The 72,089-nt window shown below is 34.9% G+C and overlaps 1 protein-coding gene across 1 annotated transcript; it reads right to left on the bottom strand.

Moving 5' to 3' along the window:
• Nucleotides 1-23,813: 23,813 nt before the first annotated feature.
• Nucleotides 23,814-61,264, bottom strand: CDH19 (cadherin 19). The gene is made up of 11 exons (XM_062500823.1): nucleotides 61,067-61,264; nucleotides 57,497-57,791; nucleotides 51,850-51,969; nucleotides 51,037-51,201; nucleotides 49,890-50,074; nucleotides 48,637-48,890; nucleotides 46,167-46,303; nucleotides 37,574-37,695; nucleotides 28,829-28,946; nucleotides 26,621-26,872; nucleotides 23,814-24,307 (listed from the first exon to the last, which is right to left on the bottom strand). Exons 1-11 carry the CDS (start codon nucleotides 61,262-61,264, stop codon nucleotides 23,814-23,816), a joined length of 2,340 nt encoding a protein of 779 aa, XP_062356807.1.
• Nucleotides 61,265-72,089: the final 10,825 nt, after the last annotated feature.

The following is a 72,089-nucleotide window of genomic DNA, read 5'->3' as shown; positions in this document are numbered from 1 at the left end:
GCAGGAGCTAATACTACCTTTCACAGAAAGCTGTTCCAAGAGCCATGGATTAAGGGAAGAGACCTTCAGCCCAGCTGGATAGTGAGCTATGCTGAATTTGCTATTCTGGCACTTCAAATCACCTCTAGAAAAGTGTGATAAAAATCAAGGAAAAGAGACCCAACCAGGCAGAAAAAAAAGTCCTGAAACTGAAATTAGGTAATTCTAATAAGTGATGCTAGAGATTCCTTGGAGTAGAATTAGAATGAGGCAAGGGTGAAGCTAAAACTTTGAGAGGAGACTCCTCTATCTGAGGAGCTACAAGGCTGTGTTTGTGTGGTTCTGCTCTCCAAGCCAGTGTGGTTGAGTTGGTGGCACAGCTTGACAATCTGGCTATGAAACTGGGCTGGCAAACACCATCTTCACATGAGGTCAGGAAACTCCAGCCAGCATTTGCACCTAGAGGAGGATCCCCCACATGTTAAATCTGCACACAGTCTTCAAACCTCCATATCTTTAAGGAGTTGAATATGCTGAAAACCTCCTCAGATCTGAAGATGGGAGTTCCTTTCCTGACGTGCAAAATAAAAGGGTGAATTGGGACAGTGTGCGCATTATTACTTAAGAAAAATTTTAAAAAGCTCATGTTCTTATTCACTTTTGTATAGGAGAATATTTTTTAGAAAAATACCTAATAAATTACTTATACATTTACATTGTAAAAATAAACCACTATTTTTAAAAAGCATTTCTTTCCAGAGTCTTTTCAGCTTTGTTAAGGGAAGGATGAATAATGAGCATTTGAAGCACAAGCACGATGACTTCAGCACAGGACATACACTGAACTACTAGTTAAGATTGCAGATAGCAGCAGAGTTTTTTTAGATCTCTCTGATTAGTAAAGTGAAGCTTTTCCTTTGTGCACATAGTGTTCCACCATGTATTTACACAATAAAAGGAGACGAATCAACATCTTATCTCTAATGGAGATTAAAACATCTCATTCATAAAATAGCAACTCAGAAGCATCTGCTTACACATCCTTATTTAGACAATATGATGCACAGTTTGGTTACTTGTGGAAATATAGCACATGCAAAATAGCATGAGTGGCATTCCCATATTTTACAGAATTACATAAAAATATAATGTGCTATTTCACAACACTGAAATTATTCTAATGCAACTGCAAGTAACTATGGTTTTTTCAGTGTTTTTCTAAGATTGTATGGTTTTTTTACACTTCATGCAAATAAGGATAATGAGGTTCACTACTTTAATAAAATCTTTTTCTAATTTCAGAAGTAATTGCTATCAGCCACTTAGTGTAGATTGGTTATTTGGTGAATTTTGCAAATAGTTCTGTTCCTTTGTATTCACTTTCAGGAAGGACCTGAAATATTAGGTTTCTTTTGTAGTGAACAAATAAAATAACTGGAGTTTCAATTTTGCACAGGAAAAAAGTTTTTATAAAAATAAACCTACAAATTTCACTGCACTATTCTTGGCCAGTCTTGGATCCTTTTGGTTTACTGGTATTTGTCAAGTTTAACACCACTGTTTTGCCATGAAATATATTCAATGGAAAGCCAGAAAGTAAGTGTTACATTGGGATTTTTTATTTAATGTTTACAGTAGAAGCAAAATTGCCTATAGCCTCAGAGGAAGGCTGCGCTCTGGGTAGTCTAACCTGTACACAGAAAGCCTGAATGCTTTTGTGGCAAGCAAAGATTCATTAATAAAAAATATACATTGCTTATTCATTTGAAGATATTTTGACCTCACTATTCTGCTTTTTTTCCTTCAAAGGCAGTTGTTCTTAACTTATATATTTCTTAGCAGTGCAGACAACCTCTGATTTTCTAAAAAAAAAAAATCTGTAGAATGATTTGAACAATATTTCCTTCTAACTATCTGAAAAGCCCAAAAAGTGACATAGTAAGAATATAATTGTGAGTGCATTTTATAGTAATTGTCTACCTCGTTTTCCACGCTTTACTAACTTTAAATAGACTTTTTTTACTATCAATAGTGGGATTAACTTTAGAAAAAAATATCTAGCACCATGAAGCATGTATCCTTGTGTGTTGTGAATCATGAAATCATAGAATCATCATAGAATCATCATAGAATGGTTTGGGTTGGAAGGGACCTTAAAGATTATTTAGTTCCAACCACCCAGCCATAACCAGGGACACCTTCTATTAGACCAGGTTGCTTGAAGTCATGTCTAACCAGGCCTTGAACACTTCTAAAGACGGGACATCCACAGTTTCCCTGGGCAACCTCTTTCAATGTCTCATCACCCCCATAGTAGAGAATTTCTTCCTCATATGTAATTTAAACCAGTCGTATTTCAGTTTGAAGCTATTACTTCTTGCCTATCCCTGCACAACCTTGTAAAGAATGCCTTTCCATCACTCTTTTAGGCCCATTTAGGTACTGGAAGGCTTCTGTAAAGTCTCCTCAGGGCTTTTTCTTCTCCAGGATGAACAAGCCCAAGTCTCTTAGGTGTCTTCATAGGAAAAGTACTTCAGCCCTCTAATCATCTTCATGGCTCTTCTCTGAACCCACTCCAAGAGATGGAGTTCCACACTGTTATTTTGTAGGTCCCAGAGCAGTACTCCATGTAGGGTTTCACTGGAGCAGAGTAGAGGGGCAGAATCACCTCCCTCTTCCTACTACCCACACTACTTTTGATGCAGCCAGGCTGCTTTCATAGCTTTCTGGTGTGCAAGCATATGTTGTCAGCTGATGTTGGGCTTCTTGCCAACCAAGACCCCCAGAAGAGTTCTTCTCAGGACTCTTCTTGATCCATTTTTTCTACAGCCCATATTTGTACTTAGGAGGGCTCCAAACCAGGTGCAGGGCCTTAAACTTGGCTTTGCTGAACCTCATGAGGTTTCCATATGCCCGTCTCTGGAGTTTGTCAGGGTCCCTCCTTCGCATGGCATCCATTCCCACACAACTCAGTGCTGTCAATAAACGTACTGAGGGTGCACTCAATTGCACTGGCCATGTCACTAAAAAAGATGTTAAACAGCACCAGCACAAATACTTACCCCTGGGGAATTATTTATCACCGGTCCCCACTTGGACACCAAGCTGTTTGCTGCAAATTCTGAGTGTGACCATCTAGCCAATTCTTTATCCACTGAGTAGTTCGTCCATCAAAACCATGTCTCTCCAGTTTAGAAATAAAGATGATATGCAAGATAGTGTCAAATTCTCTGCACAAGTCCAGGTAGATTACATTGGCCACTCCTTCCTCATCCACCAACTCCATAACCCCATTGCAGAAGATGCCCAAAATTGACAGGCATGGTTTTGCTTTGATGAAGCTATGTCAGCTGTCATCAACCACATTCTCAATTTTCATAGTTTCCAGGATGATCTGCCCCATGATCTTGCCAGGCACTGATGTGAGACTGACCAGTATGTACTGACCAGTTTCCCAAGTCCTCCTTATTTCCCTTTTTGAAGTTGAGGGTTGTTTTGCCTTTTCCTGTCAGTAGTAACTTCACTCTATTTTCACGACTTCTCAAATGCAATGGATAGTTACTTAGCCACTTCATCTACTGGTGCCTTCCAGCTCTGTGGATACATTTCATCAAGTATCATGAATACATCTCATCAACTCCCAAGGAACTCTGTACCTTTGTTTTTTTTTTAATCTCAGACCTGGTCTTCATTTACAGAGGACAGTAGTTATTAATTTTCCTAGCCCCTGCCTTGCCTTCTGTAGCTTGGGCAGTGTGGCTGGAGCAATTGCAGGTGAAGTCTGCAACAAATAAGTCGTTGACTACCTCAGCTTTCATCACATACCAGGGTAGTCAACTCTCCCATTTCCTTTCAGACACAGTCCACATTATCCTTAGTCTTTCTTTCATCACCAGTACACCTACAGAAGATTTTCTTGCTGTCCATGATGTCCCTGTCCAAATTTTATTCTGTCCAGGCTTTAGCTTTCCTAATCTGATGCCTGGCTGCTCTGACAATTTCTCTGTATTCCTCCCAGGTTATCTTGTCCTTGCTTCCATCCTCTGTAGGCTTCCTATTTTTGTGCTTGAATTTGGCCAAGAGCTATTTGTTTATCCACGCAGGTCTGCCAGCTTTTTTTTTGCCTGACTACTTCTTTTTTGGGATGCATTGCTCTTGAGCTTGGAAAAACTTGAATACTAACTGGCTTTCTGAGGCTTTTCTTCCCTTAAAATTACTTTCTTCACAAACAAATGAAAGGTATATCATAAATGGATTAAATACCCTAATTTACAAAGGTCAGTCATCTCCTCTGAATTCCTAACACCCCAAACCTGTTTGCTATCCATTTTCTCATATGCTGCAGCACAGGCAGTATATAGACAGGTAGTATAAAGACAGTCTTAAAAAAGTATATAAAACTGTGTCCAAGGAATGTAGACCATGACTGTTCAGCTGGTTTTGTATTGTTTTTTTCTGTTATATGCTTTTCAGCAGTGACTATTATAGATTTATCTTTGTAAGATATGCTTTTAAAGAAGTAAATGGCTGAATTAAATATGTGCTGAAGACTTAGGCTTTTCTCAGGCGTAATCTCAGACTGATCCTAATTAATTTTCCCCTTGCAAAACAAAAGAGAATCCTAAGGAAGAAAATTAAATAATAATTACCTAATCAAACATGTGTAAAACAACATAAACAGGAAAAAAAAAAAAGCTTCTTCTGGAATTCAGTTTACTTGTAAACCCTGCTGTGTTCCATCCTGTATAGAAACAGTTAGGTAAAATAACCTAAAAGAATCAGATGTCTCAACATGTCTTAGTATTTATTAGAGAAAAAAAATAGCATGAAAAGGAAATTAGAAGATCAATTTTATGTGAGTAATAAACAGCAATTTTTTTAAATGTCAGCTCAGAAAATAATAATAAATAACAAGAGCACCTACATTAATAAGAACAGTGATAAGCCAAGATGATTATAGTATTTCGCAGATTGTTTTGTACCATTTTCTTCCCTTTATATGTTAGAATAAAAACCTATAATCTTTTGCCAGAAGATGAGAAAACAACAATTTTAAGCTATTTGACATGAAACGAGTTGATATAAAAAACCAAAACTGCTGTGAATGAGGATGAGAAGTTACTTGACTGCATTTTATAATGTTGAGGTCATTCAGTGAACATACGTAAGTAGCATATATAACTGGGTGAAAAAAAATTCAGTGCAGGCACAAAATACAGTCAAAATCTTCTTGTTAGAACCGTTATTATTTTCCAAATAAATTCTCTGTTGAATGTCAACCTATGCTGGATCTAGCTGTTTTTAAAATGATTTTTTCCAATACAGTGGAATCAGACCTTACTGATATCAAAGCAACTTGTTAATGAGTATATTTCTTTCTGAACTTTGTGGTAATCAGGGGCAATGGCAGTCATTTCAGAAAAATTAGAAACAAATAATTGAAAGTAATTGACTTTGTTAAAATAGAAACTTAGGATGAAATAAAGTAAGTGAATATGAGTTTTGTAGAATAATAAGAGATTGTTTTATCTCTTGTGCTAGGCTTCATCTGAAATGTAAAGTTTTGAAGTTATAAAATCAGATTTCATCCATATCCCATGACTCCCTATCGGCTGAGGGGATGATTGTCTATCATGCCTACATTTCTTTGCTATTAATTCCTTTCTCACACAAACATAGTTTGGACAAATTTTTTGCTATCTAGTGTTTCAGGAAGACAATATTATGGACTACAATTTATCTTGCAATTTTCTTACTATATTCTTATTGCCTCTATTCATGTTGCTTTGCTGTGTGCACTTGTTTTGTTTTCCTGAGACCATTACATATTCATAACCACATAGGTTAGAATATGTCTTTCTTTAAATCAGTTGCCCCAGATTCTATAGTGATGAAGCTAAAAGTGAATTGCTGAGTCAAATATACACATTGTCTTATATTTCAATCTTCAGGATTAAATAGATTTCTATAAAAAGTTAGAAGATAGACCATCTTAATTCCTAGGTTACTTTAAAAATTCCCCAATCAGTCAAAATACCTAGCCTAGAACTTTTCTAATTCTGGAAGTGTTCCATTTGGCAGAAATAAATCATTTGTTTGATTGATTGGCAAACTTACGATGAAGACTACTAGTCCTGTGAAATTCACAGAGAATTGTTTGAGACTGTGGTAACAGCACTGGTTTTGGGAAGTCTGGTGGAGAAGGCAAGTGAGAGGGGCAAACTACTGAGGTGGGTCCTACATTTCACATATATAGTCCCAGTGTCTCAAATGTCTGCTGGAGAGTTCAGAAGGTTCTCAAGAACCTTGTAACGTAGGAGAAAGCTACAGCTACTGTACAAAAAGTTATAGAATAAATTCTATAACTTTAGAGAAAGTCTGCTTAATTAATAAATTTTCATAGGATGGATACTTAATTGAAGCTAGGATTAGTGATCTCTCATATGTTAAGGTTTCCTTTTGTCAGAGCTATGATGCTCTGATATATTTCCCATGTGACATATGAACTGATTGGCATATTGCAGGACTGAATATTTATGGGGAGGGTTGAGTTTGTTTCAGGTTCAGCTGGAAAGTCATTAAATTCAAATAACAAAACATATTCTAAGATTTTTAGCTGTTAATATCTTTCTACTACAAGGAATTGCCTCAGAACATCTGAACTGAATGAAATATATACAGTCAAGAGCCTTTGATTCGTTAAAAATTACATGTTATTGTCTTGAAATTTTGCTATCTCAATGCAGATTTTAATCAAGGCATGTAATGTACCCAAGAGCTTTGCATATTTCAGGATAACATAAAACTGCAGAAACTTCAGCTCAAACATTTTGAATAATTTTTTGAAGTTCATTTCACAAACCAAAACCCAAATCTGCTTACTAATATCTTTCCTTTGTAAGGGAAAGTATTTTTCTTCTGATGTTCTTTCTCAGTGAAGTAATATACTCATTATTTTTAAAAAAAAGATAAAATCTTTATGTCTCTTCACACTGTGGTACAGAAGAAAACATTAATAAAATAAAATCTAGATGGGAAACATAGCATAAGAAGTAATACTTCACCTACAGGGCCTTCTTTGAGCTTTATCCAAATATTAAACAAAATCAATTAGTCTTCCTTTTAATCTTTTACTCACTCCCCCCACCCCCCCATTCAAAATTCCAAACTTCAAGAGTATGAGGATTTGGCCTCTTCAGTTGAACAAAGAGATACACTGGCATTAATAATACTAAACTTCTAGCCTTCTACTAAAAAAAAGTTTAGTCTAGATTTAAGTGTTCCTACCAATTGATCCCCTAGTAAAAGAGTATAAGCATATGCTGAAATTTGAAATAAATTCAGCATTTACTTGCTTATTTGTTTGGTTTCTGAGTCCTTACTTGCTTGCTTTTCTCCCAGTGGAAGTGGGTGCATTTTTGGAATGCAATCATAGTTGAATTGCTGCAAAGGAAACAAGATAGCAGGTCCTATTGAAAAAAGAGATGTTTAAATAATTGAACTTATGCCTAACTTCATTTTGAAAACAGAACATCAATAAAAATTAAATATAATGTAAAAGCATAAAAGATTGTGTAACTATTCCATATTATTTCACCTATGGTCTCCTTCTTCTACAGATTTTTGAAATATTCCCATGCAGATAATTTTTTTTTTTTTTCCTGAAGGCTGGATCTATGTTACCTTCAAAACTATGTTTGAAGCTGAGCTTATCCATTTTGGGTGAACAGAAATAATCCTTAACAGACAGATTTAGGGATAATTTCCATGCACATTTCGTTGAACACAGAATGAAAATTTTGTGTAAAATCAAACCCATAATATAAAAAGCACAAAATTTTAAAAACAACATAGAGAATGAGAGAAAAGGTATCATCTTTACAAAGAGAAGTAGTTTCTAAAATACCAGAAAAAACTCTCTCTACTGTTGATGCGTAATCTGACTCACAGGGAAGATAATCAGAGAGACGAGATTATTTTGCTTGGCTCACACTGCATTATTTTTGAATTGTGGATTGAAACTTGAACTAAGATAAAAAATAGGTATTAAATTTACATCATTTATTTTTTCTATTAATTTGAAAATTTCAAGTTCACATATGTGGCAGTCATCTTGAATTTTAAATTTTCCAAGATTTTTGCAACACAACCTACTTTCATGGAAAAAGAAGAATATTCTCTTCCTGGTCTCCAATTTTGCACTACTATATAAAAAAGCAAGGAAGTAAGCCCGTTTTCCAAATTCACTAGCTTTTTCCTTGCCAGTGCTTTTCACCATTTTATTTACCTGAATAAAAGGAAAAGACCCCCTCCTAACAAGAAATATTGCCAAAAGACTCAAAAGATATAACTAACAGTTTGTCTCTCTTCCCTCAAGTCCTTGCATGTAGATTGCCAATGCTCCTGGATTTGTCTTTTAGCACTGTTAACATGTGAAATCTTTGAAGCAGATGTGATCATTTGGATCACAATTTCTTCACTCCCAAGAGCTAAAGAGACTCAATCACGACTGGCTCTCTTAGAACTATGATAATACATTTAAAAGTACATTTACAAAATTAATACTAAAATTGCAATGTATCTCTGCGCATGTCATAAAGCTGGTTCTGCAGAAAACACACTTTGCTGTACATGAATTGTGAGCAGAATGTTGAAAATAATGTCAAATACAGATTAAACCCCACAGATCTGTAAATGCAACATTTTTTTTCTTGGAAAGAAAAAAATAAATTTTGTGTACTCAAGTTTATCCTGGTAGGTACTAATTAACTAATTCTGAAAAGAAGAAGATAAGGTTTTCCTGGTTATTTTTGAAAGTTTATTCCTCAAATAGTTAATGTATTAGCTATTATAGGGTAATTTTAGTGATGGCAATCAAGATATCTTTAGAGTAATAGCTACTACTGCTTACAAGTGTCAGATGTTTTATTGTAAACCAGGAGAGAAAAAAGCCAACAAACAAGCCAACAAGTAACACCCACCACCCACTCACTCCCAGAAAAAAAGAAAAAAAATGCCCTCTCTGCCCTCATTATCTGTGATTGTGGATAGACAAAAAAATTGAGCACTTCAAAAGAGACAATTTTAATAGAAGCCACTATTTTATATGAAAAATGAACACTGACAAGCTTTCCATCAAATTAATTATTTGAAATTTGTAAATAAATTTCTGGAAATTTCCCAAGTTCTCTGTAGTTCAGTCATGCCCTTTGGTTCACATATTTACAATTTGACGCTAAAAATTTATTGCCATCCTGAATTTGGAAGCTAGTCTACAAAATCAGTGCCTTTATAAATGACTGGAAAGACATTTTAATGAATGACAAGTTCAAGCTAATAATTTTCTGCCTTTGAAATCTCAGATAATTTTCTATTATTCTGTTAAACTTGGAATACAACACTTCATCAGTTTAGAAGCTACAGAAAATTCTATTGTATATGTATCATTTTATAATTTCTTTGCATTATTTAACCAATTCATGAGTCAAATTGTACAATAGATTTAACGATGAAAGATTGAGAAAGAATTTCCCCTTGCCTAGATATATCAGAAAAAAAGAAAAAGCACCTGGATTTTGCAGAACACTTTGAATTCAAGTTCCCATTTAAAAGAAATATATTCTGTTTCATACAAAGGAGTAAAATATTACTTAGTCTATTTTACAGGGAGAAAAATCAATCAAGATTCACTCAAAGTCACTAATATTCCATAGGTTTGAGCATTGTTTGTATAGAGATTCTGCTGTGAGACTGGGACTCAAATACAGTAGAACATAGGTCATAAACAAAAGGTAAAAGGTGAGCAAGGATTCACAAATGAGAAGCCACGCTTGACTACTCTAAGAGTCTTCTACAATTAAATGACTCAGTGGGTAGATGAGGGGAGAGCAGTGGACATTGGACACCTCATCCTGTGGAAGGCTTTTGGCTCTGTCTTCTGTAAGATCCTCAAAGATAAGCTGCTGAAATATGGGCTGCATAAGAATGGAGGTGGATTGAAAAGCATTGAGTACCTGAGCCCAAAGTATTGGATCAGAAAGTTCAGTTAGAGATATCAGACAGTGTATCCCAGGGATCTATACTGGGTCTAGTCCTCTTCAATATTTTATTAATGATCTGGGGGAAATGTTGACAGCATGCACATTCTGTTTCACAAAATAGATATTTGGCTTCTGAAGAGGTAAGAGGATGAACCTAGAACCTCCTGCCAACCCTAGATATGGCAATGCAAGGCAATGATAACTTATGTGACTCTCAAAAGGAACTATCTACCTAATAAGAATTTTTCTGAAAAAATGTCATTCAAATAAATAGAGTAAAAAGTCATGAGTGGGATGTGAAACCAAATGCTACAAGATCTTAAAGCCAGAGAAGTTATTACTGAATGAAAAAGACAAGTTTCACTACTTTGACAGCTGATTCCTAGAGATGGATGTTAATATAGAACAGAACTAAAATGTTTTAAAAGGAATACCAACTGAAACAATAAGACAATATATGGAAGAAAAGTGTACATCAAAGCAGATATTATTATAGACTACAACAGCTTTGTTTTCTCTGAGCTCATGCTGGAGTTCCAAGATACCTGACAAACTCATATCAATGACATGACATTGCCTCAAATGTTCATCAGGAAGACATAAATATACATATACATATACATATACATATACATATACATATACATATACATACATATACATATACATCTGGAGCTGATGCAACAGTTTTAAAATGTTTTGCTCCAGAGTCCTCCGTCAGGAAGAGAAATGAACAAGAAAAAAATAAGGGTCATGTCAATTAAACAGAATAACAGAATGAGTAAGTACCATTAGCTGTGATAGCTGTGTCACATATTGAACAACCAGAATTTGTCATTCTTGGTGCCAGCTATCTGCCCTGGAATACCAGCCAAGAATGTGGTGGTCAGTACAACCTTTGTGCAAATTTTGTAAAACAAGTTGAGGGGAGAGATACCAACTGCATGGGAGCTTCTATCCAAATTGCCTTTTGTGGCAATTTTGAATATACAAATATTTTTTCATGCCCCTTGAACGTCGTGCTTTAGGGCAAAGCTTGTCACGCTTTAGGGCAGTTCATTCTGGTACCATGTACCTTCTGGATTTCAGTTTAACTTTTTGAGCACTAGGTTTGGATATTTTAGAATAATCATCAACCCTAACTTACCATCAGCTGACCATGCTGCTTAGAGTGAGGCACTTTGTGTAAACTCTGACCTCATTATTAACAAGGAGGATGAGATGGGTGCTCCTTGCTTTTCCTAAGCTCTGGCTTCTTTGGATGAGGTTGCTGGTTCTTTCATCTACAGCTCCCTTTCCTGGCATCTGACTCTCCTGCAGAAACCACTGCTGCCCCTGAACAGCGAGAGAGCTATCATGATGGAGAAGAAAAGGAAGCTCAGTCCGTAATACCTTTTTACTATTTTCTTTTTTCTACTCTTTTATAAGAATTCTTGCTTTATTCTTTTTCTTATAGATCTTTTCATATAATGCTCTCTCTTGGTCTGATTCCTCAATTTGTTCAGTATTTCTGTTATTATAGCAACAACATTTTTTCATTGGCTGGTATTGTTTATTTTTCATGCTTTATAACAATAATAATTTCAAAACAAAACAAACATCTGCTCAACTGCAGTAAATTATCTGGCTTACATTCTCTCTGCAGAGTAAAAATAGCTGAAGTTTATTTCATAAAGTGAGCGTTTTTAGGCTGTGGTATGCCTGACACGAGTACTGCTCAAAGGCAGAATTTAACCTTTCATATCTGGTTTAAAGTGCTCAACCACTCTCCCATAATTTCCAGCAATTTTTGGCCCTGAGTTTCTATAAGTCTTATATGATCAATTAATTAGAAAACAGAGCACCACTTGAAGAAACAAGTGATTTTTAATGGCAGGTCCACTTCTTCAATTTGCAACATTATTGGATGCTATTAAAATAGTTAACCCACAAAATACTGATTCATGTTCTCCTGAGAAGCTGCTCTTTTGAATTTGACTCCAACAGTAAAATAATCCTCAAAGAATTATTCAGGATGAGGCTAATATTAGAGCACCTCTCTGCAGAGAAGTGCAGGCAGGCAGGTGTAGATATGTCAAGGCAGCCACATGTAAGCCTGTTATGATTTCAGAGCTGCACAGTGGAGCTGCTTTTAGAGTGTTAGCACAATTTCTTTCTAATAAGGGTTTATTTATCTGCTTGAATGATAATATGGTTTCTATATCTACAGCTGGCTGGCATCTGGACAGCTCAGGGGATGGTGGGAAAATTCACATGATTCTTTATTCACACATAGTGAGACACATGAACCAGAGTGACAGGAGCAGAACACCTCCAGTGCAGATTCTATTTGTGTCACACTTCATTTGCCACTTTCCCAGTAGCATCTCATAACACAGAGCATACTCCATGACTCCACGTGCCTCATTGGGTACCACTTTTCTCAACATTTTTGGTGAACTCATCAAGCATTGCTAAACCCTTGCACAGAAACTCTTATTGTCTATGTATGTAGCAGAGTAAATAATTTTGAGCTGTTGTAAGATGGGGATCAATATGTAGACTAAAAAATTGGTTTTTTCTTAGTTAGATTTACTATAACTATACTTTTAGAAACTGGAATTTAAAAAGTTTGTGAAGCAGAAAGATGCCATTCATACAATGGCCTAGACAAGAAAATCAAACAAAGAAACAAAAAAAGGTGTTAGTTTGTATATCTATAATCAAATTGAATTTATGGTTGTTCCTGAGACAAAATATCACTGCATGGAATATCAGCTGCATGGAATGATATTGAATTATATAGGCTTAAGGGTTCTACAATGCATTCATGCTTATCTCAAGAAGAATATCAAATACTTTAGTATTTCTTAAACAGAATAGCCATAAAAATATGTATAATTTTTCTCCTTTCCTCCTGCAACTGAACCCATATAGGTAAGCCACAAGCAAGCCTGATTTTCTTACCAGTGGATGTTGCATTAACAGTTATGTGTCATTTGACAGAAAAATCACTTGGAAAGGAAAATAACTGAAATATTAACATTTGAAAGCCTTGTGTGAATCTATTCTGAAATGAATCCTTTAAGAAAGAATTAGAATTATTTGCAGAATTGGTGTACTAGAAGATGAAAAAGAATGCAGAATAAAAATATTTTATGTGAGAATAGTGTATTTCTAACCAAAGTGTTCAACTGATAAGTGACATAAACTTATTAAAACCTAGAATTAAAAATCCCATTCTGTTGCCACTGAAAAGTTAATCACAGTGTGAAGCTAATCCTGGATATTAGGATTTTCCCACCAATAAGCCTCATGGTATATAAAGTAGGTCCTACAGTAGCACATCTATGCTTTACATGCTAAGACTTGAGCCCATATGAACCATCTTAAGTTAAAAAAAATAAATAAGAAGAAAGAAAGAAAAATGAAAAAGAACCACAATAATCAGCATTTAAGTTAATATAGGAGCATGAAAGAATGTACATAATCATCTACTTAGTGGAAGCTTCTTGTGCAGTAATTCTCAATAAGCACTGGATTTTTGGGTCCTCTGTAAAGAAATAAAAATTCATTGCTTAAACAGATGAAAAAACTATTTTCTGTAACCATCAGAAAAATAAATAAATAAAGCAGACATGGCTATATTTCATTAGGATTTTTTCAATATATTTGCAAGATTAATTCAGTTGATGGAAGCTTTTAACACCAGAAATACTGTACTGCAACAATAAAGACGTATTGGAGTAGTAGTTAAAAACTCAAGAGCCTATTGCTTTACTCTGATGTTTTGCAGTAAGGTGCAGAAACCCAAAAGACAATTAATAAGGTTCTTAGTGAAGTGTTTAGGCTAGTCCTGAAATAAAGAATAACGCTTATATAAAACGGTTGGGCAAACCTTTTCAGAATTCTAGTATAACATTGTATAAAACTGCTCATTGTTAAAGCATATGAGTGTAGCCTTAATGAGCACGTGTGCTTCTACAGACACACAGAATTTTCAGCAGTGCAGCTGTTTAGTTATCTTTTTCTCATCCATTAGTCTAAGCAAATCTGCATAAAACATAGCCCCCAGTAAACGGCTTCACACTTAAGAAAAACAAACCACTATAAATATCCCCAAAATGATACTATTTTAAGGACTTTTAAAATATGGTTTCTAGTGTATGGATGATTGATTGTTCCAGCCAAGAATCCTCTCTCAGTAATGAGAAAAATACCTTCCAAGAAAATCAGTAGACATTTATTTATTTTCTACTTGTTTTACATAAGACAGGGTTAAGGACGCACTAGGGCTTCTGAATATCAGTTTCAGGTGGTAGGAATTCAGAACATGTGTTGTGAATTGGATAATTAGGTTTTTATAATTAGCTGTTTTGATGGAGGAGCATGCATAGTCAAAAAAGGCATCCGAGACTAGAAGAAGGAAGTTTTTGAAAGCTGTAATGTCAGATTGAGCTGGACTGCTGCCAAGAATGTGCTCAAAGATTAACCTAAAAACTCAAAGTGTAAATGGTATTGAAGAAAATAGTGGTTCTGTCAGAAAATGATGTTTTCCTCTCTTTACACTGTTGCCACATATGTACTTTTGAAAACTCAAAGGATGGTTCAAGGTATAGTGTCATTTTAAAACAATCACAGGGGAAAGAAAATGGATGTTCCTGTCTCAGATTAATCTCTGAAGTTTATCTTTTAATGGCTTTTCAAGGTCTGAGTTTTTTCTCATTTCTTTGTTGTTATGCTTTGTTATTGAATATGAGTTATGACTTAATTTTCTTACTCTGGTTTTGAGATGCATGACGTTTGTTTTCTTTCTCGTCCTCCCACATTTTTCTCTAAGGTACAGATTGCAGGGCTTCCCTTCAGCTACTATGAGAGATACTGGTAAACGGGTAGGAATACAAGTCCTTTCGCTATGCCTAGGTTGAATCTAACTTTTTTGGGGTATGCCAGCTTCTGAAAAATGGCAGGGAATATTAAATTCCCAGGAAGTCAGAAGCAATAAAACATAAGAAAATTGCCTGTGATCAAAGAAAGAAATAAACAAGAATTGTTGGGATTAGGATGAAGTAATTTATCTAAGAAAACAGTTTGTATGCTTTCTCGACCTATATATGCATAATACTGTTTGCACCTCTTAAATAATAAGAAAAACCAAACTGATTTTGGGGTGGTTAAGGTCCACTAAAAGAACCACTGGAACTTCTGTTTCTTTTCTCTTTTCTCTATAAAGATTTCATTATTTTTCCTGAAACATTACCGGTAGACAAGGAGCACCCATGCTTACACTGTTAAACTTCCAGACTTCAGAGGTCAAATCATTATTTCACATATGAAAAGGTAATAATAGTCAAAATCAAAGGATTATGAGATCAGATAATTTGTGTTTAATGATCCTGATTACATCGTTGAAAATTTTTCCCACTTTCAACTCTCTAGTAGGGATTACAAAAATACTTCCCATCACACTATCAACTTAAAATTTACAGTGAAATATCAGTAGCATATCACTCTAAGGGAACAATATAATGGAAAGCATTTCTAATATCTCAGGTCTCTGCAATAGCAGGAATGTTGTTAAGGGTCTCTAAGGATATTTTGCATATTAAAAAAAAAATAAAAAAAAGTTTAAATTCTTTTATTACAGCTTAAGTTGTAGAACTCCCAGTGGGTTCCATTTCTGATTGTCTTTCAAACTGCATTCCACAATGACGTTTCTAACTGCTTACAGTGGTTTTGGTTCCCCCCTGCTCTTTTTTTTTTTTCTTTTTCTTTTTTTCCCCTTTTAGAGGTGCACATTAAAGAAACATCAAGAAAATGCTCAGAGCAAAAAATGCACACTTGTCAGAATCCTACAAGCCAGTGAATCAATAAGGAGGAGAAACTTGGAAAGCTAAAATTGTTCTGCACAATCTTTGGAGAAAACCAATATACAAATGAAGTGTGCATTTTTCAGGAATGTCAGGAACAGTTAATTTACATCCCAGATAATGCAAAGAAAAATTAGAAAGATGGTACAAACTGGATTTAATTTTCAGTGCCCAGAAATTATTTATTTCTATTTACACTGCTATTTAGTATCAACCCAATATATCAACTACACTAATAGCCTGAAAACATCTGCTTTATCCCTAAGGAATGAAGCAGAGACCTCTTCTGTGACAGCTATTTGGTGCATTTGGCTGCCCCTACAACGATTTGCATGGTAAACTTTTCTTGGACAGGAGTAAAAGCAAACAAGAAAACATCAGCAAAGTATTTTCCTCTTTGAATTTTTGCTGTTCCAAAATTTTGCAAGTTTTTACAGAAGCAGTTTGTGAATCCTTTTAAGAAGACTACTTCTCTAGTCATCAGGTTCTCGTTGTCTCTGCCGCTCTCCAGGAGTAATGAAAAAGAAATATTGCAAACCTTTTGCAATAAGTCTTGAAGACTACTTTGGTTGGTTGGTGTTTTTAGTGAATCCAAACCATCTATCACATAGGAGCAGTTGGATCAACAAATTTTCTGCTGGGAAAGGGATGAATGAATCAAAACATGTGGTGAACAATTAGAAATTTCCTATTACAAATATACACTAAAGTAATAGCAAAGATGAAAATATATTTCTGACAAATACATACAAATTATATTATTCTAGTATTTACTTTTTCTCTAGTAATGCAGAGCAACAGAAAAGTTAGGGATATCTTCACCTCCTTTCAGAGGTATTCCACTTCCAGAAATACTTGAAATTTTAGGAAATTAATTCTTAGTTTCTGAATGTGTTTTCCTGTTGAAAACATTCCAGTGATTGTAGATGTGTAGGTAGCTACTGTGGAGATATAACTGTTTGTGAGGGACTTGGTATTAACATAACTCAGGCCAGCTGTTCTCTGGATTTGTCTTGACCTGAGAGAAAATATGTTATGGCTTGTTTAAACATAAAGAATTATGCAACTGTCAGGTAACTATTATCTGATTTGTTTCAGCATTGTTAAGCTTTATGTAATAATATGGTGTAATTCTATATATCTGTATTTGTATTTTTGTGTTTGCTTGAAAGGGTTATTTGCTGTAGAATGAACCTATGATCTTAAAATAAAATCCAGAATATAATAAAATGAAAAAATGAGAAGAGGCTTTGAAAATATTGTCCTAGGATGCTGCCATTGGAACAGCTTGCTACAAGGTGCAAACAGCTTACTAGTGCTTAACTTCTGATCACTGAATGGATGCAATATTGCAACCTGGTTAAAATGAGCTTTAGAATAAAGAAGTAGTCAATGTATGTAGAAAAACTATATAAAATATAATCAGACTTGTAGACCAGTGAAGAAAAATTAGCAAGTAAAGAATGCTAGCAAACATAAAACATCCTCAAGCAAATATTTTGGTCACATGACAGAATTTTTTTTCCCAGTGACATACAAAACCAAAACTGACAAGCTCAGGTGGATATATAGCTTTTATATGAAGTGTTGTGGTTTAAAACCAGCTGGGAATAAAACTCCAAATAAGCTGCCCCATTTCCCTGTGCCCTCTTCTGGTGAGAGAGGGAGAAAGGCAGAGACCATGGGTTGAGGAAAAATTTTACTGAAAACAGACATTAGTGGGCTGAGAAATGAACAGTACCAACAATATTAATAACAAAAATTTACAAAAGAAGGGGTGATTTACATGCAAGCAAGGTGCTCATCACCTTGATTAAGTTCTGCATGGCCACTGAGATAAAGTAAAATGATGGATGATATTTCAGGATCTACAAGTTGTTTCCAGCTCAGGAGCTCATCAGCTAAAGGAAGCATTTGACCTCTTTTGGCCTTGATTTCATGCATCTTTCTCTGCACTTCCTTAAATTTCTGATAGCAAAATAGCTATATCTACAAAAAGCTGACTTGGAAACCTTTAGCTGTTATTAGGAGAATATAAAGCAATGATAGTCATTCAAGACTGACAGGAGCTATCCCCAAAGGAAAAAAAAAAAAAGATTTTTTTTTTTTTTTTTTTTTAATCCAAATATACAGAAAGGCAAAAGGAGCAAGATAAGTCCTTATACCCCTGTCAGACTGGGGAAAGTAGATGAAGCTTTGGGTGTGATTACCCGTGACTTAGTGTCCACAGTGAGACGAAGGAGAGGTATTAGAAAGAGTTCTTTGCTATGGAAGGTCTACTGTGTCTAAACCTTTCCCATAAGGAAAGATGTCTCACTTATTTTGAAGTCCTGGAGAGTCCAGCCTGCCTTGAATTCTTATGATGTCTGAGGTAGTGGCAACACAGGATGGAAGTTGAAAAACTTATTCCAGATTTTTAGATGGCTGAGGCTGAGATGTACCACAGGGGATGAAAGTGCTATAGAAGCTGTCTAGGACGTTTTTTTACATTCAGTGGTGGAAAAGCAAGAATAAGACTTTTGTGATAACAAGATACAGAAAGAACCTGGAAGATGTATTACTTTAGACATTATGCTTTGATAATTCTTATAAAATAATTGCAAAGTAATTGTAATAACACTCTAAATTCATAAGTGATATAAGTAAATTGTCATTTGCAACCAATGAAATGAGGTTCATCAGATACCAATGAAATGTGGGCATATTCAATTAGACTGTTGAAAGTCTAGAAGGAGATAAAGGATAACTTATTTTATCACCTCTGTGATATCTCTTGGAAACTTCTTTTTTCACCTCTTTAATATCTCTTGGACTCCTTATCTTGGTTTGCCAAAGTGTTTGTACATACGCAATAAATGATAAATTAAAAACTGAATTTTTGTGCTATGAAAATACTTTAGTAATAATATTGTAATTACATTTGGCATACTGTTTAAATTAATGTGTGAACTTCAGAAACAATACTAGTGTGGCTGGTCAGAGTCCAACAAACAGAATGAGCGGTCATATAATTAAACAGTTGGGTAGTCTAATATCAATTTAGGTTCATAGTCAACATTTTATATTATCTATTGTGTGGTACAGGTTTTGTAAATATTTGATATTTTTTTTCCTTTTCTGGAATGAATGTTGCTGTAATTCCATAGTTATTTTAGCAGCTAGACTATCCTAGTCCTGTTTAATTGCCTACTGGATAAATGCCCAGTATAATAACAGATTTTTATATTTTTGAGTACTATTTCTACACTGGATGATCTTTATTTTTGTCAATACGTTTTAACCATTTTCTATTTTTCATTTTTCAGGGCTATCCAATTTTTGCTTAACTTTCAGGTGTCCTCACTATTAATAATGCAGGATGTTTTTGACATTTTGAAGTCAAATTTACCAAATCAATATATAAAGCATTCCTTTTCCAGCTCCCAAGCTACTAAAAAATGTGTGGAAGATGTCCGTTTTAAAGAATTTTCAGAGGAAATTCTAATGACAGAGACCAATTTACTTACAATAGTGTCAGAAGTAATGTTTCATATATACATATGCATATATAAATATACGTAAATATATGTATATATAAATATATATAAATATATATGTATAAATATATACATAAAAGGAGAAAAAGGATAACTTAAAAGGACAGAGCCTTACCCATAAGAATACGCCTATTGGAGCATTCCTATGGGTAAGGCTCCATCCTTTTAGTCTTTAATGTAATAACTTTTGTAGAATCCATTTGGTCAGATATGTGCATGCAGATTTTATTCTCTCTACAAACCAAATCTATTTGAACCCCTATATATGAGTAGTTTTAAATTGTCGACTTTAATATCATGAAAGTATTACCTAGATAACAATTAAAATGTATGGCAAATTAAGAATTGGTGAATTCATATCCTGTTCCAGTTTCTCTTATTTGACAGTTTTTCAAAGCACTGATGTTTTCTAATCATATTTATTAATTTTTGGTCTTTATTAATCTTTGCTCTTTGTGAGCCTTTGCTGGCACACATCTTGTGGAGGCCTATTCATATTTCTGACTAATGTTATTATTTATTTGCTGAAGGTAAGGTGTTTCGTACTGATGTAAGCAATCTCTCTCTATGCATGTTTTATACTTCTGTACATTATTAGAATTAATTGTTACTGTTCCTTAATCTCCATGTATGAGATAGAAAGCTGATACAGGATCATGTATGAAGAATTCTTCTTTTCCCAAACAATTACAAAAGCAACCAAGTTATTATTTTCAAATGTGTCAACATTTTTTTTATAAACCATAATTTCCTCTGCTTTTCTTTATAAGACATAGGTTTACCAGTTTTCTGACAGAAAAATGCTGCAGACTTTACTGGTAGCTACTGGTGAAAAGTCTTCTTTTCCAGAATGTAAAATCACATAAACTCCTTCAACTTCTGCTCCTTAGAGAGCATGTATTAGATCTGACTTTCAACCATAAAACACACACTGTCTCTTCAAACAAATTTTACCCTCATCTGGCAGGGTGACCCCTTATAATTACGAATGAGTGTTAACCAGATTTCCAATGCAGATTTTGAAAGCAAAGCTAGGAGTGCAATGACGATACCTGTGAGAAAAAATGCGGTAGGAAAATTACATGAATTGAAGATTAAGATTGTCCTCAGTAATATGCAGAATTTCTTCTCAGTGTTATGATGATAAAAAAAAAATAACCTGCATTGGAATGTATGAAGTCAAAACCAGATTGAAGCTTTTTATTTTGGCTTAATTGATAAACAAAATCTATTTTTCCAGGCACAGCAATTAGTCTGAAGCGGCAATATGCTATCAAGTGATTTGTATATTTTTTTTTAATTTTAGACATCTGAATGCTAAGCATTTATTATATGTGCATAGTCTTAATTTCTTTGGCTTTTAGATAATAAAAGCCACAACACTTGAATCCATATGAGTGAGACTGGAACAGAAAGCTAATCTTTCGTCTGGTATTTCACCAGTTCTTTAACTCTTTCTTTACCAGGTTACAGAAAAAGACATCTGTAGGAATATCTCTTCAAAGGATTCATACAGAAAAGCAGTGTGTGTGATCATACTTCCTTTCACCAGCAAATAAGTCTTCCTTATATTCCCCTGGGCAGGTCATGAATAGCTGAATATTTATGTATCATCTGTCACCTTGCTTGCATTCTTCAGTTCAGCCAATAACATAGTGAACTCTAGCTAGTAATCATACTTTAAAGATAAAGATAATGGAAGATTCTATTTGGAAAACCGTGCCACAATTTAATATGTTTCATCATCAAAAACTCCACATTATAACTTATTATTTAATAATTTTATGTTACTCATGATTGTGATCTCTTATATATTCTTTTATATTAGAATGTTTACTTCCTTCAAATAAGAAGACAATTCTAAAAATTCTTTTTCTGTACATTGTTCAGCAAACTTAAAGAAAATGTGAAGTTCCTAGGTAAGTTCCGTGATTCTTTTCTCACATGTGGAAATAAATTGACAAAGTTGGCTTAGGTTGAATACCAGGAACCTAATAAGGCATGGTCCAGTAACATCTAGGAATAAATTATTTTTTCAGAGCAAAACATGCCCTTTCTCTGTTACGCAAACATGATTAAAGATTTTTTAGTTAAAGATCATTTAAGATCCATTGTAGGCTGTTATTCTTTTTCACATAGAAATTACTTATAATTGCCTACACAGGTTACAAAAACTATGTTTGTGGTATGAACTGTTTACAAAAAATATTTATTGTTAAAATACCTCACAGTAAAGAGAAAAAATTATGAACACCATGGTTAAGTGTTCAAGGCTATTTTCCCTCATAAATGGGTAAAATCTCTGGATTGAGAAAGGATCAGACACTGTTATCCTTTTTGTACTAAATACAACCTGAAAGCTCAAAGCCACTCTTAAAGCCACTGGGACCATCTGTGGGATAAGGATTTGTTTAGGGTATAACCCGCATAAATCTATGACCTAATCCTCAACATGTAGTTTTCACTATTGTCAACATCCAGTGGTGTATAGTTGTTCTCTCTTTCTCTAGTCCTCTCCATGGAACAAATTATTAATTTGTAAAATATTTTCTCAAATAGAAGTAATTTTGCCACATCTGTTTGAAAGCCATTGGCATAAAAGCTTAGAGTCATTAACACAATGCTTTTACTTGTGCATCTTTTAAAGCTCATTTGTAGTTGCTCATTCACACTGACTACCTACTATGAGACTGGCAAGAATCTTTTCTTTCTTATGAAGCAGGTGCTGCTTCATCTGGACCTGCTCAGATGGCCACCCTCCCCCCTTACCCCATACCCATAATTTTCCAGCTATGAATATAATGAATAATATTTCTGCCCTTACCTGACCTCACACTGAAAATCTCTCATGATTTTCAAACACCTACATGTTTTATTTTTTAGGTACCAGGAATTTAAACTTTGCACTGGCACTTTTCCACTTAGCCTACATACCCTGGTTTTCTTCAGTGAGGAGCAACTGTAGTAAACATTGCAGAATTTGTCTGTTGGGGCTGGTTTATTTGTTTGTTTCTTCCTTGGATTAGCTTTTCTGACTGTAATTCGGTTACACTTATCTAAAATCTTACTTAGAAAAAGAGGAAATTTAAAAAAGGGTAACAGAGAGAAATATTTTGCATAATTTTTTTATCATGATGCCAGCTTTTAGGTGATTGAATCAGTTGATTGCGGGAAATAATTTCTGTAAAATGAGCACTCAGTGAAAGAGAGGTGAGTAAAATACAGTTTGGTTGGTTTTTTCCAAGCAGACCATTTTGAAAACATTTGATGGTCTAATTCCAAAATTGCTGCTGGGTAGAGCTATAAGTAAAGAAATCTTCTGAGATAGCTTTATACTTGTTATGGAATTGTTGGGAAAAAATACAGTGTGAAATTAATTTTGAAATCTTACTTGAGTCTTACAGAATTATTCAGGATCATTTTCAAAGTGGATTAACATTTAAAGCATTTTATTATCTTATTATCTAATGTCATACATAAAGTTTTATAACCACCAGTTTAGCATTTTAAAGATTCTTAATATTGTTATAATAAAACTGACTACTGCAGCTAAATTTAATATTCCATAATAAAAAAATAAATCCGTGCTGGTAAATCACTCATCCTTTAAACTCTTAATAAAAAGAAAAATGCCTGTATCTGGACAGCATTTTGTTCTAAGTGCAGTAATATATAATGTAGTCGATTGCAGTATTTAAGTTAAATATTGATTCCTTTTCCTATCTCATTTGCCAAATTAAATATTGGTTTACACATTTTCTAACGATTTCATTAAAAACTAAAATGGCAGCAAATACTTTCTGATGTTGTAATGGGTTTTTTTTAATATACTGATAGGAAAAGACATTTGTTTTAGTTTTATCATCCTAATAACAATAAATAAATGATTTTGTGAGCACTTCTGACAACAGCATTAGAATATCTAGGGTCTACTTTTTCACACAATTATATTTATATAATGAAGCATTATACAAATATGCCTATTTAACTTTGGTTAATGTATGTATTCAACTGCAACAACAAAAGTCCGTCAGCTTTGGAAATTGTTTAAAGCTTATGGATAACAGAATGTTTACAACATCCATATGGCTTCTACTCCTCCTTTTGTACAAGGAAGATCCAAATTTTCAGTATCCAGAAGAGGCTCTAGATATACAAAGTAGCATAGCTTGTATTTAAGCACTTAGATAACCATAAGGTTTACAAACTATAATCTCTATCCCTTCATGTGGTAATGCCCCTCGTGTGTTTTATCCTTTCGAGAGGTTTCCACATCCAAAACTTTCTGTATTAAAACCCTTGGGCTCTTATTTCTCATGTTTTAATGCGGGGTGATCTCTTTTTTAAAAATCCGCAGTTGTGTTTGGTTGCTGAGACTTAGGAAAACAAAAGAACAATTCAAAGAGTGCTTAATCCCCCACAGTTCTATGGGAAGAGTACATGCTTGCAAGCTGTTTAAAGTGAGGTCCCCAGTCTGCAAGGTAGTCATAGCTCTGATCCAGGTCTGAAGTGGTGGAACCCAACGAGCTGAGGGATCCTGCCAAAGAGCCAGTTCCCTCAAATGCATAGGTCTGAAGTGAGTCATAGGGAGGAACGCGAGGATCTGTATTTGCTTCTTCCAGCTTTTCTGAAATAAATTGCCTGAAGATTGCGTTGTCTGGGCCAACCTGCATAGACTGTCTGTAGAGGCTCTGGATTTCAGAGGCTGCTTTCTTCCGAGGTTTGTGCTTTCGCATGACGGTGCGTGTCCTCAGTGCTGAAATATCAAAGGCTTCTGTGTCCTCCTCGCCTCCTCCTTCATCATCATAACTGACAATGTTCTCTCTGAATTCTTCCATCTTCTCTGAAAAGGGAGGCTTCTTCTTCTGCTGCTGCCTTATGGTTATAATTGCCAAAAAGAACACTGAAAAAATAAAAATGAAAGAGAAGGGACAAGGGAAAAATTAAACAGACCTAGAGACTTTGAATGTGTTTGGAAACACTAAAAAAATGGCTTCTTATCTTCGTATCAATGCTGTTGCAAAGTGAAGCTATCTTAACAAATTTATAGAGCTGTAATTTTTATGGATTTTATGGTTTTGAGATGAGCAAAGGATGTGTTGAGAAAATGGCTACAAAGGGACTTATAAAAAAGGCAAAATAAATGGAGCAGTTCTTTTGGTAGATGCAAATTTGAAACTGATGGAAACACAGGTTATTATTTTTGAAAGTGTTTTTTTTATCACATAATATATCCATTTCACATCCAGAATTTAAATTCCTAATCTCTATCAGTCTCTGTGATAAAAGCCCCATCAAGATCAAATGAAACATGAGACAATGAGCAAGATATTCTCCTCACCTTGTTGAATCATTTGGTTCCATAGAATGGTGTTCAGCTATGTCTGTTGTGCTGGTTTGCAAATCTGAAGTCTCACTAAATTCTGTGTCATTTTACTGTCAAGATCTAAAAATCAGATGATTTTATTTCTTTCATATGTGGAAAGTTTCTTAAATTTTCTTTTAAAGCATTATTTTTTTTTAATCCCACATATTTTAATTTTAACTGAACAATCCCTTTGAATTGGTCAATGACTTTCAGAGAGATTAATTCTTTCAGTTTTAATTATATCTTGCTGCAGACCGACTTAATAAATATTTTGTGGATTGTAGTTTTTACTCATAACATAAAATGATACAGCTACAAAGAATTACAGAATTTTACTCAATTTAAGAATATAAGGAATCTGAAATAGTTCTTTTTTCTACCTATTTTAAATAAATTATTATATTTGCTTTGGAGATACCAACACAAGGCTTGAAATCACTGAAACCAAGAATTTCTACTACGTATTCACAAATCAGATGGTTTTAACTTCCCAAATACTTTGCCTGATGAACTCTTCTGATGGTATACTTCCTACTTGAATATTAGTTTTCAGAGATAAATGGCAAACTTATTATATATGGAACAATTTTTTATTTAATTCTAAATAATTACAAAAATGCATTCAAAAAATTAATTCATTTAAAACCTGTGTGTCTGTAAAGAGTGCAGTAGATAGATTTTTTTTTCTTTTGGACTAATATATTAATTTATATCTCTGCTTTGGCTTTTATGAATAGGCCCAATAAAGGTCATGGGTTTATTCCACCTGCAGAGAGAACCTTTCTGCAAGAACCCAAGAAATCATTGATGAATAATTCCCCTGATGGCCTGGACAGTGATACAGTTTGCCTGATCCTTAGTCCCTGAAGTCAGTAACACAAAGTGAACCTATTCAGATACCCTGCAACCATCAAACAAAACTTGAAATGCACAGTTACCTGTAAGACTAAACTGACTAAAAGGTGTAAGGCAGATATGTCATCTTAGATTGAAATAAAACAATTTTGGAAGTGCAGGCAAGCCTAAAAAAACAAATTGATTGTATGTTCCCATGTCCTTGATTGGAAATGAAGACATGGATGTAGGAGGACTAGTGCATCCCTGGGCTTTGCTATGGAGTCAAAAAAAAGGCTGGTGTCTAGGATGGCCAGCCTTGAGTTGCTGGTTCAGTTTTGTGCACTGCTTGCCAGCTGTGCATCACCCTTTACATAGGTACTAAAAAATGCCTGTGCATTTGAACCACTCTCAATCCCAGTTTTCATGTCCACAAATTCCCGAATGTACTGGAGGTTAAGTTTGTGTCTGCTGAGAGGACAAAGGAGATGTCCAGCATTCGGAGAAAATGCTGTCTAGAGATGTAACCTTAATTGGCAGAGAAACTCCCTGAGTCTGGAGCTTTCTGCCTGATGTAGGATTCCCTTTTTCTTTTATTATTCATAACGGATCTCAGTTCTACATTTGCCATTCCTAAGGCAGATTGAGTAGGGTTCTACTTCTTTTAATATATTCCTACACTAGCAAATTTTCTTGTGTAATGCTGTCTTCAACTCTGCCTGTGAACAATGCAGACTTTGAGCTCTAAAATCTTTATTAGTGCAATGCCAGGACAGTAAAGAGGACCATGACTCAACTGAACCCAACTTTTAGGAAATTGTGTTAGAATTCAGATTTTACTGAAAACTGGGAAGGGAGAAATTATAGTTAAGAAAACAGGAAAGACATGAAACATTTACCTTATTTCTATTTTTCCTAATGCCCCACTACTTCCAGTCTTTGAGTCAAGGGTCCATCTTTGTTACTTAACCAACCCCTCTGTAAAATGAAGTAATTTTTCTTACTTGTACTTACCCAGGAATATTAATATGCAAGCCAAAACAGCAACTAAAGCCTCTGTGCTGAGACCCAAGGAATACATGAAAGCTCCATATCGGCAGTAGAAGGTATTTACTTCAGTGTCACAGTCGCAGACAGTGACAGTGAGAGTATTTGTGCTCGTCAGTGGTGGGATTCCATTATCCTGAATTAAGATTGGCAAGTAGAAAAAAAACTGCTCTTGCCTCTTGAAGCCACTTTTTCCTATGAAAATTCCAGCTGTGTTATCTAGAATATAAAATTATTATGACAATATGCATTTATATATTTTGCAACCACAACAATAATATTGAGTGGAAGCTGATCTATTTAAAAGCAATGGTACTCTGCAAAGCTACATATTAAGAAAGTTAAAAAATTAAAAGCAGGCACTGACATTTGGTGCATATTTTGTCAATTGTGAATAAATTGCATTTATTTTTGATATAGGCACTCTAGGGGCAATAATGAAATCTGACCGAGGAGCTCTGGTTTTAATGTTCAGAACTAAAGAAATTGAGATCTTTTTTAGTACCTGACACCTGTTCAGACTAATTAATTGGTTTTTTAAATGGTTCCATGTATCCAGCTGCTACCAAGCCAGAAGTTCACAGATAAAATATGGACAGTTTGCCAATCAAAAAGGTTAAAACGTGTGGCTAGCAGCACATAGTGAAAACAGGTGGTAAGGGAAAGAAGAGAAAGCAAAAAAAAGTCCACTAAAATAGTCTCTTATTTCCTTCCCTGTCACAAAAACTTGAGCTAACTGGATTTCTACCACCTAAAATAGCAGGAAGATTTAGATGCTTTCACTTTGCTTCGTATTTAACTATTAGTGTTTTAGCAATGTGTTCTGTGAAAAACACAATAAACAACTTAAATCCAGGTCCTGCTACATATCAATCATTTCAAATAAGTAACTTAGCTTGTTGCAAAACTAAATAGTCCTGTTTACATGCATGTGTATTAAAAAGAAGAAAAAAGAATCTAGAAATATTTCCATGTCAGAATTTTTTTCTCATGGCAGAGCAAAAGACTGCATGTGTGCTTATGTAAAAGTAGGGGAAAAAAAGGTTTCTATCATTATCTGTGTAATACATCTATGCAAATAATCTACTGAAGTTAACTCCCTCACATATAAGCTGTTCTATGTTTCTGTCATAATTCAGAAAGTAACTGTGATGAAACGGGGATAAAATACTGTAAGTCTGCAGTCTCTTTTTCTCTCCCTTAGGACTACCACAATTCAAACCGCCATTTCTGTAGGATATGGCAGAAACTGACAGATTGAAATCTGATTGCATAGCATATCAAAACGTTTTGTTTTTCCCATTAGTAGCCATCAAAAGGAACTGTATGGGTTGCTTTGTGTGAGGGCCTTGGGTTTGGGGCAGAAAGAGGAAAGGTGGGAAAGGCGCATGGCTTGTGCACAATTTGACCTTAATATAATGACTTATCTCTTCCTGGAAGGGAGTGAGAGGTTAATGAAGATGGGAATTGATATTCTTATTGACACATTGACTAACTTTGAAGATAATTGAGAAGCAGTTTGCCATTTAACGTATTTGGAACTTTCCAAAACTTATTTCCATTGATTTGTTCCCTTAGCCAGAACATTCAAATGATTAGCATGATCAATAAGAACGATGTGTACTTTAGCTTAGTCTGAAGAAGCTTTTCTTTTTAGTCTCAGTAGACTGACTCTTGAAATTCCGTGAGATATAACACCTATATTTTCATCTCAGTCTGGCTTTGCTTGATATTGTACATTATGAAATAGGATTGCATTCCTAGTTTTCTGTTTTTATCCCACTAAATTAATAAAATAAGAGTCCTATATTTATATCAATCTTGTCTTTCTAATGATCTTATTTCTCAGGCAAATAATTTTAACAAAAAAGTTGTAATATACCACCATATTCAACATAAAAATTATAATTTTTGAGGATTACCAGTGTATTTTTCATCTCAGCTATTTTTTCTTTCCTTGAAATAAAACTGCCTTTTGCTGTTTATATTATTCATGTGAAAAGGAAAATAAACTCTTTGATACTATTGAATTGTTGTTTTGAAATAGACCTCTGGACATGTCCATTTATTATAATTAAAATTTCTATTTAAATGGAAAGTTAAGATATTAAGAACCTGCTGGAAGCATCCATCTTCCATTAGGAAGGTCTTAAAGAGCTTCATGACAGACCCTACCTTGGTTGTCTTTGACAGTAAAATGTGAGCTGTTTGTGTCCTCCTGAGCCAATGAGAAATTAAAATGGTGACCTTCTGCTGAGTCATCTTGATCCACTGCACTGATGCTTTGAATTAGCTGGAAAAATAAGGGAACAGAGTTGTTTAAGAGTACAAGAATTTTCTCATCCTCTAAAACAATAAAAAGAGTATAACAGCTATGTTAAACTATTGATGCTGAAGGTGTGATCCATGAATCTATATTGAGTACATAGTATGCAAATATTCACCAAATACCCAAATAGGTTTATTGAGACTTATATTCTTCAAGTAGTCTGCTTAAAGGTTTTATCCATTTGAGACAGGCCGGCATGAAAATCTTGAGAAACTGTAAAAGTTTTTCCAGATCAAAGGACCAGGAACAAATAAAGTTCCCATAATGAAAACATATATAGAGGGTGGGTTTTTTTGTTTTGGTTTGGTTTTTTTTAATCCAAGGTGAGCAGTTCATCATTCTACATTTGAAGAAATCCTTCTATGCAAAACCCATTCCCCTTGGGTCCAAAATCACAGTGATATCATTCAACTGTTGCATTGTAACTCCAGTAAACCGCATACATTGAAGAGTTAACATCCTGAATTGTTGATTCTGGATATTATAACATATTGACCATGTGTTGGATCTTTATAGTAATAATGGAATGGGGCTGCAGGTATGGTGGTCTTAGACCTTTTATTTCAACACATCAGCCTCATTACAGGGTGAGACATGGAAGATGGTGAAAGCTCTTGCTGTACCAACAGCCGAAATTCTCTTTGTTCCAAGGTCTTTTTAAAACATTTTTAGTTGATATGATACTGTTAAAAGTTTACAGGCATTTGCTCAAGCAAATTACTAAATTTACACATATACTTTGCTTTTAACAATGCTTGCTTGTTGTTGGCTTAAAAACAGTGGATAGAACTTTATTATTAAACTTACATTTTTTTATTATCTTGCTTAACATATTTTCTAAGGCTTATCTCTGCACAGCTTAAAAACACAGCCTTATTTTTTCTTGTCCTTGCATATATGTATTCTTGCATTCATCTATTTTGAGTTTTGCTTCCACACATCTTCTGAGAGTTTTCTACCTTTTCTATTTCCCACAATTATGGAAATTCTTGGCTGCTTTTTCTTAAGAAAACAAAACAGCTTTTGTTTGGAAATATGTCAAACCAGACAGTCATTGCAAGATAAAATAAAAAAAACAGCATTCAAAAGAATGTTTTTCATTTCTGTAAATAAACAACCACAGAGTTAACCAATAATTGCTAACTAATTAACTAATAATTAACAACATTTTTGTTTAAAAAAGTCTATATTTCTTATATTTATCAGTAAATACTTAGTTGTAAACATGTATCAGTGAACATCCTTGCTGATCAGGAGGAAAGAAAACTGCTGGAAGTCCACCTATTTTTCACCAAGAAAAGAGAAGGTTGAATTTGAACTTGGCCTCTATTTTATCATGCCTTGTAGATATTTGTACACAAGAATTTGAACCCTAGACTTTCCTCAAACCACAGATCACCTGAATGATACAAGCACTGCTTTAAAAGTGAAGCAGTAAGTCAGTGGAAGTGACTACTGCTGCTTTCCATTTGTGCCTTTGAAAACTCTGTTCTGGTTAAATCCTTTTTCATTCAAAAATCTAGACCTTAATTGCACGTTCTTTTTCTTTTCGAGCAAACCAAGTTGGGTGAAATCATCATAGCAGAGTGCAAAAATGTAGCTTACACACCAAAAGCTTTGTATTCTTTACATTATTCCTTCTTCACACTAGAAATTTATTTTAAATCTTTATTTTCACTATATGGAAAAATGAGGACCTTTGAGTTTTTTTCTTTTTTATTTTTTGATTGACGTTAATGAGATGAATGACTTCTTTTCCGTGATGTCTTTGTGTACAAAGGAGAAAGATTCTCAAAGGACTTTTTTTTTCATTCCTCAGAACTAACAAAATAGCTGAGGCAATGCAAATACAGGTATAAAAATGTAAGTCAAGGAATCAGTGAGGAGAAACTGACCACTAACATTTCCTTGATTACCACAGGCTTGGTTTTTATAAGGAAGTGTAAGTCCCAAAGTATGATCAATATGAACTGCAATAGGGTACAAAATTATATATCCAGTCTAACCTGAAAAGAAAGGCACATTTTATAATATTTTGCCACCTACCTCAACAATTCTAAATAAGACCATACTGGATTTTCTTGAAAATTTGCTGGTTATATGTTCATGGTAACACATGAGGATAAAACTTGGTATGGATGTACTCCTGTCCTTAAAATTCAGGGTCTATTAAGGTATATTAAATATGCAGAGTAATTTAATGATCTACAGAGACATATTAGACTTTTTTTCTTTTGTTCTGTTTTGTTTTTAGTTCAGCTACTTGGTAGACAAAAATTACCTACGTACATACCAAAAAAAAAAAAAAAGAAAAAAGAAAAGGTGATTTCCATTCAACCAGATATCACCATTGTCTTTTAAAACATATTTTTAGGATTATATAATTTATGAAAATCCTAAAATTACTGCAGTTGTGAATTGGATACTGTTTTGCTATTTCATTATTGATTTCCATATTTTACATACAGAATGCATTTGGCTCTCTACATTTTATCTTTATCTGATTCAATCAATAAAATTCTAAGGAGACTATGGCTAACTGAGAAAAAAAAAAAACAAACCACCTTTGCTTGCTTTGATCTGTGCTATCCTTTTCTGCACATATCTAAGATTCCTATGGTTGTTCTAGATATATTCACATGCCTTCAAAGATTCACCTTAGCAGCAGGGGACAACTTGGAATGTAAGGACAGGGAAAATCCTTATTCTTTACTTCTTCCTGTATCACCTCCACTAAGATTCAACAAAGCCCAGATTAGTCTACAAAATATTCAGAGAGCAGTAAGTACTTCTGATTTTACTGACTCTGGAGCTAAAAAAAATCATTCAGAGTGAAGGAAATCCCTTATTTTTTTCCAGTTTCCTGGGTTTTTGTACATCTAACCAAGGAGATTCTAGCCTTTAACCAGGAAAACTGGCATCACATACTGAAAACCTGCACTTATTGCTTGTGTGTTACAAACCTCCTGCATTTTAGGATATAAACAAAGAAAATATTTGTTGCTTTTGCAAGGTTATATAAGTTGGGTTGACATGACTGAAATTTAAGTGCTTTAAAAATTCTTATTTCAAGTCTAATTAATATAGACGATTTAAAGATACAGCAGTTCATTTAAAAATTGATATTTCTTTAAAACAGAGATAAATTCACTTGATCCTTTTTGAAAAACTGGTTTATGATGGCCTTTGAAGACTTAATAAATGCAGTGAAATATCTCAATGCGTTATCAAAGAAGGAAGTTTCCATAAGATAAGCCACCATAAGCACAGATGGGAAAGAGGAAGGTGTTCTTTTCAGGTCTAAATGGGGGTGAAGGTTTGAAATCTGCACTTTGGACAAAATTCCACAAGGATTTGTGGTAAGAGTAGATGGCAACTACAGGAATGGTTAAGTCAGATGTGAGTAATCTATCTGAAAAAAATTCCCACCCTGGCAAACTGAAAAAGGAAGAAATTCCTTATACACATGCCAGCCCAAGAGGCCAGAATGGCATCTTGTAAATAAATTATTTCTTATATTTAATTATATTTGTTTATCTTGGAAATAAAAAAACTTTGAATTATGGATTAGTTGACTGCCAGGTAATCTTGATAAAACTTCATTGGAAATTTACTTCTTCAAATCCAAATGGTCTTACTGAATCGGAATTATGGAGACAACCAGAAGGAAAGGTCAAAGCTTCTTTGTTACAGCCCTTTCTGATTCTGTGGGCCTTTAACCAAGTTAAACTTAAGGCATAAATTTTCCATCTGAACAACATCTAGTACACTTAATTTTGATGCTAGAGAACTCTGAGTGTAGAATTTTGAGTCCTTTTTGTGTTAGTCTCACCAATCCTATTAGAAAAATGGAAGGAAGTAGAAACATATTTGCCACCTCCCTCTCTCCTCTTCAGTTTCTTTGGTTTGTTTTCCACAAAACACCCTTCAATAGGAGTTCTGCTGTGGATTATAGGATGTAAGAGACCTAATCACCCATTTTTTTGGGAGTATAGAACTGGGTTTGATTAAATTAACAGAAGTCTTATAAGCAGTAATATTTTTCTCAGTCTCATATTTACTGATCATCAGAGTTTAGAGCAGGTAAAAGATTAATTACTGTAGTCAGCACTGCATGTTCCAGGTAGACCTTTTACCTCAAGACTCAGATTCTCCTGTTGACTGCTTCAGTTTTGAAAAGCAAATTGACAGTAGGGTACTGATTTATCTGGGTCTACTGTAAGTGTTTCCCCTCAACTATAAATAAAATTGTGTACTTATCTGCAAAGTATTAACGATTACAAAGCTCATGCCATGACACCGAGGTGCCTTTTTATGTTTGTTCACACATTCTAATGAACTTCTCCCACCTGTGCCATTCTGCTAAGAGATAATGTTGTGGTATCGTGGTCCACATAAAACAGAAAAAGGAATTTTCCATGGGTCACTGTGCCCACTGTTTCAAAACATCACACATCACACTCAGTGTATCTGCAGATGTAGCTTAGAGTAAGTGTCTGTTACATTATACTTTGCTTTCACAGCTTCATCATGTTTTTACACTCTGAAGGATGCATTCATTGTTTTTTTTTTTTTACTTCTTATTTTCTTATCGTTACTGCTCAGATGCTTTTTGTAAATGTTGAAGAAAACATACAATATTAAATAAACATTGTCTTATCTCTCACTTTGATTTCTCTGCTAGGAAAAATAATTTTGCATCATGCTTTGTTAGAAAGGATCTGTTTTAGCTAACTACTCATTTTTGACATTAATCATATGCTCATAGAATTTGTTTAAAGATTTCCTCTCTTTTATTCTGTCAACATTTCATTATATAGAGAAGTAATAGCAAATGAGTACTTTTCACTTTCAGTGTAACTGACTATTATTTTATTATGTGCCAAGTACTGAGTAAATAAATTTGTTTTTTTTTATCTCTGACTCAAAGTTCATGTATACTCAATCACCTGTTTGAATCTAATAAAAATTGCTAAACAAGCTGCTATATCAAAGTCACTCCATATGTGATCCCCAAATTAAAGGAACTCAGAATTTCCAGAATAATTATGTATTAGAGATGACGACATTAATTCAGAATACAAGTATGTTCAGTATCTTCAGACGAAATCAGCTTCCTCTCTTATAGGAAGAAAGATCAATATTCAAAAAAGGGCTGAAATTACCATGCATAGGCACATTCTGGATGGTCAGCATGCTTACATATAATGTAAGGATTTTGATACACACTACACCAAACTTTCAAGCTGCATCTTCCTGATGAATAAATTTATTAATATCTTGGGAATTAAGCTTTTTTGAGATATGTTCTTGTTGAGATGTCTCTAGTGTTACCTTTGGGGTGGATTTGGTCTCCGTGGTGTTTTGGCTATTTGTAAAGAGCATTTCCTTTGAAGTTCAAAGGCTTATACCTACTGTACACACCCATAAATGGTAAATATAACAAATTAATAGAACATTGTGGTCATCACTTACAGTGTTTACATTTAGTTATTAGATCAAAAGGTCCAATCAAAAGGAAATCACAGGTTTGAATGCCTTATTAATATTGTTATATTTTATCTGACAATAACTATAGCTGCAGTGGGACAGAAGGCTATTGAACAGTGCAACTTTCATGTTCAATTCATTTGGAAAACAATTATATAATGGTGGCAGTACAGTGAAAATTTTTTTTCAATGTTTTAAAAAAACCTGAAGTTGTGGTGTAGTATACAGCTGACTTCTGTGTTATAAGACAGTACTAAACTATAACATCAAATGGATAGTGAACATTCCATTCAAAATGTCTAACAAACATGATTCAGTATGATGTCAGAAACACCTATCTTCATGACATCCATTTTTATTGTCAAATTTGGATTATAGTCCCAGAGACTGAAACCAAAACCTTTTGTTTGAATGACTTTTGGAGGCTAAGTTAAACATAGCTGTAACACTCATAAGAATACCATACTTGGTATTGAAGGAGGGGCTTGAAGGTCAGCATTCATTCAGTAAAAGCAGACCAAGAATTTTCATAATTTTTCAGAAAATCCAAAACTTCAAAGCAAGCCCTCTTGTCTAGACTGAAGCCATTATTAACTGTGTCTCAGTCTGGATGATTAGGACAACGGTTAGTATTGCTCATTATGTGTTTTATATTCTATATCACAAATCAGCGTACTTTTAGGCTATGTAAAAATAACTAAATTGGGACCTGACTTTAAACTACTTTTGCAATAAACCAGGCTGACACCAAGATAAAGTCTAGATTGAATAAGACAATTCATTTTTTAGTAGTGTCTTTCCCTCTGCAGTGTGTATCCTTCTGTTTCCCCTAATGCTGTAAACTCATGGAAATATGTTTTTGAATATCCCATGAAATTAGTCACAGCTCAAATCAGGGAAATAAATGAAGTGCAGAAGTGCAGAATATATCTGAAAACATCTCTCAGCAGAGTGATTCCAGCTAAAACAGTAGACATACCTGCTTTATAAACCGAAATGTGACAGTGTAGCTATAGAATCTTTGGTCTCAACATGTAAGCAGATTCTATAGCTATTTGAAATTGATTGCAGAATTATGGTATAAAAAGGTTGATATTGTGAAATTGATTGCAGAATTATGGTATAAAAAGGTTGATATTGTCCTGATTAAGTCCTTTAATTGCCTAAACTGATTCTTCTGAAATGTAAATTTTCTTATTCAGTGGACAACCAGGCCACCTAAAAATTGCATTTGAATCTTTAGGTTTCTTGATGAGAAAAATAAAGGTTATTTTTCCTGGGAGTAATTTTTTTTTTTTTTTTAAAACATATCTATTAATAACACCAAGGAAGATACATCAAGTAAAAATTCTGGTTAAAACATAAACACTGAATAAAATATCATAAACTTTGACTGTGATAATTTTGCACTTGAGTAACAATATCCTGTTCTTCCTAAGATAATTTGTTAATGAGAAAATTATTTAGCATTACTGTCAGGGTCTCAACAGGCTAAACTAAAGATGCCTGTGACTCTCAAAAACCTATGACAATGAAATAAATTATAAAACCCCAAAAAACTAAAGCAACACTATTCCTTTCTGTAATCTGAGAAAAACATAACGTTCATCACTCTTTCATATATTGCAATGTCAAAGAAGAATTATTCAGTGTACTATACTTAAAAAATGTATTATTATTGTTAACACTGTGATTCTTTACTGAACTGTTTTATCCGGTTATTCTCAGAATACTTAATATATATATATCTGTAATTGATATTGAAATGTACCGATTTATAGGTTAGCATACAGATAATATTTATCAGTGGGTAACTATGGAATACTAAAAACCTTGAGAAATAAATCACCTGGGTTTTTATCTTGTAGGCAAGTCCAAAACATGGATAACAAATATCCATATTATAAGCATCCATATTCAATTCATGGTGTCTTTAAGCCATGGAACATAAAGTACAGTTGATTTAATGCTGCACTTTTATCTGTCCATGAGATATCCAAAGACCAATAGAAATGACTTACTACAAATACCTCCTAAACAGAGGTTGCCTTTGCAGAGAGGAAGATTTCAAAATGCAGAACAAAGTTTTGCTGATAGAAAAATGTATAAATGGATGCAAAAGCCTATAAAGAGATAGCTTGAGCAACAGGGAAATCTTTATTTAACTGCAAACTAATTGAGATCAAAGTAAACCAATACAGCATAAAAAGAGAGGCTTTTTGATTCACAGATCAACTTAACAAAACATTTGAAATGAAGCATCACAGATATCTCAAAGGTCTGTTTATTAATATCAGAATAATGCTTTAGAGTGGTGGAAAAACACAGATTTTTCTCTTTATAGTTTTCTTTTTTTTTTTAATTCCTTGTTTATTTTGTATATCTTTCTTTTAAAAAGACCCAAACTAAAGAAAGGGGAAAAAAAAACAAACAACAAACATAAAAAAAATCAAATTGACTTTGAACATCCTGAAGTTTATTTTTACAGGAGGACAATGGAAAAGCAGCAGTGTACCTGGGAATTGGGGCAGCTGATTGATGATGCCCCATTCATGTTGATACCAAATAGGAAATGGAAAATAACCTCCTGGGAAGGACGTTAAATATAACAATAGCTTAAGCTGCCAGCTCGGAAAGGTGTTGTAAAGGCTGTGTCTTAAACATTTTCAGACTGCATTGAACTAGTCAGGGCTTGAATTCAGTTCATGGTAAATGCTTTCTAACTGAAGGACACAATGAACCTGGTTTGATTTTGGTCTAAGCCTGGCTCTTATGCTATTGCCGAAGTTACCGGACAGAGGTTTTTCATCTGTGACCTTAATAGGAAAAAAATTTGTGCCCTACATTTTTTCAGAAATTTCTGCCTGTACTTTCTTGTATTTAAGAACAAGCAAGACACACAGGTTTTATTTTAAAGGGAGGAAAAACTGCATCAGTGTAATAAAATTTAAATTTCATACTACGCATGTATCAGCGGAACTAATTTTGGAAATAGAAAAGGTGCAGTCTGTATTCACAGAACTGAAAGAATCAATGCTAAACATCACAGACCAAATCTTCATTGCAGTGATAAAAATGATGGCTAACTACTTCTTGCTTACCTGTCCAGAAACTGCATTTTCACAAACAAATGTTTCGTAATCTTTAGGGAATTCTGGTGCATTATCATTAACATCGAGAACTTGGACATACACATTCGCTTCCGAAATTTTTTCAAGATTTCCTAATGGTTAGAAAGGAGAGAAATAAAAAAAAGTTTTAAAATATTTACTACATATATTAGAGCATTTAAACATTATAAAAGTTTACCTATATTCTGCAGAGAAGAAAATAATCACGCAGACCTATAGACATATTTTTATACTGTTATAATAATACAGTACCGTTACAATAGTATTACTTGAAATTAGATATTTCATGTAAAATTTTGAATTTGTTCATGCTTTTCTTTACCCAAACAGTAACTGATTCAAATGTAAAAAATAAAACCTGATCAAGAAAAATTAAATTATTTAAATAATTAAATTTAAAAATTGTTATGAAGAAAAATTTACTGTACTAGCTATAAGGTTATGCAATAGGAGATAGTCACCTCTCCTAAGAAAAATTTTTCAGTGCAACTGGAGTTAGTAAGACAAAGAGGAAACCATAAACAAGAATATACTGGAACAAAAACCTGAGACAAGTGATAAAGAGAGGGGATGATGAGGAGCTAAGATATACTAATAGATGCAGGCACCTGGAAGTGTGAGAATGCTTTTCTCCATCAGATCAGTGGCCTTAACAATTGTTAAACCAATGGAGAAAAAGGGGAAAACAGACACAAAACATACCAAGACACAGATCTGACAAAACAAGCACAGAGGCTATGACAAGAAACAAACCTAATGATAATTGATGGACTATCCAGAAACCACAGGACAACAATTCCAGCTAGATCAACTTGACTTTGCAACTGGAAAGACTTTAAATGAGATCTGGGGGAATGGGTACTCAGTGGAGATGCACAGACCCGTGGGAAACATGCAGAGAGGAACAAAGAGAGCTCAGTTAGAAAAGGGTGTAGAAGGGGCTGTTTGTGTGCAAAACAGGTCCAGTCAGTGCATTTGTCTGGCTGAGCCTTGCACCTGATCACCAGTCTGTCTTATAAACTTTCATCTTCTTAATAAATATTTTCTTAGCCATGTCTCTGCACTATCTCACTCTCTCTCTGCATATGTATGTGTGCTGCAAGGACTAAGTGGCAGCAACTGGTGTGACCTTCACAGGTGTGAATGAAAATCGGTTCCAGATACTGGAGTGGGATGGGCTCTGTTATGCCAGCTAGTGACTCAGGAGCACAGGGGATCATTGTCTGTGTCCTCCTCAGACTTGGAGTACATCAGGTTTGTGTAGGTTTTTACTGACAAGTTTTAAACTGGATTCTACAGTGATTAGGAGCCCTTGGGTCTCAGAGAGGTGATTGGGAGGTCCACACAAAGGGGCCCTTGCAAATGTGGGGTGCATGAGGGATTAGCAAGTGACTTCTGTGGGTTTGCCAGCAAACATCAAGTGTGGACTAGCTGGTAAGTTGGGAGCCCATGAATTAGATGAGAGGACTTGGGATACAGGAAGGGGTGTTGAGCAAACAGAAGTAGGCACTGAAAGGATCCATGAGTGTGTGTGTGCTTGTGAACCTGGAGAGTATTGTGCATGTGTGTATATGTCTGTATCAGTAATCTTTTGCCTTCCCAGAAGAAGAGGGGAATGGGCTGCCTGTGCTTAAAGTCAATGGGAACCTCCTGCATGTAGGTGCTGCTGAAGGCAAAGCCTTGTCTGTGTCAATCCGGGTGACCTTGTCAGTGCCTCCATTGTGACTCTCTGGAACACGTGCTCAGCTGTGCTACTGGCTGAGCCTGCAAACAGGGCATCAGTATTCCTGAACCTGGGCATGGGTCTTGGATCCCCAGACCCTAGGAGGGGTTCCGGTGGATGAGCAGGAGAGTCATACTGGGGTGACTGGAAGAGTTGTCTGCACTGTCTTAAACCACTTAACATCATGGTTACCATAAAGATTGGTCATGCTCATTCCTTTAGCAAATTCTGTTACTCCTCCTCTTCTTATATATCTTCAAATTTTGAAGCTTTGGGAGAAAAATTCAAAAACATTTACATTTTAAAAATATTTCTGCCACTGCTAGACATGGAGAAATCACAGTGGATACTGACAACACACCCTAGCCAAGGCAGAAACTCAGACTCATTTTGGAAAAACAGATCTCTTCTATCCACTGGTCTGCACACACATATTTACAAAGAAGTGTAATTTTGCTCAGACGTATCTAAGGCATTACTGATGACAGGTTTCATAGAATGAGTGTTTAGTTTCGGTACCAGTATTGTTGTTCCAAGAATCATCTACTCTACAGGTTTAATTCTAAGGCTTAGTGCTCACAGAAGATATATTGTTTCTGTTACTGAAGTATACTTTACTGCTGTGGTTTTAGATATAAAAAAAACATGTCAGTACAGCATATTCCTGTATGTAAAGGAAAATTAATATTACAAGGCATTTTTCCTGCATTTACTGCCTTTACACAAGGTTCTACAGCTAAAACTACATCAGACAAGGAAAAGCATTGATATACTAGTATCATGGTACAAAAGTTCCATGTAGACTAGGCTGAAAATCTAATTTTTTTAAATGAAATGAGAATGTTTATAAGCATGTTATCTAAAAGTAAAGACAACAAATACAGCAGGTACAGCATTCTCTTGGAGAAACTGGCAGCTCATGTCTTGGACAAGTGCAGTGTTCGCTGGGGTAAAACTGACTGGATATCCAAGCTCAGAGAGCAGTGGTGACTGGACTTAAGTTCAGCTGGTGGTCTGTAACAAGTGGTGTTCCCAGGAGTCAATACAGGGGCCAATTCTGTTTAACAGCTTTATCAACAAATTGCATGAGGGGACTGAGTACACCCTCGATCAGTTAGTATATCATACCAAGATGGGCAGAAGTTGTGATCTGTTGGAGGGAAGGAAGGCCATGCAGAGGGATCTGAACATGCTGGATTTATGGGTTATGGCCAATTGTATGAGTTTCAACAAAGCCAAGTACCAGGTTCTGCACTTAGGTCACAGCAACCCAAAGCAGAGCTACTGGCTTCAGGAAGAGTGTCCAGAAAACTCACCAGAGGAAAAAGGACCTGGGTCTGCTGATTTACAGCAGCTGAACATGAGCCAGCTTGTGTCCAGGTAGCCAAGGATCAGATGACTGAGCTGGGGTTGTTTAGCCTGGAGGAGACTCAGGTGAGAACTTATCACTCTGCAATTACCTGAAAGAGGGTTTCTGGGAGCTGGGGGTTGGTCTGTTTTCCTGAGTAAGTAGTGATGATGCCCCAGTGGAAGTTTATATTGGATTTTAGGAAAATATTCTTCTTGGAAACGGTTATCTAGCATTGGAATAAAATGCCCAGGAAAGTGGTTGAGCCACCAACCTTGAAGGTATCTATAGTGCCAGATATAGATCTAGCAGTAGGCCATAGTTTAGTGGTGAACTTAGCAGTTCATCATTGGATTCATTATCAGTTCCTTCCAAACCCAACTACTCTTTAATTCTTTGATTCAATATTGGATACCTCTTGGAAGTCCTTTACCTATCAGCACATTGAATCCTGACTTATACAGCATAGCTTTAAGAAATGTCTACCTCCTCACAATGTAATTTATTATTCTTGTGGGCAAAAAGTTCCTCTGTAATAACAAGGCTCACAGCCTGGTTAACACAGATGTGTTGTTGGGTAATGAAAATGTTTTTCCAGTGATAAAAGTAATCTTAAAATATTCCAGGAATACTGTATATTTTTCAACCTAAGTATCTTTCAATATATCAGTCGCCTATATCTAAAAGAGGAGTATGTCAGTAATTATAATTAAAATATGATCAGTGCATGTCACTGCATCTGACCTGTTCAGGAGTTCTTAAGGCATTGATTTCAATTAGTCAAATGGACCTTTAAGAAAAAAGAAAAATCTACTCCTTTTTGTCTCTTTTCAAATTACATCAGTTTGGTTACATTACCTTTTTAATGTGCAATACTCTAGTTGTTTGGAACAAACGTTTGTTTTCTTGGATCTTATGGAATCTATGCCTATAGCTTTGAGTCTTTTGCTGAAGGATATGGCAGCAAAAGCAAGTACCACAGAGATAAAGGCATAGACACTCATCAGTTTCACATTTCTGTTCCTCCTGTGGAGTCATTACAGCGGTGCTAATTTACCAAACCTTGTGATCTGTCAGAATCATTTCAAAAATACTTCTTTGTGGGATGACATTTCTCTTGTTGAATCAAACATCCATAATAATACAGTAGTGCTCAACTTCTGTTAGATAAACATAAAAAGTAGCATACATCCCTTTTAGAAATAATACCAAGAGTGTAGGAGTTAGTTTAATTCTTTTACTGAAGTCAGAATTGGATGTGAAGGGCAGGGATTTGACTACACTGTCTTTCAAAGGAAAGCTTTGTAATCTTCAATACAAAGCAGGGAATATCTTTGGTGGCTTCAGCTGTATAAAAAGTGGCACAGGAAGGACCCAGATAGTTTTGCCTATTCTTACCTTGTTTGTTTGTAAGATTCATGGTACTATATTGGTTTTAAAGCCTACCCTTTGCTCACACAAAACATTTAGATGGCCCATTCTTTGAATCACATCTGTATTCTTCTACTAAAATGTTGGAGGTTGGTTTGTTTGGATTTTTTTTGTTGTTGGTTTTTTTTTGGTTTTTTGGTTTGTTTGTTTGTTTGTTTTGTTTGTTTGGGTTTTTTTTTTGTTTTTTTTTTGAGACAGATAGCCCTGTGTCTAATTTTTTAGTATATTTGGGTTGCAGTGTCGTAGCTGCCTTGATGGGATTGTATTTTTTCCTTAGTATAGGTTTAAATAACAAGGAAGAGCATTTCTCTAATTTCTATATGTAAGGAAGATTGTAAAAACATTAAAAAATTAATTTTTCTGCAATCACAACTGTTTTGTTTTGGGAGGGAGCAACATGTTACAAAGCTGTTGAAATCAGTGTCTGGTGAATATTTAATGACAGTTTTGGTGAAGCAGAGGTACTGCATTGGTTGAATTTTGAAGAGAAGGTAGGCAACATGTACTTTGTCTTTTATTCCTTACACAGGAAAATTACTGAATGTCAGAATGTCAATTCAGCTAATGTACTCATATCCCACAATATCTAAATATCTCCCAATTAGCAGAAAATTTCTTTGTCACAATCTTTATGAGAAAGATCAGGACTTGAAAAACAAGGACTAAGAGAACACAATGTCAAGGGCAACAGGCTGGATCAGTATGAAAATTAGATGACACTTTAATTGCTAAGGACCTGATTATTAGCTTGAAAAGAAAAGCAATGACCATCTCTAGACACAAAACAGAACTCAGTATTCGCAGGGGATTAAAGAAAGCTTACATTGACATCAGCCAGTAAACATAAACTTGTAATGATATTAATAATACAGCACTACTACTAGCCATAAATATTATCTTTATTATTTATATTTTTATACCATGATTATCATTTATGCTGAGGCAAATTTCTTTCCTTCCTAAAAGAGATGAACATAAATTGGTTTTTAAGAAAGGATTACTCCAAAAAGTTACAACTTTATCAACAAAAATATATGTGTGACCAAGGAAGAGTGACAGTTGTTTAATTGATATTATCCATACTGAAATAATCAAAGTACTTCAGTTCTGCGTCCAGGTCTGGAGACCCCTATGAAAGGACACGTGCAAGATACAGTGGTAAAATGACTCTTGTCTGTTGTGGGTTCATTTTTTTGTGACTGACAGTATCAAGTAAAACTGATCACAGAATCATAGATAATTGAGGTCGGAACAGACCTCAGTTAATCTAGCCCAAATGTTAACATAACACTGTGATGTTCACCACTAAACCATGACAGCAGGTATCACGTCCACAGGTTTTCAGAACCCTTCCAGGGAAGGTGACTCATTTACTTCCCAATGTAAATGAAACTTATTCCAATGCTAGACTACCCTTTTCCAAGAAAAAAAATTCATAGTATCTAATTAAACTTCCCCTGGTGCAACTTGAGGCCTTTTCCTCTCATGCTCTTACTTGTAACGTGTCAGAAAAGACTGACCCCCACATCCCTGCACCTTTCTTTCAGGTAGTTGTAGAGAAGGTTCCTTCTCACCCTCCTTTTCTCCAGTCTAAACAACCCCAGATCTCTGAGCTGCTCCTTGTAGAACTTGTGTTCCAAAGCCTTCACCCTCTTTGTTGTCCTTCCCTGGATATGCTCCATCACCTTCTGGAAGTGACTGGCACAAAATGGAACACAGGATTCAAGGTGAGGCCTCTCCAGTGCTGAGTACAGGGAGACAATCGCTGTCCTGGTGCTGCTGGCCACACTATTGCTGATCCAAGCCACGATACCATTGGCTTCTTGGCCACTGGGGCACACCCTGGCTCATGGTCAGCCTCTCTTGACCACCATCCCCAGGTCCTTTTCTGCCAGGCATCTTTCCAGCCACTGTGCCCCCAGCTTGTAGTGCTACACAGAGTGGTTGTGACCAAAACCCAGGACCTAGAACTTGGCCTCGGCCCATCAATCCAGCCTGCTCACATCTCTCTATGGAACTTTTATATCCTTCAACAGAATACCTCCCACAGCCCAGCTAGGTGCCTTAGGTAAACCTAGAGTGCACTCAATCCAACACAGATCATTGATAAAAAACATTGAACAGAACTGACCCCAGTACTGAGCTTATGGGAAAACGAGTACTAACTGTCTGCCAATTGGATAATAATGATTTAAGGATTTCTTGCTCTCAAATAGGATTAGAATGCTACTGTTTGTAGCTTGAGCCTTGTACTTGGTGAAAGTTTCTTGCAGCCAATTAAAAAATTGATGAAAGAAAACTTGATTTTTCTTGAGCTTTAGGCATAAAGTGGAATGAGAGTCAGCTAGCTGCAAGTTCTCCCTGTTCTCATTTAAGTTCCAACAAATTAGACCTACTTCTGAATACTTTTAAAACATGGTCCCTCAATGGCATGAGAATAGGATGATCCACACCACAGGTCCAAAATAACAGAGTCAAACCTCTCTTACTGATCCCTCATCCCTTCAATCATTGTAAGGGACTCAAAAGTCTTGTGTAGTGTGTGAAACTCAGGGCACCAACAGGCTTCTGGGGAGGTTGCTTTTGTAATGCAGTTTCCATACATGACTAAGATATAATGAGTATCTTATTTAGATGACCACTAATGGCATTTTGATTTTGCTTCAGTGGAGCCACAATGTCATCCACCAAATGGCTCATGCACACAGTACATATTATTACTATATTTCAAGAAATAATATACTGCCAGTTCCTGATTCCTTTAAGGTGTGCCCAGACTAAGGTGACCTAACTTCAGTTCTTTTGCACATATCATTATAGACAGTGACCTTATCATCATTAAATAAATAAAGAATATGAATTTGAACATAATGAGGACTCAGTTTCTCTACAATAACTTTCATTCCTGTGAAAATCTCATTTTGTTTTACTGCAGGAGACAGTTATTAATTTGTAACATTTGGTTCTCTCCTGTTTTATTGTTTAACTAAACAAAAAGGTGTTGGCCAAAGTTATCCTGCTGTGTTTCCATAGCGCTGTTCAAGTCATGCCAGAGATCAAATTTTCCAACACCTGTCATCTGCCCAGCAACATGAGAATGAAATTCATGCTGAAAATCTCAGAGAGAAGCTGAAAAGGAGGATAGCACCATCAATTCCTAAATACAAGTTAAAGACATCAATGAAAATTGATACTGACTATTATATAGTAGACTTCCAGCAGCAATGTTCTACAGGGAAGGCTCCCTTTTGGGAACAGTGTAATTTAACATATGTTTAAAGTAGCTGTAGCAATAAATGGCATTTAACTGAGATTCAGGAGTAAAGAACAGGTGCTAAGAGTATTTGGCAAAACCTGTCTGATTTATTGATTTTACTCTATTTTCATATGGGTTTCCTCCTTCCTGAGGATGAATTGGATTAGCTTTTAAATAATATCCCAGTAATCTTGCCTTATAAATCTGCCTTATAAATCAGGAGCTGTTAAATTTCTAGAGTTGTACCAGAGTTAGGGCAACCAAATCACCAAAAACACACACAGAGGTAATTTGCATTTGACTTTCAAATAAAATTGACAAGTGGAACCTATATATAGGATGCTTCAAGGTTTTAATTGTCACTGAATTGACGTCTAGATGATTTAGGCCTTAACATTCACAATTAATTTGAGCCACAGGTTTCTGATTGGTGTTAAATTAGACCCTGGCTAATTTCACACTAGTCAAAAATCTGGCGTGAAATTAACCAGGGTCTAATTTAACATAAGATCTTGCACTGCAGGAGCAATTCTTATGCTTCAGTGTAACTTGAAAGCATTACACTCTCGATCCTATTACAGTTTCTTTCTTCATAAGGTCATCTTTTATGAAAAAGCACGGGACCTTGGAGTTCAGATACATTCCACTTCTATTTAACTAATCATTTTAATAATGCTCCTTAGTGTAGCAAGCAACAGTAATATAATCAGAAAGAAGAATGTATTCTCCTCTTAAAAGAAGGCACATACAGAGGATAATTACAGTTCACAGTATAAAGAACCCGTTCCTTAAATTTCTTACTCACTTGTTTCTGTTGCTGTAACAGTTATATTGTGCCAAGGAGCTATCTCTCGGTCCAGAGGTTCAGTGGTAATGATTGCTCCATTGTGTTCATTGATGCTGAACAGTCTCTTTAAAAGTGTGCTGTGGACAATAGAGTACCTGCACCAAAAAAGGGAAAGACATTCCCTAGTACTGAAATGTTCCATCAGAGGCGAGAACAGAGAAAGCTATTGTCAGCTGAGAAAACAGAGCTGTGCATATATGCATAAAAATGTGTGCTGCAACAACTCGAACACGAAAAATGTACACTTATAAACATTTAAAATTCACTGCTGCCAAGATCAAAGCTCTTCTTTTTATAAAACTAAATATGTCTCAGATCTATATTAATGCGAACTGAATCTGAAATGCATTATTCATTCTTACTTCTAAGTCAGTCTCACAGCAGGTGAATGACTTTACTGAAAAGAAACAGCAAAATTGCCACTTATGAAATGAATAACACCAACATCTAAGTGGAGGTATAATGGCAAATCCTTTTTATCATTGCTGACATGCTCTGATGCCAGGGGAATGGACATTATAAAGACAGACAACTATCTGTAATGAGGTGGTACTAAGGCAGAGTGCAAAATTCTGATGCAGAAGATGACTGCAGTGCTCCTGAGTCTTTGCTGAAAAGGCTCCAGATGCTGTGGACATGTACATGTGCACATACATGTAAATATGCCACTCAAGTTGTTAAAGTCTAACCACTTGTTGCAGGACAAAGATGAACTAAAATAGTAACCAAAGAGATTGGTTCAAATGGAAAAGATATTTACTGATGTTTTTAATGGACTAAAAAGCCAGAAGACCATATGATGCAGTTGCTAGCAAAGTCTATTTCATGGAAATAAAACCTATTTGAACAGTTGAAAGATTCTTTCCACTCCAATTTGGAATGCCCACATGCAACTATTCCTTTTTATTGTACCTTTAATTCTGCTTGACAAAGCCTTTCTGTTTCCTGTTGACGCTTAGGACTCCAGCTCAGACAACTTGTCAGCCATTAAGTGACTCTCTAACTTGTTATTTATAGGTACATTTTGTCTCTTTTAAAAATCAGTAAGAAGATAAATCGTAGAACCAGTGCAATACTTTCAGTACAAGTTTTATAATTTGGACCAAAGTTTGGATACTTATAAAATTCTTTTTAAGGTATTTATATTTTTTCTGACATAGTTATTTTGTTTTGTTTGGGCATTTTTTGGTAACCTGATTCTTGATAAACATTTTTCAGAAAAACTATGTTAGGCATTTGTTATTTTTTATTACTGACATAGTGATGTTTTGTTTGCATCATTTTTTTTTAATTTCTTTGTTTGAAACCTTTGGAGTCCATAAAACAAGAAAAGTTGTTTTCCATATTATAATTAACTGCTGTCATTTATGATAGGAGTGATTTCAAATTTAGATTCATTTCCATGGCACTTAGCCAAAAAAACGTATCTTAATATTAGAACTGATATACTCTATTCTAAAGGAACTCATTGATGCAATACTTGTATCACTGTTTTGGGACTATGCAGAACATATTCAGTTTGAAGCCAGTTCTTCCAAAACATTTCTAACTAAGAAGTTAGAAATATGCTCTCACATTTAATTGTTCCACAGGAGATATTGCAGTCATCTAAAAAACCACCAAATGAGACCTTTTAAAGGAGGGAACAAAAAAAACAACATGTAATTTTTTTTTTCTTATTTAATTTAACCTATTACTAGCCTAATAAATAACACTAAGTGAATGGAAAATCATAACAAATCACTGTCTTAAGCTCTGAAGCCATAGCATAATATAGATGCATTTCTGCTATTAGAAATCTACACACCATAAATTATTTTGTGTTTCAAGCATTTGTCATTGTATCCTAGTTTGTCTAAATTGCTTAGTACACTGTGATGTAAGGCAATCTGAGAAGCTATTTTAATTACAAATCCCATGTTAAAGATTGATTACCTGTTTTCTCTCTTAAGAGATAGAAAAATTATCATTGATATTGTAAAAAGCAGAATCTGCTGTTGCTGGGTTTAGTGACAAGGTGTCAGCTGGCTTGTGGTAAGCAATTGTTTTGTGTCTTTTTGCATTACTTGTTTTTCTTGGGGATTTGTTGTAGATTTGGGGTTTTGCCATCTCTTATTTTATTTAATACTATCTTAATTTTTTAATATATATCAATAATAATAAAAAGCTGTGTTTATCTGAGCCCATGAGTTGTTGCAACTTTACCCTTTCAATTCTCTTTTGCATCCCAGTGGCTGTGGGAGTGAGCAAGTGCCTGTATGATCCTTACCTGCTGATGTGGGTTAAACCATAAAGTCTGCAATAACCTTGGCTATCACAGAAAAAGCACAATTAACTGTAATTATGAGCTATGGTAAGGAACAGAAATATGCTTTGGAAATACCAACTATATTTGCATTTTGGCCTGTTCACATTTTAAGACAGGCACCTGATTGGACTGTCATCATCATCTGGATCTCTAGCTGTTACGACCCCCACCAGTGAACCACTCTCAGCTCCTTCAGTGATCTCCATCACATAGTTCTCCAAGGTGAAAACTGGAGGTTCATCAGCATCTTCCACATTGATTTTGACGATGGTTGTGTCTTCAAATGGTCCTTCTTTCAAAAAACGTTCATCAATGTATCTGTTTACAGCTTTTACTTCAATACTGTATCTCCTTTTGCTCTCATAATCCACTCTCTGTTAAGACAGACAGATTTGGAAGTTTTCATTCTTCATATTTAAATTAATTATAGCTTAATAAATGGTGTGAGATTAAACACAAAGTAGTATAATATTTTTTTAAGAATTTTTTAAAAAATGTGTACTTCTGAAAGTTAATTTTAAAGTTTCCTTTTTATTAATTCCTTTCAAATTAAAATGTACTTTTTTGTTTTCACATTTCACACTGGATTCAATGCTGCAGTCAAGCAACACTGTAAAAAATAATTCCCATAGAACAGCACCTCTACTAACAGAGTTTCACTACATTTTTAGATATTCTTTATCCTGAAATAAATAAATAAACAAAAGACCTACTAAATAAATAGCTTTCCTTCCCAAAAAAAAAACCAAAAGATCAAAACAAAAGCAAAAAATACTCTCACACTTATAGCATTCAGTTCTTCAGGGTCCTAGATTTCACTAGGCTATTGAACTCTATCTTCATTTCAGATGATCCCTGATGTGACCAAGAAATATTCCTGAGTGATTCCAAAACAAATTACACAGCATCAAAGAACATTAATATTCTTAATTCATAAACTGGTCTTTTTTGATTGTAATTAATATCTTCTCAAATCTATGTCACAACAGAAACTCCACTATCTAATGTCATAATAAATTCTGGTTGCTTGGAAATGAGGTGAGATCCCTTGCAATTTATTGATAAAGATTTTACAAATGATGCACAGAAAAAATAAAACATTTTTTCACAATGGGATACACTGTGCTCCACAGTTAGGGTTAACATTAAGATAGCCTGACTGTCACTATTATATTCAGCAGTAATAGGAATGAGTAAAAAATATAAAGAGAAAGAAAAGTATGTTTCTTTTTGTCCCTCATAATATTTCAATCAAATCACAAAGCTTAAAGAACGAGAATGTAAAACAATAGGCCTTTTTTTAAACATCCATCCAGCTTGATGATTTTCTTTCAAATATTTAGAGATTTTCTTTTAAGTTTCTGAGATCTCACCTTTTTCAGTAAGATAATACCTTCTTGAGTCTCATTGTTAGTGATGATGTTAAAAGCATCCGAGCTATCTGCTTCAATGAAATAGTCCATGGCTGCATTGTCACCAGTGTCGCTGTCTTCTGCAAAGACTTTGCCTATGGTGGTGCCCACGGGAGCCTCTTCAGAGACACTCATGTAATAGAGCCCTAAAGAAACAAATACTGGCAAAGTTGAGGGATCTGATATGGTTAATAAGTGCTGTATCTTGAGGCTCTCAAAGAGCTGGGAGAAGCTCTAACTTCTACCAGAGCAATGGACATAATCCTGCATTGTATAGGTATTGGGTGTAGGGCAGGACAATCTTTCCCCTTGGGAGCCCTTCCCCTACTTCAGCAGTGTATAGAGCAAAGGACCAAAAAAAAATAGTTAATGGTTTTAAACTGAAGGAGGGAAGGTTTAGATTAGATAGAAGAAAAATGTTTTTTACTCGGAGGGTGATGAAACATTGACACAGGTAGTCCAGAGACATGGTGAATGTTCCATCTCTGAAAAAACTTCTAGGTCAGTTTGAATGCAGCTCTGAGTGTCCCTGCCCCTTGAAAGATGATTGGACTAGAGGACATTTAAAGGTCCATTCCAACACAAACTATTCCATGATTCTATGACTGAAAAAGGGTGAAAAAAGAATGGGGGGCAGCACTTCCCAAGAGCACCGTTTTTTACTGAGCAGCTCCCACATCTGCCAAAAACTACCTGGACAGAGAGGTTCACATCATTTGCCAAAAACATTATAGTATGTTAAAAAAAAAAAGAGGAAAAAAAGAAAGAAGGTGAGTGAAAATGATGCTAAATATCCTGTTTTCCAAATTTTAGGCTGAGGTAGCGCAAATTGTAGGGAAAGCAGTTTAACAATTTGTCTCCAAAGTCTAGTGATAAGCAAAACCAATAGGCTTAAGATTTTTCCAATGATAGGTTTTCTTTTTCTCTTTGTTTTTGAGCTTTAATATGGACCTCCTCCCCCCCCCCCCCCCCACTATTTTACTCTTTTACAGCTGTATGCTAAAGTCAAAGCACAGCCCTGTTCTAAAAGGACCTACCAGCAAACCTAACAGAGCTACAGAGGATCTAAATTTCCTCAAGACTTTCATTGTAATCAGCCTCTACTCACGCTGTTGAAATTTAGGTGGATTGTCATTGATGTCAGAGAGGTTGATGGTAACAGTGGCTGTTGCAGAAAGTGCTCCTGGTTGCCCAACCATATCTTTGGCTTGGATGATGACCAAATATTGATCTTTTGTTTCTCTATCCATTTGGGAAGCCATTCTAATGACTCCTAAAAATAAAAAGTATAATATAAAAACCTATAAGTCTCATTTTTTTTCTCAACATCTGACATGGGTATATAGTATAATATGCATATAACCTGTATCACTGAACCCAGTTATGAATTTTCACTCTAGACTCTGCATAGCACAGCTGTCCTATTGGTGGGTATTAGTACTCATGGTAGCAAGTATGCTGTTTGTCAAATCCATTCTGTATATTTAGAGTTCTGGGGAGCAGAATACTCCATATATTCTCTCTACCATGTATAACCGTTTCTCTTACTCAGAAATTAGGGTTTTGGAGGGATGTCACTTGTCTGTGGTTTCTCCAACCTACAGATAGAAATATCACATTAAGTGCCATAGAACTGTTAATTGAGAAGTGTTCCTAGATTAATTTATTAATGGGATAATCAGAGTCTTACTCTTTACTCTAACAAAATACTTTTTCTAAATAAAGTTTGGATTTGCTAGAGAGAAAGAATTCCATCTTCCTATGGGAAAGAAAAGTAGATTTTCTTCAGATCTAGGAACTACGCAGAAGAGTGTAGGGCCATATCGGTCCATCTCTGTGTGGAAATCAAGAAAGACAATTTTGCATGCATCCTTTTTATGAGTTTTTGAATGTTTGCAAGTTAAAAATTCACTTGTAGTACCTGTCTTCGGCTCCACAGAGAAATAAGGCTGTCCCTGAATGAGACTGTAAAGCAGACGAGCACTATTCCCAGAAGAAGGATCATCAGCATCTGTAGCTGTTACCTGTGTAACCGAAGTACCTCAAAGAAAAATAAAATAGATTGTTTTCTTCTTGTATAAATTGTGTCATAATTACAAAACATAATCTCTTTAAAAACCTTTTAACATGTCAGTTACACTAATAAACAATCCTAAAAATTTACAGGAGCAAATGATGCCTACTAAAATTTATCATTAAAAAGTCAAAATATTTCCTCATCAGATGTTCTTGTTGCATTCCAAAATTTCAATAAAAATAAATTGTATATGATTTTTTAGCACTACATTTATATTGCTTAAAATACTACATATATCATGCTTATTTTCTAATATGTCAGTAGAGTAAAGCAAATTGCTTCTCCTCCTCTTGTATATTCTTCAAAGTATTTTATGGAATTTTCCCATAGGAATAAGAAAACACAGTCACTTTATCACCAGTAGGCCTGTTGGTGATAAAGAAATTAATTGTTAACAAGCAAAGCAGCCAAGAAGTATAATAAGGCTATGATAAAAAATTTATTCTTGAGTCTTTAATGAGCTTGTCCCAGTGTAAGACTTGTGGCAGAAATCCCTGTGCAAAAACACAGTGGAATCAAACTGCAGAGCTTGATTTCTTCTTTGATGGGGAGCTATTCATATCCTAAATAGAATATTGACAGTAACCTCATGGCACCATCTGTAATGACTGTCCTTCAAAAAAAAATATCACCCCTAAGATCATTTCTTAAGGTAAACATTATTTTTGTCTTCTTTTCCTCGCCAAGATTTTGCATTAGAATACGAATATCACTTCTTGTGAGGAACAGCAGGAAATCAAACTACTTTCTAAAAATTTCTGGCATATGTTCACACAGTTGCACCTGCTTATCAATACAGCAATATAGATAGTCTGGAGAAGAAAAGAAAAAAGAAGAAAATTAAAATAATTCTCTTTATAATGTTTTTGGTTTTTTTATTTTCTCTCAATGTATTAGCAGCATTCAAAGTAATTTCATAATGCATGTTATCTTTTCTCAGGCAGAGAGTAAACTAAACTGTTATTAATTCCCAGCAAATTTTGGACCTATATATCCTTCAAAACATGCATACAATATCAAATATCTGATGTGTGTTTATATGCATAAATATAGATGTTTTAGATGTGTGTACAGATGTATAAATATATATATAGATCCTATTGCTCTGGAGAAATTTTAAAAATAAAATTACAGATTCATATCAAATCAGAACACATCTATGCTTCAGAAATTACAGAATTCTTTAATAAGACTGAAGAGTAAATGGAATCTTCAACTATACAACTTCTAACTTTGTATCAGCTGCAATCTATAAAAAATTCTTTCACAATCACAGAAAATTCATCCCCTAAGAAAATTTAGCTTGACTAGAACATGGGTGCTTTGAAAAAAAAAAAAAAAAGCTAGTAAGGAAAGGATCAAGAACTATTGATGATCCAACAGGTTTAGTCTGTCATGAATGCCATTTTCTACTAAACAAACTCAAGTGTCCACAACTACATTTAGAAATGGACTTATTTATAGCAACATATTTAGTGAATCAGGAATAATATCCAGCATATATAGGTCTTCAAAGTTATCATCACATCTTTTGTGTACCTCACATTTAATGGTAAATCTATTTTCTGCACAGTTTCTAAGCATTATAAAGAAATATTGAATCTAAATCAGCATTTCCCTCTTTGGGATTCAAACACACTTTTCACCTTGTCTGTTAACTCTTCTAGAATATTTCAGAATGCAGAAGTAAGGACTTTGTCCATTTGTAGTCAGTGAGATGCAGCTGGTGGATATAATTAATGGAAATATGAATATTAAAAAGGAATCTAGTAAAGAGAGAGCTGACCTGGAAGGCAGAAATAACAGATATCTTGCCCTAAAAGGAGGATGAAAATTTATTTCTAAATTGGGGTAACAGGAGACCATGTAAAGAGCAGGTTATCATTTCTCATACTTTTTTTGGAAAAAAACATTGTGTGATAACTCCATGAACCTCTACGTTAAGTATGTACTATGTAGTCAGAAGAAGAAAAATGTTACCCTGGCTTTAGAGTACTTTCTCAGCTTTTAATTTTTCACTTTCATGAAACCTGGATTTCTTTATACATTTAACCATCAGAAAAAAACAATCCACTAAAACAAACAAAACAAAAACTCAAACAAAATCCCAAGGGAAAAAAAAAAAAACAAAACTAGAATCCACATTAAAAAAAAAAAAAAAAAACAAAAAAAACCCACAAACCCCAACTCAAACCATTTGCAGAATGGATTCACATTTATCACATTTGTATTTGGGTGGCAGAAATTGAAATGTTAATATTCTGTACACAAAAACTCCCAAAAGCCATTATTTGTAACTACATGATTGTGAGAAAACTTGATCAGATGCAAATAGTATATTTGAAAACAATCAACATAAAATTTTATACACCCTCAAAAATCAAGAAATCCCAAAGCCCTAGTTCTGACGTTGCAAACATTACATGACAATTGAACTTTTTGATTAGCTTTGTTTAAGGCAAACTGCTTCTTTGTATCTCTGCAGCCTTGGTTTTACCCTTTCAGGCAAAATATGGTAGAGTACCATTTATACATTGCAGCCCATTAAGTATACTATGGGGCCCTCATATGGCAAGCAGCTGTTCATTTTTCTAACTAGAGCTTGAGATCTATAAAGACATTAAGTACTGATAAATTATTGCATCTGACTCTTAAGCACTCCATCAGATATACTACATTTGTACAAGTTTAACAGCTATGAGGAAGACAGTGTACAATTGTACCAAATGCCTCAGGGTAAAGCAGAGTCCTGTGTTCTCAGAAGACAGTTCATTTGCTGACACGCTTTTCATTTACTGTGACACTTGCATATAAAACCCTAATAAAATTTAGTACTGAATATGAAAGAGAGCGAATAAAGAATTAAAATGTATTCCAAATTTTTGGCACATTTGTATTTATATTGGTACTTGTAACTAACTTCAGGCACAGTTTTTTGTGTCTATTTTCTTTATTTACTGGGGTTGTCTGAGGCAAGTGACCAGCTCTGAATTAGTCTCTACTTGCTTTCTTAGCTCCAGACAAAATGTGCACTAGCAGTGACCTGCTTTCCCAAGTCATGACCATGCTTCCTAAGAAGTACTCATGGTGTGTGGCTCAGTTGTTTCATGTTTTGGAGCTAACCATTATCAAGGTATACACTCCACTTGCATTGTATATTCCAGACATACACATCAGTATTCCAGTAGTGTCTCCATGGAAGAAGTAGATGAAAGAATGATCTTTGGAATAGCTATGGTATTAGTGCTAAAGAGGTCAAGCATAGAAGCAGTAATGCAGAAAATATTTCAAGATCTTGGATGACCTGGATTCACATATCATACACTAGATGATCATAAATCAGTGAGTTTACTATCTCAGGAAGTCTGTGTCTGAGAGAGAAAGAAAATTGGGATCTTACTTCATTTTTCACCCTTTCTGACAAATGGGACATTGTTTTACTTCTGATTTTTTAATTTACTTTTTTAAAATTTCATCTATTTCTATAGTTCAATGTAATATTTTTATTTATAATATTACATTAATATCACACAACAAATTATATTTTTTGCAGCTTAGTTAATCTTATGCTGAAGTGATACCATATTTTAGGAATCTAAATAGATGACACAGGAATGGAAAAAGACATCTATCCATAAAAAACTCAAGGCGGTATAGAGTGGAATTTCTCAATTGTCAACTGCTTGTTGAAGGTTTCAGATGAGAAACAGAGGTATATGGAAAAAGATTACTACTGTTGTTTTCTGGTCTTAAGAACCACCCTACCCGACTATATAGTCATCATAAAGACAGAAAAATAAATTGGAAAAAATTCAGTTGCTCATACACTTATGCAAATGGTTACAAGGCTCTGTGAGTATAAATGAAGACACTAAATAATCAACCAATTAAAAACATTTTGTAAGAGACTAAGGGGCCTATAAACAATCTTTTACTACAGAGAGAGAAAAAAAAAAGAACAGAAAAGAATTATCAAAGTCCTAAATATTTAAAACCCCCGCTAATTCTAGATAATGAACTATACTCATTTTTACTATGAACAGATAAAAAATAAAAATGCAAAGGACTTTGATAAGACACCTATCTTGTCTCCAGACTTGAGCGAGTGAGCAAGATGCAAAAGCTGGAAAAAATCACTGAACAACCAACTGATTATGTTAGAAAAATTTATTTGACCAAGAGGTCAGGATCAGAATTGTCTGCCTGCACAGATGTGGCAGTGAAGTAAAAATAGAAGTGATTTCCCTGGTGGAAGGTGGTAAAAGCAGATAACAAGTATCACTAGCAAGTAAATTGATCAAATGCATGTCTTTTGTCTACTGCTGTAGTGATTGGGAGCTGCTGCATCCTGGCAGAAATTAGGATACTAACCCCACTCTCAGTTAAATAGCAGGCACGGATATCCTTTTCTTTCAACGGCTATCCTGGCTGGCAAGAAGTAGATAAAGTTTATGGTTGCTGTCAAATATTCACTGATTCTTCTCTAAAAGTTGAGCAGATAATGCTTAATAGCATCACTGATACTATTACATTAATGACCTCATTGATTCATGCCATTTAAAGCAGCAAAATATTTAAAATTCTTTTCAATATCAGTTGCAACAGAAATAAGCAAAAGAAGTAGGCATATAAATTTAAAATATTACTGGGATCTTTTCTATAAGATCTGAAGAATCTAGTTTCTCTTTGATTCTTAGGATATTTACTTGGAAATACTATCTATAACACGCCTCTTTATGTCAGCTGTATTTACACTTTGGGGTTTTTGAAGGCTTTAAACATACATGTACACATGCTATGATATATCATTTGTTTTAATAAGTTTCCAGACACATGACAGACACTAGTACAGGTCTGTCTGGTCATGTGAAAGTGAGAAAGAAGGGGTACAGGGATTCAGTTGTTCCTCTTGACAGGAAAAATATGATTCATGTACTTGGGAAATCAGAAGGCAGTCCTTCATTGCACACTATCTAATCCTAACAAGGAGATGCTCACTGATAAGAAAGAGACTTGGCAGTGTAAATAGGTAGGTGACATGCAGAGAGTGAGGGTGGCCATCACATCATCTTCACAACTGGCTGCAGTACTCTACCTATTTTGGCTGGGAATGCTATATTTTTAAACAAGTGCAAATTTCAAGGCTGAATCACTGACGGGAAAGACAAATATCTATAGTCAATCCAAACATGTATCCAGAATCTGTAAAAAGACTTGGATAGATGTAGTTACCTAAATATTTAAAACCAAGAATGTTAAACAGAGATATTTTGCAACCCTGTCTTGGGGTGACTTTATGATAATCGTATCCCCAAATCGTCTCCAGTTAAGAATATACCTTAGCAAATTTCCAAACCTGTAAAAAAGTTTGCTTCCTTCTTACTGAGATGCAGTCTGTAAAATATGCTATTAAGATATTACCTCAATACAGCTGTCTAGAAAAAAATCAGGAAATGAGGAAAAAAAGTGTTTGATTCACAGCATATCATACCTTCAGGTGACATCTCTGGAACAGTGGCCACATAAGGTCCATCCAAGAACTGCGGTTCATTGTCATTGACATCTCGAACCTTGATGATAAATTCTGATTCAGGTTCAACAGGAAGCTGAGTGCTCCTGTTAATTGCTTGTGCTCTTAGAGTGTAGAAAGGTTTCTTTTCTCGATCCAGCTTTTGAGTTACATAAATTTTGCCATTATATTCATCAATGACAAAAAAGCTTCCAGCTCCCTCCCCAGTCAAAATGTATTTTAAGTTGCCATCCTGGTTGTCTAAATCTGATTTCAGCTGAAAGTACAAATGAGAAAAATAAGTCACATTTGGGGAAGAACAAAGTTTTGAAATATTCATTTTATGCTTTGTTTTTATTCTACTGTGAACATTGTCACTAATGAGCCTTCTTGGACACTAGTATTTGAAAGATGATACTGTCAAACATTTTCAGCCAAACATTTTAATTTTAAAATATTTAAAATTATTTAAAGTGTTGATATAACAAACATATAAATGCATGATATACCTGATAAGAGATGCTTCAGCTACTTTAAAGTGAAGAGAATGCACATAAGTGCCTACTTTATTTCATTGTATTATCGGCTCCCCTACAATTCTGCTGGAAACAATGCAAGGGTCATTAAACATTATCTAATTTTTTTATTATTGCAGATGACACATGTACTATTTATTATTTTTTTTTTACTCAGCAGTGCTAAGTGCAAATGTGTGCAACAGTTGAAATATTCTGTTCTGTATCTGTTGAAATATTAGAGGTGAAAAGATATTCTGTGGTGAAAGTCTGTATTGTTTATTCAAAAATAAATTGATAGCCATTTCCCATTGATCTACATCCTCTGTTTTATTTGTTCAAACGAACTTTATGGTGATGATTCCTTTGATGAAGCTGAGTCTTGTAGAAAATTTTTGTCCAGCTGCATTTGTTCATGGCAAAATAGTTCTGCTAATGTTAGTGCTATATAATAGAGCAATATTTTAAGAGCAATAACTTTATTTCCTGACATGGCAGTCATCCACAGTTGAATTTTATGGGAACAAAAATTTCCATTGCATCATTAATTCTTTATTTTTTCTCCACTTATCTTGGTTTTAGAACAAGAAAAGTCAAACTTTCTAAGAACCTGGATACTAATTAATAATCTGAAATTACAAAAAAATATATTATTCAACTTGCTTCTCTTGTGAAGCAGCATGTTTAAAATGCAAATAATATGCCTAACTGTTGACTTTAATTATCTCACTGTTTTGTTTATGGTTATTCACCTTAAAGGTCATTGTAAGTTGTGAGGCCATAGAAGAGGAAAGTAACATTTCCCCATTGGATGCATTAAAATATTTTGTAATAACTTCTGAATTTGCAAAAATAGTTTTAACTTTTCTTTGGATGAATGCCTATGCCTTTTAAGATTTTCATAATGCATAATTGTCTGCATGCATCAGATGGATAATTTATTCAGAATGAGACAGGGACATTTTTCTGAGATATGAGGAACAGTTTTGAGTTCCTACTCTGATTTCTGTAAAGGTATTTAAATCCTAAAATATTCAGACTTAATTATCCTTGCCCATACAAAAGAGTGAATTTTCAAGTCCAAGGGGGTTCAGAACCATTTTAAATATGAACAACTTACATATTTTCAACATAAGTAGTTGTGTGCTAAACATGGGCCATGCTATCCCCTTTATAAGTGGTCTGGTCAAACTCATTTTAGCACATCCAAATTTAACATCCCACTAAGGGGCTACACAGATTCTTTGTTTTCCATAAATCTTGGTTTCCTTATCACAAAACCCAGGACATGGGAGAAGTGATCTATAACTAGATCTTTAAACTAACATGGGGCTCAGATGTGACCGCAGGGTGTATCAAACCCTTAGGCTCTGGGAGCATGCCTTCAACTGGCTGCTATGACGTAACCTGTGTTTAGCAATTTCACTCAGGATCATTTATACACAAAAGACTTCATGACCCTGAACATGTTAAATGAGAGGTCCCTTACAGATGACATTTGTGAGAAAGCATAGCGAAGGTACTCAGTTTACTTGTTTTTTTGTATTCTGAGAAAAAAATAAATGGTCTTATCATTGTAAATGAGAACAGAGAATAACTGTTTTGGTGTTCATCCTTGTGTATCTGTCATTGCAGTGCTGATGGACATATTAATTTTTTTCTTAATCATGATAATAGAAAAGGAGTTATGAGTCTATGTTGAATGAAATTTGAAAATTTAGTTCTGACTGTAAAAGTATTTTGATATGGAATAGTGATGTAAAAACAGAACTGTCTACCTTTGTATTTTCGTTGATGCAGTTTTCTTCAGGGCCTTAATTACTAAAAATTCAAGTGTAGATCATAGACTACCACTTCATTTGCTGAAAGCAGTGCATATTCTACTCAATAAAAAGACACAAGTAAATATGGCTTATTAGACAATGGTTTCACTGAAATAAATTAACAATAATCTTCAGTAAATTCCCCAGTTAACCTGTGAGAAATAAAAAAGGTGAGATCAGGAAAATACATTACATTTATAATGTTTCTTTGCAGGAAACTTTTTTCAAGGTATTGGAAAAGTAAAAATAATTGTAAAAAAATAGACCGTATGTCTTTACTTGTTCTTTCAGGGAGTGAGACATCACACTTCCATAGAAACTACTTTGAAAGGGCTGTGAAAAAGTAATTAATGAATTTTGAGTACTTCACCCTTTGGGTCCAATTAAATTTTAGTGCTAGTTAATTAGCAGTTAAACTTATTTTGGTTCATTCATCTAAAAAGAGCCTTCAAGAAAAGAAAAACTGATCTCAATTTAAAATTTTTTCTAATATACAAATAAATAATAATAAATACAATAATAATAATGATAAGCAGAGAGAGAAGGGGGCAGATAAACCCTCATTAAGAAAATTATCTTAAAGCACATTTTTAAAGAAGGGTGAAAAATAATTGCTCCTTGTGCTAAACCTACGTTAATCTAATGAACCATGCAGATTCCTGTAGTTTCTTGGTGGTAAAAGCATTTAGTATTAATCAGCTTCATTAAAAATTAATGAGGGGTAAATCAGCTGCTACTTAGTGTAATAGAAAATCATGCTAAATACTATTTGTAAACTACACTACACTCAGTATGGCTGCTTTGATGCAGTGCCAGAAATAGCACAAGCAAATTGCCAGATGTTGATAAATGAGTCCTTAACTTCCATTCAGTAGGAAGAAAGGAACTTTTCAGCTTTATACCTTTATCTGCTGTGTATGGAGCTAGTTTTAGTAACAGCATGCATGTGAAGTTTCCTTGACAGCAGTCCTCAACGAAGGAAGGTACTTGGTAGTGCCATGGCCTCCAGCTCTCAGACTTCTTTGACCTTGAGTAAGGTCATAGGAATGGAGGGATGTAGCACTGCCTTATTACAGCTTCCTGATCTCCTCTTTCCATGTTTGCTGATGTTTCTATGACACTGGAGATATTTGGTCTTCCAAGCCCAGGTAGAAGGTGCTAATCAGCACATTAAATCTAACCCTGTACTGTCCTTGAATCATTACTTATCGTACCTGTCCAATATACACAGGATTCGGTGAAATCTGTTCCTCAGTTGCAAAAAGAGGGTCCCACAGCCAGCCACGTTTCACTCTTCGAACTGCTGTGAAAGACTGAACTGTGTTTTGAGCGCTGGAGCTTTGCGTGCTGGGAGAGCAAGGCCAAAGTTGAACCAGCATCACCATGAGATGTAGGCATACAGAGGAATTCATGCTGAACCGTTCTTTCAATCAATCTTAATCTATGAAAGAGGGGGGGAAAAAAAAAGAAAAAAAGCTTTGAAAAAGCATCACTTTTGTCGTTCTACTTTCATACATTGATTCTGTGCTAATGTAAGAACTGATTTGCGCTGCCAAATTCTCCTCCTCACCCCAAAAGTAAAGAGCTGAATCAAAGCCCATTTCTTATTAAAATAGATATCCTTTCAGAGTCTCTAACATGGAAATCAAGCACTTATCTTTTCTTTATGAATATCTTACACAGGGACATCTATGCAAAAAAAAAGAAAAAGGAAAATAATCCTTCAATTAATTTATGTTTCAGATTAGGCTGGGTAATTGTATTGTATAGCCTAGGAATAATTTGGTTGGCATAATTGTATGTTTCTGCTTAGACAGGGCTCTTTTTGAGCTGCAGTCACAAAACTGCCTGAAGGGTGGACATCTAGCTTTAGCAGTCCTAATGACTGACAGCTGAAACAGAGTGGTGCAAATTTTTTTTAACCTCTTCTTATCCAATCTCCTAGCTCAGCAAAATTCCTGCAAAAATGTCAAAGGTGATATGGTACCATGAAGAAGAAGCAAAAATTTACAACTTTCTCCTTCCCAGCCAAACAGAAACATGGACAAAGCAGGTGTTTAATGGATTCTTTGCCTGTGCCTTTGGCACAGCTGATGCACCAAGGAGTTCCTGGAGCCCTGAGCTGGTGGACCATGACTACAACATTATCAATTCCCAGTTGATTCTGAAATTTTGCTGCAATTGCTGCTGTGTGCAGCAAAATCTGCTGCTTCATCTGGATCCCTACAAATCTATAGGGCCTGGTGGGATTCATCTGAGAATCCTCAAAGAGCTGCTGCTGTCATTGCAAAACTTCTCTCGATGATTTTTGCGTTGTCTTGGGAATCCAGAGAGGTCCCAGCTGACTGGGAAGCTGGTGAATGTTGTCCCACTTTTCAAGAAGGGCATGAACAAGAACACCAGAGACTACAGGATTGTCAGTCTCATTTCAGTGCCTCATCAAGTTATGGAGAATGCTATTTTGGAAGTTACTGTAAAACACCTGAAGGACAACAGAGTAATTGGTACATCCAGCATGACTTTATGAGGGGAAAGTTCTGCTTATCAAATATGATTTCCTTTCATGACATGGTATCTCACCTAGCTGATCAGTGGAAGCCTGTTGATATAATCTTTATGTATTTCAGCAAAGCTTTCAATACTTTCTCTCACAGGATCCTTTTAGACAAAATTTTCAGCATGTCATGTGTTGGGTAAGCAACCTGCTCACAGGTTTGGCACAAAGTTACAGTGAATGGGGTGACATCAAACTAGGAACCTGTCACCAATGGTGTTCCAGAGGGCTCAGTTCTTAGCCCAGTATTCTTCAACATCTTTATGGCTTTCACACAGGACTGGAAGGAAAAATAGGCAAGTATGCTGGTGATACAAAACTGGCAGGAGCCTTTGAAGGCATGGAGACCTTGCAAAGAAAACTCAAAAATATTTGGGCACCATGCAATCACCAGCTGTATGGGGTTCAACAAGGGAAAGTGATGGATTCTGCATCTGGGAAGCAGAAACCCTGGATGTATGGACATACTGGGCAATGAGATGCTGGAAAGCAGTGCCACAGGAAAAGACCTAGGGTCCTGGTCAATGGCAAGTTGAACCTCAGTCAGCAGTGCCCTGGCAGCCAGGAGGGACAACCCTGTCCTGGGTGCCATCAGGCACGGCATCACCAGCTGGACAAGGGAGGGGATTGTCCCACTCGGCTCTGCACTGGGGCAACCTCACCTTGAATATTGTGTACAGTTTTCAGTTCCACAATATAGGAAAGACATTAAAGTATTAGAGAGCATCTGAAAAAGGGCCGCAAAGATGGTGAAGGGCCTTGAGGGGAGGCTATATGAGGTGATACCGAGGTCACTTGGTCTGTTCAGCCTGGAGAAGAGAAGATTCAGAAGAGACCTCATCGCAGTATAGAACTTTCTTCTGAGGGGAAGAGGAGGGGCAAGCACTGGTCTTTTCTCTCTGGTGACCAGTGACAGGACCCAAGGGAATGGCCTGAAATTTTGTCAGGGAAGACTTTAGGTTGGATATTCGGTAAAGGCTTTTCAACCCAGAGAGTATTTGCACTGTGGAAGAGGTTTCTCAGGGAAGTTGTTAGAGTCCCAAGCCTAAAGACAGGGTTCAAGAGGCATTTGGACAATGATCTCAGGTACATGGTGTTATTCTTGGGGATGATGCTGTGCAGGACTGAAAGTTTGACTTAGTGATTCTTGTGGGTCCTTTCCAACTCAACACATTCTGTGATTCTGTGGTTCTGTGTCTTAACAGATTTTACCATCTCTGACATTATTTTCTCCAATTAAACTGACAAAGGGCAAATCTATCTTAAAAGCTTAAAAGTATCTGCAGCTAGTTTCATTTCATACTTTCATTTCTATGTATACTTTCAGAAAATGGAGACTTTTCACACACTGTAAGCTATTACTGACTTTTCAGTGATTTTTTGGCACAATGAAGAAAATTATAAATATAATTTTATGCTCAGTTAAGGTAACCATCTTCTATGAGGCAAAAAGAAAAATTTTAAAAACAACTACTATAAACATTTCAAGTCTTAAAACCCATTTGGCAATGGCATTAGCCATTCCTTTCAAGGCTTTACCATTGAAGGCATTTCCTATGAAGGAGAAGTCTGGTTTATGGATTTGTGACATGCAAGTCAGTTTGAAAAACCCACTTAAATAAATATTTGGATGAATTTATCTTAGACCTGAAAAATCCATGTCTTTTAGCTGTCCAGGATAAAATATGAATCTAAGTATTTTAAATGTCTGATTTAAGTATTATTATTCTAAATACCCATCTTTATCCAAAGGTAAATGCCATAATTGCTTAAAAAGACAGGCCGATAATACAGAAAACTATTTATTTCCTTCCAACAACTTTATACGATGTTGGACAGCAGTTTGTTAAAATGTAACCTGCAGAGACAGATAGAGAGCAGTTCTAATAGGAAAGTAAAATAGAACCACAGAGACTAAAGTATACATCCCAATTTCTTCACATTTTGTGTTTTTTGAATGTAAGGTGATAGCTGTGCAAGACAAGATTTGAATAGAAGGAATGTAACTTGGGTACCCTCTTTTTCAGTTTCCTGTAGAAAACTGCTTATTTTCCCATAGCTGCAAGAATAATATTTGTGACATGGAAGAAAAGTCCAACAAAGCTCAACTTGGCACTGAAATAAGGCTTGAGTGGGGTTTAGAAGGCCTAAAGACCTTGGAGAGTCTCTATGCTATGGGCGTACTTAATGCTGTACAGCAATCTGCACACAAAGTAACCTTGAAAAGGAACATTCACTTTATTGCAGCACATTGAAAAGGACAGACTACTCAAACAACAAAAGCTGAACAGTCAAGGAGACCTTTCTGAGGAATCATAGAAAAATGTATTTCAATCACTCTGTTTATATGCGGAGAGGTGTTCAGTCTCAACAGTAGCAAATACTCCTGGATAGTTTTTTTTTTGTTGTTTTGGATGCTTGTTCTGGCATTTTTCATGTTATTCAACAAAATATCTCTGGCTTCTGGGGCAGTATTTCATGCAGAGTGAATGCTAAAGAGTCATTATCAAACCTGTCTGAAGACACCATATATGGACAACAACATAGTGAGGATGCAGAATATGGCTATTATGGTCTGCTGCTGGCTGCCCTTTGCAATGTGCTCAGCAGTCACATGTGAACAGCATAAAGCATGCAATGAATATTTTGGAGCATTTTGGTGTCTCCTTTTTACTAATTTATGTTAATATCCTGTGTTACATGGAGTTAAACATCACATCTCAAACTAATTGGAACAAGTAAATATTATTTGATTCTGATATGCTGTGCATATTGTTAGCATATAAGAATATTTTAATTTGAAAATAGATGGTAGGCAAATTCCTTTATGAAACAAAGCTATTTAATGGAATTGAGATCTATATGCATCTATGTTTTTTCTCTCCTCTGCTATATCAAGCATTCTCAATTTGCCATTACTTTCAGAACCTTTCAAATCCTATTTGTTTCCAACATCTTCCTACTCATTTGGCATTGAGACACTGCCTCCAGCTTCTGGCCAGCATGTTTTGGCCATTTTTTATAATCCAGTTGTTCCCTTGTGAAACAATCACCTTCTTTCTCTTCCACTTATTCTAGCTCAGTCTCAGAAGTGAGTTTCATAAACTATTCAGAAAGTAGTTTCTTATTCTCTCATCATTTTCTAGTCTTTTCTTTAAAAATCTAAACTTCAGTATTATCTGCTTAAAAGAAAAATAAATATAAAAGGGCTCACACTGTATAAGATGATTCTGTGTTGAGACTGCTGCCTATCACTGTGTCTAGTATTGCCTCGTTATCCCCTTGTACTTTCCTGTCGTTCCCTATCTGTCAGTTGTCTCTTGTTTTACACTAATTTGCTATGGTCTTTGTAAAAGAAATGACCTTGTACTCTGTGTTATAATTATAGTATAGCAGCAAAAGGGAGGATTAGTAAAAGCACTGAGCTTCTGGCCATTGTAGTAATATGCAAAAAATAGATAGATTTTTGATAGAATAGTTTCTCATTCAAAAAAAAAAAATCCAAAACCAAAACTCCCATAAGTTTATATAAGTAAAGCCTGTTAGTTAGGAGATAGCAAAACACTGAAGTAGGGTAACAAGGGATGTGGTAGATGCTCCTAAGCTAGAGACCATTAGAGACCATTATCTCCTATATGTGTTTGATGCTATAATTTTGAAACAGTGACTCCTGAGAAAAAAAAAATCTTTGTCCTTGAATGTACTCAGCCAAAAAAAAAAAAAAAAAAAAAAAAAAAGACCCAAAAAAACCCCCAAAAAAGAACCAAAACCAGAATAAAACAAAACAAAAAAAACCAGAGTGAAAGACATTCCTTTTATGGAATTTGGTGTTGTCTTGTTTGATTTAATAACATTAAGCAAACAACAAGAGGAATGTTTAATGTAAGCCAATCTAATTCATTAATATACAGCTTCTGAAATATTTCTTATCTCGAGAACAGCCTTAACATGATGTTATTTCAATTGCATGTTCTGCTTTATGCATTGGTGTTATGATTGTGGTGCAATTTGTCTCACTTGTATGTTGCTATCTTTAATTTTCACTTAATAGGATAAAGAAGAAAGGGTATGTGTAACTAACCCCTACAGATTACCATGTTATGAAAAGCTTAAAGGAATATAAACCTTCATATTTCCCCACTACAGTCTTGTTCCTTTTTCTATGTCTACTGGCTATTTGTCCTAATTGCATTTAATGTGGTTGAATACTGAGCATCCTAGTCTATTATAAGTGCTACTGCTCTATCTTCTTTCCAGAAAACACTAGATAATGGACTCATTTTCATTGACTAGTTTAGGTCTTGCACAATATAGTAGACACCTAGGCTGTATTACTTCTGTGATACTACTTTTGCTTATTTGTTTTTTGGGTTTATAATCTTTACAGAAAAATGATAAAATCTTCTGGTGTGTGCAAAGTACTGGGCTTAATCTTATTCTACTACTTCTTACCATTTTTGAATTTCAGATAGAGTAGGATATTAAAATTTTTGCATTCTTGGGTTAAAGCTCTGCATTATCTTTTTCATGTATTTTATCTGTGATTTGCTCATTTGCAATCCAAGTATTTTTACCAAGTAAGTACCATGATTTTTAAGTAAGTTTTCCACTCTGCTTGTATTTTAACTATTTCATTTGGGCACACATGAAGAAGGCATAAAATCCTACGGAATAAATATGGCAGACATATCTACCTTCAACTAATCTGGAAGTCACTATTGAGACAGTAATTTTTAACTAAGCCTATAAAAAAGCAGCAGTGAAGAGAAAGGACTAAAATTTACAAGAATTTACTTTGCAATTTGAACTTAACTTTTACTAAATGCAATCACAGTTGCCATTTATCATACATACATTTTGTGGGATTGACTGAGTGATTAATTGATTTTTTTGACTGGATAAAATTGACACCAGTCCTGCTGTAGTTCAAGGCACCTTTTCCACTGGCCTCTCAGCTTACATTTATCTGCCTGAATTAGTCTTTATGGTTAGTCTAGTTTAACTATTATTTTTATTTAATCTAAATATTTTCATTTAGTCTGTTTTGACTTTCTGGTCTTTTGCATATATTTCCTTTTAAAATAAATCTGGACTGCTACATCTAATAAGTATTTTGAATTTATAATTATACTGTGCTTATCAGAACTTAACATCTAAATGCAATATTATCTTCAGTCAATTAATTAGAACTGAATCAACAGTTGTCTTTCCCCTCTACTGCACAACTAGCTAGTTTAAAAACTACTACTTAACCTTGAGAGGTGTTTTCTTTAATGCACATCTTGATGTGACATTTGACCAAATTATGTTGACTGGTAGTGCATATTAACACAGTTTGGCTGCATGTGTCTCCACCAGTCACCCAGAACTTCACTTACATGGAGAGCAATTACTTAGATGTTATGAATATATTTAAATGTCACTTAACTCTAATTGGCATATTATTTTCTTCATTTTGAAAATATACCATTGTGTCATTAGGGAAGGCCTTCAAACTGTTATATAGAATTAGCAGTGTAATTATCTTCATATATACATGGATAAAATAGCCTAGGGAAAGGAATTTTTAAGTTGATTAGTGCCTTTAAGGCTGTAGATTTTTTTCAGTGTGGCACAGACTCACTAGAAATCTTGTCATTTGTAGTGTTTTATATATATTAGCATAGTATAATAAAACACCCCTATACTTTATTACAATATCTGTTACACTGTAGAAAAGTTCCAAATGACATTTTAAACGAAAAAATCCTGAGTCTTCAAAGCACAACAAGCAGTAACTTGATTTCTGTCCATACTAGATATTCAAAACATCTTTTGCTGTATCAGATTGTGATATTTATTTCTTGAAAAACAATGCCACCCATTAAAAACCTCTGGCAACTCTAGGGAAAGGTAACAGATTTGTTTAAAATGAGGGGAAGAGGGGCTAAGGTGAAGGATAAGATTCCCTGCAATAACTACAGAAAATGAGAAGCAGAGCTGTTACTTGTTCAGCCTACAAGTCAAAGGAGATAGTATAGAGGATGTGATGACATAATGTATGTTCTACAACCCCATTCTGCACTATTATTGGTAGCTGTCATTTCCTTAGTGGAAAATTCCTTTTATTAATCACTAATAGACATGAGTGAACCAATACTGAGAAACAACTCTTTAATTTATAGAAGTTGGTGACTACTGGCAATATTTTATTCCAATTGAACTATGGCACGTAAAACTGGCTTCACAGTACCTATTTCCTGATGGCCATGAGCATACATGATGTTGTAACCAGTCTCTTGTCTTTTTCAACTCTGATCCACCAGTATTTTTACAGCTGAATAACTGGTTGCTGAACTGTGAATTTGCTGAAGACATAGGTAGGTGGGACCAGCTCCGTATTTCTGTGTGTGGTGCAGTATTCTTATGTTTGGCTTAGGGGTTTGCTGCCACTCAGTGCTGTGATCCTGAGTACAAAGATTCTCATGAATTTTTGAAATACATGATTATGGAAACACAAAATTATTATTTCACTCACTGTTATCAACCATATAACATAGAGCTGTAAGCACAGCCTCAAACATTTCAGTCCTGCCTGAGGAAGGAGACCCATGTTTTGTCATTGCAGTTTCTTTTGAGATACTTTAGAAAGAACCTGGGAAAGATGACCCAATCCACCTTAAAATCTCTAGGTACAAAGAAACTCACCCACACCATTCCCACCGACAAAACTGTGTGTGTGTGCAAGGATAAACTTCCCTTGGGCAGGACTCTGTCAGACACCTTTTGCTCCACAAAGGTGACCTTTGGAAGTGCTGATTCAGGTAAACACTGCATAGGGACTGAGCCAGGGGAAAGCTAATGTTTCTGGAAACTTCCTCTGTGAGTGTTTTACTGTTTCTAAGACAATACTAAAATTAAATCTGCAACATCAGAAAGAAATTAAGTGTTTCATTCAGAGTCTACTGACTTCCTCCAAAGGGACCAGCAAGTATCACCAAGAACATCATGCTGCCACACAAAACACACAGATGTGATGTATTTCCCGAGAGGCAATTCAACGTTTGAGATTATTCCCTGGTTGATGTGGCATCTTGTGTTCTTCTGGAAGCATAGCTTTTCCACATGTTATTAACTGAGCTATGAAGTTATTTTATAAATAGTTTAATTGACAAGACATAGAGATATTCCTATTTCACTTTCTTTGTGGGGAAGAAAAATGAAGCAGGAGGAATATCTGTGTCTCTTGTACAAACACTGGTAAAATAATGATTATATTCTGTTCTTCTTCACAAACTTCCTGTCATACAGCTAAACTCTACTTCAGTCCAGATGTTTCCACGCTAAAAAAAAAATGGAAAAGCTTATCTTAGAACTTAACTTTATGAAAAATTATGTTCTTTCTCTACATTTGTTCAACAGCTTCAGCAATTTGATTTTTATATAAAAATTGATTTGCTACACAGATGCTGATATGTTAAAAGATTCAGTTATGCCAATACCAGTAGTTGTGGTACACTGTAATGTCTACACTAAAAATAAGCAAGCATTTAGTTTTAACTGTAGCTTTCCTTAACTGGGACTAGTATTTATTTCTAAGATAGTAATCCCATGTATTTTAGCATAAATATTTTGCTGATTAAAAAGACTAACACATGTCCACAGTAAAAACAGAAAGTCTTGCCTTCTGGCAATTGCTTTTTATTGTAAGCAAGTAGCAAATCCAATTACAAGATGTTTGATTCATTGGGCAAATCCTACTGGAACATTTTTTGGCTCTGCAGGATACCACTCGGTACTGAAGAACCACTTGTCAGCATAATGATGTAGACTGCATTCTGTGATTCATACTTGAATCTGTTTGCCAAATGATTTTCAGCATGGCACTTCATGAAAAGGTCCAAAACTCTCTTTAGGATTTAGGTTCTTTTAATCTCTTTAATTCATAATTATTCTTTGCATATATTAAAGCTAATAGTGCAGTGAACTCACCTTTTCCATGGTTTTGGAGATTTAATTCCTCCAAACATAAGATAAAAAGAAGCTTTGATATTTAATTTAGGAGGATGCTCTTTACTAGGATTTGACTTATGTTAAACTTCTGGGTTTGGTTTTAAAGTTAATATTCCACATAAGATGAGACAAATCAGAAACACCCTGAAATGAAATAATCCAGTGCATGTCAATGGAACACCAGAATGAAATCAGATTTCAATGCTTATATTTGAGGAAACTTACCAGGATCCATTTTTAAAACAAATCAATATTAAAGAAAGCAGTCCCTTACAAACTACTAAGAAAATTAAATCTTTGCATTAAAAAAACCAAACAAACAACAAACAAACAAAAAAACATAAGGAGAGAAAAAAAGCCATTAAAAAAAAAATCATTAACTTTGCTCTCTGTTTATTAATAAAGCATATTAGATAAACAAAGCAAGGAAAAATTGCTTTTAACTGTATGGAGATTTTTCACTAGAAACTAGAATATCTGCTCTGATATGTAATTCATTCATTCAATTTAAAGGCATAAATTAAATTCATGGACAGATAAAGTTTATGCATCACAACTGTGGAAGTCTGTTGGAAAAATGTTGCAAGAATGCATCTGCCTCAGAGAGTCTGCAGTTGTTATCAGATAGGAAAGGGTAGAATTTGCTTGGTTTTTGAAAGACAGAATACATTGAAGGGCATGCAAATTTTCAGAATAGTAAAAAATAGAGATAGAAAATACCTAACTGACAAAATTTCTAAAAATATATTTCCTTGCCTTTTTATTCTCTTAATCTAGTACTGAGTTGATAAATCTTCCCTTATCTCCTGCAGTGGAATAAACTCTATTTCTGTTTTGCTTAGGTCTCAATGATCAGAGGTTTGTCTCTCCTTTACCACTGATTTCAATATGTCACTGTTCAACTTCACTACCAAAAATGTACCTTTTCTTTACTCATTATATGAATAACATTAAAGGCTGATATCCTTTTCAAATGTCTCATATATAAAAAAGATTTTAATTCAATATGGTTTTTATTTGATTTAGTTAAACACTGTAAGCATTTTCAGGCACTGAGTTATTCAGAAGAGTAAAGGAGCAGAGCATTGCATCATCCAGGCAACACAAAGGGTTTTGTATAATAAATCAAATCAAATCTTTCAGAAAGGATTTCTTTTCTTTTCTGTTGCATTTTGAGGTGTGGAATAAGATTTTCCAGATCGGGTTCAACAAAGCTCATGAGATTTGCAAACTGTGTTGTTTTGTTGGTTTTTTTTGTTTGTTTGGTTGTTTGTTTAGTTTTTTGGGGTTTTTTGGGGTGGGTTTTCTTTTGTTTGGTTTGGTTTGGTTTGGTTTGGTTTTTTATGAAATAATGTTTGATGAGAGTCATAAATAAAGAAAAATGTGAAAATGAAAGGAAGTTTCTCTCATTTTCATTTTCATTAATTGATATTACATCCTCCAAAAATTCTTGACATAAAAGCTAGTTTTGAAGGATATATGTGAATTTAGAGCTTTCTGACATCCCTATATTCTGACATACCATCAAGATACACTATAAGGTTAAGCAAAACTAAAATCTAAGTTGCATAGTATCAGGGACTTCGCTCTCCATCTTCAAGTTGCCTTGTGTTATCTCAGAGCATAATTTTCATCCATTACTTTCATGCTCACCCATAGAATTTCTCTTATTACCTTGCTACTTGGTACAT

The sequence above is a fragment of the Cinclus cinclus genome, chromosome 1 (assembly GCF_963662255.1).
Source record: "Cinclus cinclus chromosome 1, bCinCin1.1, whole genome shotgun sequence".
NCBI lineage: Eukaryota > Metazoa > Chordata > Aves > Passeriformes > Cinclidae > Cinclus > Cinclus cinclus.
Note: the sequence above shows the minus strand (reverse complement) of the source record. Positions and strands in the feature narration are given on the sequence as shown.

Coding starts and splice junctions, on each gene's coding strand:
- CDH19 (XM_062500823.1), bottom strand. CDS start 61,264: ATGAATTCCTCTGTATGCCTACATCTCATGGTGATGCTGGTTCAACTT. Junction 28,947..37,573: donor AAAATGCAGTTTCTGGACAG/GTAAGCAAGAAG, acceptor TTATTTTTCCAG/CTAATTCAAAGCATCAGTGC. Junction 26,873..28,828: donor TACTGTCAAAGACAACCAAG/GTAGGGTCTGTC, acceptor TTTATATTCTAG/ATAACACAGCTGGAATTTTC.